Source organism: Prunus persica, chromosome G4 (genome assembly GCF_000346465.2).
Source record: "Prunus persica cultivar Lovell chromosome G4, Prunus_persica_NCBIv2, whole genome shotgun sequence".
Taxonomy (NCBI): domain Eukaryota; kingdom Viridiplantae; phylum Streptophyta; class Magnoliopsida; order Rosales; family Rosaceae; genus Prunus; species Prunus persica.
The window spans coordinates 18,046,399-18,118,487 of NC_034012.1; the positions used below are offsets into that span (position 1 = coordinate 18,046,399).

The window sequence follows — 72,089 nt, forward strand, 5'->3', positions numbered from 1 at the left end:
ATATACGTGGGCCGAATACTTTATCGTCGCGCAAATATTTATGCGACGAACAGTTGTTTCGTCTCCACATTGTTGGTGCTACGATGGTTTACCCGTCGCACAATTATGCGCGACGAAGGGTTGTACGTTGTCGCGCAAAGGCTTTCTTCACGATCTTCGCGGGACGGAAGGTGCGCGACTAATTTTTTGTCGCGCTGAAATTAGGGCGACTAAATGAGACTTTGCTCGACGTTTTGTTATTCGTCGCGCAAAGAGTAAAATGTAGTAGTACCTGGGCGTGATAGATGATATTAGAGCGAACCCAATGGTTTTTATCATGTGGGTTTGGGGACACAAGTGTGAATCTTGACAAAGATTGTCAAGCTAACTGTGGGGACGATGACGTCAACCACTTAAGTGGGGGAGAATGTAATACCCTAGGTTGGCGTATTGAGTCCCACATTGATAAACTACTAGGTCGATCTGAACTTTATAAGCGATTGCAGGGAGCCTCATTAGTGACTAGTCCTTTTGGAGTATAGCATGGAGGTGGCGTGCGCTTCCCTGGGTCGTGACACCCTGCCTTTACAAGTGGTTACACATATAATGTACTCATACCCCATTTAGAGATAATGTGACCAAGGGCTTGCAGAAGGGAGAAAACTTTGTGTTGTTCATATGACCATACAGGTTAGTGTTTTTAGTTGATTATGCCATTAAGTTCTAACATGTGGTATCAGAGCCACTCATAATACAACTAAAAAGACCTATTTGTTAAACCCTAAAGTCAACGCCTAGAAACCATAACATGCTTTTAAGTTTTCATTTTAGTTTTCATGTTAACGATTTCAATGATATGAATAATTGAGGATATCATGTTTGCTTTTGATCATATCAATCTAGTGCATAAGTTTTATTGAATGAGGGTTGACAAGTAACATACAGGTTTGCTAAGATGTTTTCATATATGGGTACTTGGTGGGCACTTGATGAGTTTACCTAAGGTGTTTGCGGCCATGGCATGTGGGCTTCACAGTGTGTGGCCCTCTGAAATTGATTCACACTACCATCTTTAGCATTTAAATCATGATGGTTATGGATCATTCTATTGGTTCAATAGTGATCAAATTATCAATTTAAAAAAAGGCGTGAACAATTCAAGTGATGACTAAAGTTACTTGTTTGCTTTTGGATGTTTTTATTAGGGGTGGGCATCGGGACCGGAAAACCGGAACACCGAACCGAACCGGTGAAAAAAAACCGGAAAAAAAACCGGTTGACCAAAAAAGTCAACAAACCGGACCGAACCGGTTCCAACCGGTTCCGGTTCTGGTTTTACATCTCTCCGCACCGGACCGGACCGGTCATATATTTTATATTTATATTTTTACAAAATTTTAAAATCTAATGCCATTTTTTAACTTTTATAATCACTAATTTTCCAAGTTCAACTTCAAAAAATTTCTAAATGTATGAATTGGATTATTTGTTCATTTTTAAGCTAAAAAAATAAGTTATTTATTATAATTTTTTTATTAAAAAAATTTAAATTTTTTTTTTTTAAAAAAAAAAAATAAAAAAATAATAAATTAATAATCCGGTTCAAAACCGGAACCGGTCAGAACCGGTTAGAACCGAACCGACCGATTTTCGAAATTTTTTTCCCTAAACCGGACCGAACCGGACCGGTTAAATAATACCGGTTTCGGTTCCGGTTTGAGGTGAGAACCGGACCGAACCGGACCTCGCCCACCCCTAATTTTTATATTGTAGTGCATATAAATATTTCATCACCTTTTGAAGCATAAAACTAGCATATGTAATGGCCTCAGTTTTCAATCTCAAGCTTGCTTCAATTTCTTTAGAATTGTTTTCGTACAATATTGGCATAAAGAATAAATTTGATGCCTCTACATACAATCAATGTAATTACTGCATGGCAAGTAGTGTATTAATGAAGGAAAATAATCATGAGTTTGATGTATTAATTAATTGAAATTGCCCCACGACCTTATCATCTCATGTCCTTACGCATGACAAAATTATTATAGCTCTTTATTTTTAAACATACATGCACATCCTCATGAATGGAGGTTGCAATTTTGTTTAGGAAAATGAATATCTATGCCATAATATTAATTACGGAATATGGTTTTGCCATTGGGTGATATATTAAAGGATTAATGGGTTGCCTCAATGTATTGCCAAATGTTGTTTAAAAATTTTGTTTTCAAGATCTTGAAATTGTTGTACTAATAAATTGATGCATATTAATTATAGCTCAATCGGTAGAGTTCAGAAAGAGGGTATTACAATGTTTACAAATTGCCAAAGCCATTTTATTCATTGTAACACCTAAATTTATCAAACAAAATTGATTAGAGATTGCATTATAATTGAGACATATAACACAATTCATTCCAAAGAAAGAATTGTTCTATATATTTTGATTTGTAATGGCATAGAATGGTGCACATGCCTTAAAAATTGTTGGGATTTTTTTTTATCAATCAAAGGTATCAAAATTTCATGAAAGTCAGTTTGCATGTTTTGTACACTAATTTTATGATTAAGATATGCACATTGAATTCTTTAACCAAAAGAGAATTTAATGGGCTTACAGTTAAGAGAATAAAGATATTTACTCTTGCATATTCTATGTTGACAACTATGAATACTTTTACACACCAAGATATGTTGCTCATTCAATATCATGCACGGTATATTGGAGTAATTCAATATCATGAATAGAAATTGATTTTGCCTTTTCAATTGCGGGCGTATATCTTGAAATGAAATGTTGGCATACCTTAAACATACAAATTTGTTGTGCATATATTGAATTACAAGCTTTGACACATGCTAGAATTTTTTTAAAACATTATTTTAATTAGTTATAGTTATTAATCAGATTGTGATATATGAATGAATTCTTTATTCTAATAAATTATATTGATCATGTTTAAAGAAAGATTTTGTGTTGATTAAATTCTCAAAGCACTTCTTCGATTATAATATCTTAATTATTTAAGGCTTAATGATCAAAATTGCATTATGAAATTTTCTTCTCAAATCAGGACTAATATCGTTCAATTTATAATGGCACAAGCTAAGACATATGTTCATTGTTTTTAGTTTTAATTGTAATACAGTTTTTATGAACAGTGTTGTACTCTCCCCAGTGGTGATAATATAGCATGCATACAGTGTTGGGAATGAAGTTGTTTTGAGTGATCACTTAAAAGAAACTTCATCTTATTATATGAAAATTGATTGGATCATGTCGTGGTTTGTCATGTATTTTGTTTCTCTTCTTTTAATTTCGCTGCAGTTTTTAAAGAACATCATATTGCGTATTTTATATTAAAGATCACTAACTTATTTGGTTTAGTTTAGTTTTCAAGTGGTATATCATGTATAAGGTTTGGACATATAAGGATATCAAAATCGTTTAAGGTATATGTTGTTAGTATTCATAAATTTTATCCTTTGTTCATTAGAAGGATGTTCTAATTTAGGTCTAACAACAAACCACACCTAGTAATCCTCGTAAAGTTCCATTTATATGCCATTGAGGAAGTCCTAAATGAAAGAACTGATCACATAGAAGAGTTTGAATGAAAGCCACACTTTGAACGTTATGTGCAGTTGTCTATTTATACTATATCAACTATATGAGTTTGAATCACAATCGAATACAAAACAGTGCCTGTCTACAAGTCATCTATAATTTGAATTTAAAGACACAACATAACAATGTAGTAAGGAGACTATTCTTGAATGAATCAAATATTCAAATCAGATGAAGAAATGGTTGAGATACGTGGCTTATCACGGGAAGGATGTCCTAGTTCAGGTTTAACAACAAACCACCACTACACTAGAACACATCTATTACGGTGTACAAAGCATGTAGTGAATTATCATTCATGACGCAAAACACGCAAGTAGTAAAAGCTCTCGTCGTAAATAGTGTTCCTCAATCACGGCGTGCATGAACGTCGTCATAAAAACTTAAGACAACATTCCTTGTGAGCCGTAATTTAGTTGAAGCAATTACAACACTCTTTGCACATCTTAAAAGAATAATTACGACATTTTCCACGCACCTTCTTAAATAACTAATTATGGCATAGAATACATGCTGTAAATGAGTAATTAATTCTCATTTAAGATGTTTAGTGCACACCGTGTTTAACTTTAAATTTTTAAATACAATGTACTTATATCATCTATTACTACCATGGATACAAAATTTCACAAAACGAAAAGTAGTATTGCAACCAAACTTGAAAGAAAGAACCATTTCATTGAAAAATATACCAGTCATAATCAATTCCAAATACAAACTCTATAAAGTATTAAAGAAACACATAATAGTGCTGCCAAATTTACAATTAACTTATACACAGCCTCTCATTCACTCATAATAGTGCTGCCAAACCTACAATGTAACCTATGCAAAAACCTCATGATAGCACTGGCAGTAGACATCATCCAACAAGAATCAAACTCACACTTGATTTGCCACCTGCATGTTTTTTTGAAAACTCATTTTAGCAACTTAACCATTTTAATTTGCCAAAGGTAAAACCTCATAATAAAAAGGCAAAACTAAGCATGAATGTTGTGATTCAAGTATGCATCATTAAGGAAAGAATAAAATCAAACAATACAAAAAATATTAGAAGACAAGATGTTAATTTTGTTTCACCTACCAATACACCCAACATATTAATTAGTTTAAAAAAGAGAACAAGAAGATAAAAAAAGAAAAAAAGTGAATTAAAAAACTGAGATCAGCTCACTTATACGAAAATCCTTGTACACTTTTCAGGAATGAGCATTTATATTTATTCAGCAAAGTTGTTATTCAATCAGAACAAGGTACGTATCTTTAATTTCTCAACATAATTTTGTTTTTACAAATTAATATAATGGTTACCTCAATCAAGAGCTAGTCGAAGGAGATGAACTTGATTGGGCATGTGGTTGTACGAAGAACTACATCTTCAATAACAAAAAATTCACGTGTTGGCCGAAATAAGGGTTGGCCTCCTGCAAGTACCTCAAGGACCCAAACTTTCCAACAATCCGGTCCAAGTGGCACAAAGTGCACATTATCTTGAGTGTTTGTCGATGAAATTTCAGCAAGTACAACAACTTCTCCACTTCCTGACCAATGTAGTAGTTTGCACTTTTTCCCTTGAAAATTGGTAGAATTACCATGATGGTGAGTAGAAAAGGCCTCAAGGTTAACCGATTTGGATAGAAGGTTGGTAGATTTAGCTTTATGGTTGGCCGAAGAGGCTTCAAGAGCATCATTCTTAATAGCTTTATGGTTGGCATATTTAGATTTGGATCGAAGGTTGACAGATTTAGCTTTACAATTTGCAGAATTCACTTGAATGTTGGGAGACCTAGCTTGGTTGGCAGAATTGGCTTCCAGGCTTCCAAAACCTTGAGCATTTGCACTAACACAAGGGAACTGCCATGAAAATATACAATAAACAATAAACTCGGTAAAAAAAAAAAGAATATAAAGTCTAATAAAATATACCTACTGAATTAGCATGCTTCCTCTTAGATCCAGCTAATAAGGAATTGACAATATTTTTCAACTCTTCGACCTCTTTTTCCAATTTGATAACTTTATCACGAGTATATGTCTAAGCACCCACATGTGAAGGTTTTGCGCCAAACCCAAGTCCTTTTACCCTGCCTCGACGCTCAAGGCCATGTGCTTTTACAAGAGCATCATTCTTAATAGAGTATTTCTCAGCAGGTGTTGCATTCTTGTTTTCTTCTTCTATTTTTTTCCTGAAATGAAATAGCCAAATATTGATGGAGCAATTTGACTGCCATCAATCAAGTGACTAGTGGAATGAACTACAAAGGAATGGATAACTACTACCAATGCATTTGCAACTTCTTCGTTTAAAAATCCATAAGATTTCCTTGTATGCCCACGAATCCATACATCTTCTCTTGTTATGCCATCAAGCGATATACTTGGCTATTCTCTAAAAAGTAACCAATTACCAAGCAATAAGATACTGCAATAAGGTGATGTACTTGTTAAGAAAAAAATTAATTTTACCATCTCATCTTCAAGGCGAGCATAGCCTTTATGATTCATTGTGTGTAGCATTGTTTGCTTTGCCCTCATCTTCTTGAATTTCTCACTTATCTCCTATAAATATAAGTTATAAATTGTTTAATATTATTGTAATAGAATGAAAATATTGATAATTAAATTGTTCTATTTGAAATAATGAAATAGTAGTACCTGGTATTTTGGACCCAAATGTTTCTTGATGAAACTTTGCCATTCTTCCATACTTACTCTTTATATTATCAGGCTTGAGTTGTCTTGCAGCGCGTTTAATACCAACAAGCTCTCCTCGTTTCCACACTTCCTTTAGTAATTTACATCTATGATCTCGCCGAAGCTTTGCCATATTTTGTAATGCATACTTCTTATGACACCCATCAACAACAAATTTATTCTAAAACAGAAAAATTGAAATTATTAGAAACAAAAACATAGCTAATTTAGACAACAAAAACATAAAGAAAACATAGCTAATTGAAATTACCTGAGCATGCTTCTATAGCTGATGCATGAAGTGTTTAGAAATATCTTTCCAGTTCTCTGATGTTGCAGGCACCAACTTCATTTCTGTGGCACCCAAGAGAGAAGCAAACTTAGCTGCATTTTGCCCATGTGGTTGGCCTCGAGGATTGACTTCAACTAGGAGCTTCTTTCCTTTGCTAAGATATTGCAATCGTGCTAGATGCCTAGGTTTCCTATCTTCTTCTTTTGTCTCAGATTCACCAAGCTTGCCTTTCCCTTTGGATGACACATTAATTCCTTCTGTAGTAAGATTCCTTCACTAATGGGTGGCATGGTAGTTGAAGAGTCAAGAACTCCATCAGATATTCTTATAGCCCTCCTTTGCCTTACTCGTAGAATAGTTGTAGCAAGACCAGCTGTGTGTTGTTTTTTTGCTAACTTGGAACCCTGTTTTGAGCACTTTAAAATGATTATATGAGACATGATCATCAATGAACACTTAAAAAACATATATATAAAAAACCTTAAAACTATCAGCTTACTTTAGCAGTCATGTTTTTTTTTTTCCCATTCATAGTGCATCCTATGCAAGCCTTGAGAAAAGAAAACCACCAGGTACAGTAACTAGGAATAATGATCCAAATAAATTGACAAGTAGTAAAGAAAGTAATATAAAATATCTGAAGTACAGTTACTAAGAATAATGACCAAATAAATTGACAAGTAAGAGATTTTAAGGACTCATAGTCTTACGTTTTATTCTAGGATACTAAGTTGTATCCTCAAAATGACCAAAAGGATAACTCTCATCATCAAAATTCAGGCCAAGTCTTTTTACATCTAACGAAATGGATAATGTATAAGCATTCTCATTTAACGGTATTGACAATGTATAAGCATTCTCATCATGAAAGCCCCTTGTTGATGCTTTTAGTACCACATACCAATTTTAATTGGTATCAGTTATGGAATAAAACACTTGCTTAGCTTGAGATACTAAAATAAATGGATCTTTTCTAAATTGATGTAGGCCTTGATGGAGATTAACTGGTGTAAATCCATCTCCAACTTTGACACCATTCATTATATTTGCCCAATCGCAATCAAATATAAGTATTTTGAACATGGGATAATCTAGAAAAAGAATGTCTCTTATAACCGCATAATAAGTAATTTTCCCAATGGCCTGAGATGTGTAGTCTTTTGCACTAGATTGACAATAGTGTCTGCCTCCATAGATACACCACTATCTTGTGTGCTTATGTTAACATCTCTTGTGTGAAAGTGATGTCCATTGATAATATAACCAGAATAAGACATTACATCTCTCATAGGCCTATATGCAAGCCACTAAAAGTCAATATATGACGTTTTTCTAGTAGGCCTTCATTATTCAAAAGACGTCTATCTAAAAGCTTAAGCTCCTCTCGATGCATTCTAGTACAATTAGAGGAGAAATGAGTTAGAAAAGAATAGCAAGCAGTCATATGACCAATTGTAATAGATATATATATATATATATGTATATATCAGTTTTAAGCTAAGTTCTTACGCTAGGTACGATTCAACTTCTGCAGTGTTTAACAGAACATAACAATGAGCATTATCCAACATTTCAGGAGTCATGATCCTTAGCTTGCTTGTTGAAATAGGTCGTCCTTCAGTTGCTATTCCAAATTCAAAATCCTCCTTTCGAGTGTGTCGAACACCCATTTCAGCAGCTTCTTTCGTGTACACACTACAATGACGTGAACACTCTTCAACTGCATAACGCTCTGTCATACATTCTTCGGGTCTAGCATGATTTTTCACACATCCTTTCAATACCTTCCTATATCTAGATCACGATATAGAACTAATGAGCATTAATTGAAATGTATTTGTGAGGTTTTAATGAAGCTTAAATCAAATTGCATATGTATATGAACATACTGAAACTTAATAAAAGAGTACCTTTCGAATGGGTACATCCAACGGAATTGGACTGGACCACCTATTAGGGCTTCTCGACGAAGGTGAATTGTCAAATGAACTATAACATTGAAGAAACATAGAGGAAAATACCTTTCAAACATACACAAGGTCTCTGCAACATTGGCATCCAGAGATTCCAATTTGTTTTTGTCAATGACTTTTTGACACAATTCATTGAAAAATGAACATAGCCGAAATATGGCAATCCTTGGTTCATTTGACAAAAGGCCCATTAATGCTACTGGTAGTAATTGTTGTAATAAAATGTGACAATCATGAGACTTAAGACCTAAAATCTTACAATCTTCTAATGAAACATGACTTGAAATGTTAGAGCCGTAACCATCAGGTAATTTTAATTGTAGTAGTCTCTTACAAAACATTTTCTTATTTTCTTGTGTTAACATGTGTGGTCTTGGAGGCAATTTGATATTTTCCCCACCCTTTGTTTTTCTTCGTATTCAAAAGTGTCCCAACTATGGTCTCACAAATATTTTTTTCTATGTGCATCACATCTAAATTGGGACGCAAAAGTAAAGTATGAAATATTAAAACAAAAAAAGATTTTATAAGTACATATGAAATCACATTGAAAATGAAAGGGTAAAGTAAAGCAGAAATGACATGTAAATAATGCTACTTGAAATTCCTAACCTCCCAATATGGTAGATCAAAGAAGATTGATTTCTTTTTCCACGGCCAAATAGCATATGCAATCTTCTTCTTTCTTTTCTTTCTATGCTTTCTCTTTTTTCCTACTTATCCCCAATCATTCTCCCAATTCTTGACAGCATCTACAACTTGTAAACCATTTAACATTCTAGGCTTAACCCCATGTTCAGTTGTAGTTTTGCATTCATCCATGTTCAACATTCACCATTCTTCAGTTGTTCGGAAGGGATGATTGTGAGCAAGAAACCATCTATGGCCCATGAATGCAAACTTATGACTAGAGTCTAGCCATAGAGAACATGTGTTAACACCACATTTTGGACATGCTACTCTACCCTTTATGGATAATCACTTATGGTCCACGTCAAAATAGCTTTCAAATTGAACATGTATTTACTAAATGAATCGTACACCTCAACCCTATTGTTCCAAAGCTCTTTTAAATCATCAATTAGTGGCTCTAAATATACATTTATATAATTTCCTGGCTACTTGGGGCCCAAGATTAATAATGACAATATCATATCATCCGTTGACATGCATAACAATGGGGGAAGATTGTAAGTAACTATCATCACCGACCAACAACTATATCTAGAACTAAGATCACCAAAGGGATTAAACCTATAAGTTGAAAGGGCCAATCTAATATTGTGTGGATCTGATATAAAACTAGGATACTTAGGATCTATTTGTTCCCATGCAAGTGAATCAACCGGATGTCTCATCTTGCCATCCTGACTTTTATGATTGGAATGCCATATTAATTGTTCAGCCTTTTCAGATGATCTAAACATCCTCTTAAGTCTGGGTACTATATGAAAATAATGCAAGACCTTAGCAGAGATTCCCTTGTGAATCTTATTAGTGCGCTTATTAGTTTTCCATCTTGAAGCAAAAACAATCTTATATAAATTATTATAGTGCTGCCAAACATACCCATAACTTGTTCACAACCTCCAAGCCATTTACTCATGAAGATAACAACTAAAATAAATCTCTAAACACATGTAACCTATGCAAAAAGGCTCTCTTGGCAAGCTAAAAAAACCAAAGTCACACAAATCCTGGTACAACAATCATACTCATCAACAAGAGCACCTGCGCTAGGTCTGTAATTGATGCTCAAATAGGGATTGCCACGGCCATGGGCCACCAAGATAGGACCTGTAAAGGGACTGAAAGTTTGAACTCCATCAAAATTATACATAGACCATAGGTTTTAGAGAATCATTTGGTACATATTCATATATGAAAAATTTTCCTGCTCTTGCTCTAATCAAAATTCAGCCATATTAACACACATGAAGTATTAAACTTTGAACTCATAATTAAACACCCTAGTCTCAATAAAAATCTACCAATTTACATGCATCCTGAAGCTGATTAAATAAACTTTGCAACCATATAAAATTTTACGTAAACGATGCTCTAATTTATAAGATAAGGCAGTCCAAAGTGAGTGTTTCAAAACTGAAACTACAGCCCCTGTTTTTGACAAATTTGGTATTCATACTTACCAAACTTAGATATCAAACTTCAACCACATTACATGCTATCAGAGGGCTTTTAATCCTAGATACGTGTAGTTGAAAACCAAGTACTTATATCTCAAAACTAACCCACAACCTATGCAAAATTAGCAGTCAACGTGGGTTAAACAATCACACTCTCTGAAAAACTGAAACTTAACAAATTTTGCCCATATTTGTTTTGTTTTTTGTTTTAAACCAAAACAAAGCCCCAAAACACTTATGAACAATCTTAAAAATAATTATATAAGAATCAAAGTTTGAAATACAAAACCCAAAACTGAAAATTTGATAAATACACCCAAACTTAATAAATCCACACAATTTAAATAATCAACTCAACAAAGACAACAACATCCAAAAACAAGAAATTAAAATATGACAAAACAAACTTACAAAGGGTTCAAAAAGAAATTCGAAATTCCTAGAGCTTTATCAAGGAATTTGGTCAAGCTAACTTGGTAGCTTTATGCAGGTCTCTCAAAAGTCCCCAAAAGAAATTAAAGTTTAAAAAAGACACCTATTCACCAGATTTATAACCTTCAATATTAGAATGTGTTGCCTTTCACATCATTTGCTTGTTCAAACGCTTTTTGCTTTAGATGCAAACAGAACAAATCAAGGAAATTTATTTTAATAGGAACATAAGATTCGTAGTTAATAAAATCGAAAAGTACCTGTTTCAATGCGACGTCATCGGCCTGAGAGAGACTTTGCTGTTTCTCTTGGGCTTGGTGCTATTGTTGGGTTTCATTGTCATTGTATCTATTATTGGATCCGAGTTCACCGTCGCTGGTAGTTTCGAAGCCATCAGAGGCATTTCCGTTGGTGGAAGACGAGCGCTGAAGAGGACGTTGACAAGGAATAATACTCTCTTTCTTTGAAGTGTACAGAGGCAAGCCTTCAGTTGAATGGCCTCTCATTTTTTCCTTTGGAGAGTAGAGAGCGACTGAGAAATAGCACAGCTGTGAAGATTGAAGGTTTTTTGGTTGAGGAAGCTTGAGGGTGATATTGAAGAGTAGAGCACAGACGTGGGTGAGGGAGAGACAGAGAGAAGAGATGCAGTCTAAGAAGATGTGAGAGAGTATTTGGATTTTGGGGTTAAAGAGTGGGTAGGGTTGGAGAGAGAATTTGAAGGCTTTTGAAAAGAAAACCCATATAAACTTAAAGTTGGTGAAAAGAAAGGGCAGTATGCGAAGAAAGAAAAGAGGAGGAAAAAATGGGCTTTCACGGCGTGTAAAAAAAGCACGCCAGTAATAGGAATAACATTTACGGTGTGCACATTTAGCACGCCATAAATAGCATTATGTTTTATTTAAATTTTACAGCGTACATAGAAAGCACGCCATTAATAAAAGGGTAATGCTAGGGAGACCATCTAGTTGTACCATATTTTTGTACCAACTGATGTGGCTGATGAGTTGGCTATAATTTTTTAATTTTTAATTTGTACCATATTAAATGAGCTTTTAATTTTTAATTTTTTAATTTTATTATCTCTTCACTTTACAGAAACCTAAGCGGTGTAGGAAGTTTTGTTTCACGTATATTCAACTGGTTCTTCCTTACCTCTTCCCCTTCCTCATCCTTATCTTCTCTCTAATTTGCCAACGACGATAAATCATACCAGAGTTTTTCCTGACGCCTGTGACGACGGTAAGTTCATCTCTATTTCACTCTTAGGTTTTCTCTTGTTGGGTGATGATTGAAATTTTTGGATTGATTCTTTGAATCATTGAGATATTTGTATTACTCTTACGATCAGTATTGAATACTTTCATACTAATTGTATATCATGTTCAATATTTGTTTTGGGTCTCATAACTAGCCGTTTTTGGTTCTTTCTACAGATGGCTTGACATGCCTCCCTCCATACTTGAAGTCTTTGATTTTTTTTTTTTCTTGTTTTGAGTAATCTTATGTTACTGGGAGTTTTGTTTTCTCCTATCCGTATTCCCTTTTTGTGTCTTGTGTGTTGTGTTTGTTTTCTCCTATGCATATGGCACTCATGCAATTTTGCAAGTTCAAATAAAATACCATGGCTATAATATTACAATGGTTGCTGTGTTGAAACCTCTTTTTCCTTGCTTGTATGGATATGGGTCTTTGTAATTTATGTTGGTTGCTGTTTTGAAATCTCTTTTTCCATGCCTTCCATTACTATGCAGATCCTATTTTATTTTGTAATCATGTCTTCGAGTAGCTTTACGAGTTCATATATTAATCAAGAAGAAGATGGGGTTCAAATGGAAAAGAATGATGGTGAAGCAGTAAGTGAGGAGCCTGAATTGGAGAATAGAGAGAATGTGGAAGAGCCTCGAGTTGGGATGACTTTTAACAACATTGATGATATAGTTGTCTATTATAGAGAATATGGGAAGCAATTAGGGTTTCCCGTGAGGAAGAGAACATCACAAAAGGGAGATGAAGGAGAATTGAAATATGTGACTATTTCATGTGGTCGAGAAGGCAAATATAAGAGTAAATCAAGTAATGTCCTAAAGCCACATCCAAGTATAAAAATTGGTTGCAAAGCTAGAGTAAGAGCAGGTATAATCTTAGATGGAAGGTGGCAGATCAACTCTATCAACCTTGATCATAACCATGATATGAGTCCAACCAAGGCTCGTTATTTTCGATGTCATCGGACAATAAGTTCATATATGAAAAGGAGGATTGAGTTAAATGATAGAGCTGGAATAAGGTTAAACAAGAGCTATAATTCATTAGTGGTTGAAGCTGGGGGCCATGAGAATATCTCCTTTTTGGAAAAGGATTGTAGAAATTATATTGAAAATGTGAGACGATTACGGCTTGGGGAAGGCGATGCTACTGCAATCCAAACTTATTTTCTGAATATGCAAGCTCAAAATTCAAATTTCTTCTATGCAATTGATTTAGATCAAGATGGTCGGTTAAGAAATGTATTTTGGGCAGATGCAAGAAGTAGGGCGGCATATAAGGAATTTGGAGATGTTGTTACATTTGATACAACCTACTTGACGAATAAGTATGACATGCCATTTGCTCCATTTGTGGGGGTAAATCATCATGGGCAATCAATTTTACTTGGATGTGGGCTGATTTCAAGTGAAGATACTGATGCTTTTATTTGGTTGTTTAAGTCTTGGCTCACATGTATGCATGAGCACGCTCCTAGGGGAATAATTACTGATCAAGATAAAGCCATGAAAAATGCCATTGAGATTATTTTTCCTAATACTAGACATCGTTGGTGCTTGTGGCACATAATGAACAAGTTTCCTAGTAAGTTGAACCGTTACAAGCAATATGAAGCTATCATGTATGCCTTGCAAAGTATTGTGTATGGCTCATTGGAGAAGGTTGAGTTTGAAGAAGGTTGGGATGAAATAATTGAGAAATATGAGTTACAAGACAATGAATGGTTGGCTGGACTATATAATGAGAGACAACGTTGGGTACCATATTTTGTGAAAGATAGTTTTTGGGCAGGAATGTCTACCACACAACGAAGTGAAAGTATGAATGCATTTTTTGATGACCATGTAAATTCTAAGACTACTTTAAAACAGTTTGTGGAGCAATATGAAAATGCATTGAAAGTTAAGGTGGAAAAGGAGAAGCAAGAAGATTTTAAGTCTTCATCCATTGGTTTTGATTGTGGAACTCATTATAACATGGAGAAACAGGCTCAAGAGGTTTACACTATTTCCAAATATAAAGAATTTCATGAAGAATTAATAGGCAAAATGTATTGCGACTATGTTTCACATAAAGTGAATGGTGCAAATTTTGAGTACCAAATATCTGAGGATTTCATGATGGAAGGGAAAAAAAAGAGGCTTTATTTCAAGGTTTGGCTTAATGAAGATGACAATGAAGTCCAGTGCAATTGTCGCATGTTTGAGTTTAGAGGCATATTATGCCGTCATACAATATATGTTTTTCTTCGCCACAACATTGACTTGATTCCAGAAAAATATATAATGCGAAGATGGAGGAAGGATGTGAAAAGATGTCACACAAGGATTGAAATCAATTATGAAAGCTATAGTCTCGCACCTGAAGCACAACGATGTCATAAGATGCAAAAGGCTTTTGATGAGATTAAGGAATTGGCAAATGATTCTGACAATAAGTGCATGATTGTGATGACTTGGATGGATAATGTAAAGGAGGAACTCTCCAAACATAATGTTGTTTGTGGTAGTGATCAACCAAATCCTCAGTCACCTATTGGCAGGAACATTGAGAATGATGTTAGTTCAATTCCGAATGCAAGTCAATGTATTCTTACTCCCTTAGCAGCTAGAAAGAAAGGCCGTCCACCATTTAAAAGGAGGAAATCTCAGTTGGAACAAGCAGTTAGGAAGAAACAAGATAGTAAAAAGAAGAAACAAGAGAGTAACAAGAAGATCAAATCTTGTGGAAACAACACTAATGGAGAGAAAGAACTGAATGTATGCAATTAAAATGGATACATTTTTTATTATTATTTTCTAATGTATTATTCAATCAATAAAGTATTTTATTGTGACTGTCCTTGAGTTTTTATGCAGGATTTGCAGCCAACAGAATTTGATGATATTGGCCATATTGTTGGTTCATCTACTTCTAAAGGTGATGGTGTAGTTGGAACACAAGAGAGCATTGCTATGCAGGTATGACATGAATGTTTTGTTTTGATTGATTGTTTTTGTTTGTTAAAATTCATTATTAGTCATTTGCTCTAGTACTGATGATTCGCTAATTGTAACGACCAATATTATGGAAACATTGCAGGAAAATATGACCACATTTATGGGTTTTACTCAAACTGGTCAATTAAATCAGTTGTATAGAGAGTATGAGATAGGACATATGGCTCATCCAATCCTTCATGACAATCATTTTCTGGTAATAGAAAAGAAGTTTAATTTCAGAACTTTCCGTACTTTTTATTTATTTTATATTAAAATGTTGAATTTATATATTGTTTCCTCTTCCCTTTTTTTTTTTTTTTTTTTCATATTTAGGATCATCAATATCAATATTGGAATGAAGACTACAATATATACATGCCTAGCTTTAGTTCTGGAGGAAGTGGTGGCCAACGAAACTGATCATTGGAAGCAAAAGAATTGCAATTGCAGAAGTTGTTGACACTTTTGAACTTAAAAATTCCTTTTTTTTTTGTTAATGTAGACATTTTGCTGTTAGTGTTGTAATTGAAACGACCATATTGCACTTGAGATTGAATGGTTGTAGTTTGAGATTGGATTAAGGTTGCTACAACCTCTGATTGAATTAGGGTGCCACCCTTTTAGTTTGAGATTGGACCTGTTGTCTTGTTGCCAGAAATCATTTTTAGAGGTTTGTTCATATCCGTCAATCCCTGTTAAATCAGCCCATTATGATCAGAATTAGTCAAAAAGCAAGAAACCTCATTTGAAATCAAATACATTCTATATATCATAGAAGTGAAGCATACAACGGAAACAAATCCAGTTTGCAACAGGTCCCCAAAAGTGAGTCGTTTTTGGACCAACTGGACATTCAAGAATACTTGGAATGATGCCATATCACAGCTGCTTAGAATCTCTGTAAAGTCAGAAGAAGAAAAAGACCATTCACTAATGACAAGATACATAAGGGCAAAATCTAAACATAGCCCTCGTTTGCCATGAAAACTTTCATTTGCACAACAAGAATTCAACTTTCATGTGTTGGAATTGTAAACAACGAATGCACTAAAGCATCAAATGCATGATTAAGATAATGATTTTAATTGCTTAGATGAACATCAGAAATCATTGAAGCACTTCTTCAAACGATATACCCAATTGCAGTCATAAACATTTAAACACTAAAAGGACCAAGCGTTGTCAAGGAGATACGTTATGGCATGGTGCTTGCTTTGGCTACTGGAAAGCTTTGGAAAATGCATCATTGGAATGAGCAGAGGAAAGTGAGGGTGTTCCATGACTTGCTTGAAAAAGGTGAAATTAGAGTTGTTGCTAGGGAATAGATAGTTTCCATCATGATTTGATGGACGGCTTCATCAGTCTCTCCTTTCCATGGCTCTTGAACTTGAGATGAGCTTAGTTTGGGTTTGAAATAATAAGTTTATCGTACTATTGTGCCCTACAGTATTATTTCAACTAATCAGTCTCTTCTTCAAACGTTATACCCAATTGCAGTCACGGACATTTAAACACTGCAAAGAATGACCCATGATTTATCCTAACCAAAAAGAATCTCATATCTTCACGATGAAAGAAAAGCACTGAAGGAGACACACTGACCATAGAAGAATCAATTATGACGAACAAGTCCCAGAAAAGAAATAAGAGATCAGAGATGACATGGTTTGAGCCAGAGCAGAGATGGGTGGGCTTCGCTATCGCTGGAAACAGAGTCAACAATTACAAGTCACTCCAGACAAGTGAGTCGAATTGGAGAGCGAGCATGAATCCGAAGGAGTAGGCTGACGAATCAACCGATTGATGATCCGAGTTGTAGGAAAAACTCTGGTATGATTTATCGTTGTTGGCGGATTAGAGAGAAGATAAGGATGAGGAAGGGGAAGAGGTAGGGAAGAACCAATTGAATATACGTGAAACAAAACTTCCTACACCGCTTAGGTTTCTGTAAAGTGAAGAGATAATAAAATTAAAAAATTAAAAATTAAAAGCTCATTTAATATGGTACAAATTAAAAATTAAAAAATTATAGCCAACTCATCAGCCACATCAGTTGGTACAAAAATATGGTACAACTAGATGGTCTCCCTAGCATTACCCTTAATAAAAAAAAACAAACATGGCATGGATAGAAAGCACGTCGTAAACAATATAAGAAAAAATTCATTTACAGCGTGCAAAAATATAGCGCCATAAAAACCAACTTTTTACGACACGCAACATATGCACGCCGTAAATTCTTGATTTTCTTGTAGTGCTATTTGCACGCTATTTCAATAATAATTTGAATTTAAAGACACAACATAACAATGGGATAAAAAGACTATCCTTGAATGAATCAAATATTCAAATCAGATGAAGAAGTGGATGAGATATGTGGCTTGTCACAAGAAGGATTTCCTAATTTAGATTTAACAACAAACCACGCCTAGCAATCCTCGTAAAGTTCCATCTATAAGCCGTCAAGGAAGTCCTAATGCTGCGTTTGGATGAAGGAATTCTAATTTTCATAGAATTTGTAAATGACGGAATTTGTAATTACATCATTTCAAATTACGTCAATTCCAAATTTTCAGTGTTTGGATATCTTGTATATAGAATTTAGAAAATGACGGAAATTACAATTTCCCCTGTTTGGATAATCATAAAAGGAATTTTAAAACTAAAACTCGCAAAGGAGGCTTAAGAATAAAAAAGCATGCAATTGTTAGAACAAACTGAGAAACAAAGAGTTGATTTTGGCGGTACCCAAAAAACTGGTTGATAAAAGCAAGAGTGGTGCATGATAATAGGCCAAGCACCCATGTTCGAAACGTTATGGTTGGCTCTGATGGGTCATATGTGATTGGAACTGTTAGCCTAACTTGCTCAATTGGTTTTTCGTCCACTTCATCTTCTGTTTTTGCATCAACAAATGTTTGACAACATCAGTTAATTAATTGTAGATTTGATTGATAAAGTGTTGAATTTCTGAAAAATAGACAGTTGAAATGATAGCTTAAGATTTCAGAGAGAACATATTTGATAAAAGTAAAGCAGGTACCATTCAAATCTCTTAAACAAAAACATTCATAATCCACTACTGTTATTACTTGAAATTGTAATCAAGATAAAGTCATCTATATTACTAAAAAAAAAAAACGGTATCAGTAAATCAAAATAAATGAATCCAATCATTCCAACTACTGTTTAAGGTACTTGTAATTAAAAAATAATAATTAATAAAGATAACATGAGAATGAAAAAATGTGTTCTATGCCCTTGGTGAAATAAACATCAACACCATTCCCTTTTTTCTCTCAATTGGAAGTGTCTTCAACATGAGAAATTGTTTCTCATTTTCTATAAACCAAGTGCATGCCTTCAATTGTTCATCTGGATTAAGTTCTAGAATTGCATTAACTTCATCATATACTTCTAATGGATCATGCTTTTGTGTGGTAGCATTGATAAATTGTTTGAACGATGAAGCCATTTTAGCCACTAAATCAGCAAGAACATTAGGAGTACCTCTTTTCTTTGGTGGGCGAATTTCAGAAGATGGTTGATTTCTTTTCTTTGGACAGCTAGAATTGGGTGAGACATCATCAATGTGAGAATTCTCAAAACCTTGAGTATTAGCACCCAAGTCAACAAAATTATTCGGTTCGCTATCAGTGTCATAACCTCAGCAGCTTCAGAACATGTTTCAGCACCCTCTCCAGTAGCTCTATCTTTGCCACATAAATCCACTATATCATCCCAATTTGCAATTACTTTATATCGAAAAGTTCTAGCATCTTCCTGAGACTATCAGGAAAAAAAAAGAAGAGGTTAAATAACTGTAAATTTACCACAAAAAATATTCTAGTCATGCAAAAAGGTGTAATTCCATTGTAAATTACCTTCACATACTCATTCCAAACATTCTCTTCATCTATAGTGATCATCTTTTTTGTTGCATCCCAACTAAATCCACTCTGACTTAATATGTCACTGACTACAGCATAAAACCTTTTCCATGTCTTGACACGATTTTTAATGTTATCAGCACTTACTTCAATATTATATTGGGCAGACAATATGGCTGCAGCAGTGTTATAAGCAACTGATTTCCAACCACCATCTCCTTTGTGAACCATTTGGCATTCTTCTCTAAGTATCTCTGCTAATGAACGATCCATTTGTATGTTCCAACGTAAATAACATTTTTCTTCTCCTTCATGTTCATTACCTTGCTTCTCTTTCATTTTCCTCTGCTTTAGTTTGGTTGCTTTCTCTGCCATCTTATGTAATTGAAATAATTTCAACAACATTAATACACAACATTAACAAATTCATTCAAATTGCTAAAAATGTTAAAAATTCAATACATGAAGTAAACACTTATTCAAATTAAAACATTACAAAGTTCATGAAAAGTTCAAATTGAAAAATCATGAAATCGTTGTGCCTCTTGCTTGATAATCATGAAACATCTACAATGCTAACGTGTCACAGAAAGTAGTCCACTGATCAGTAACTTGAACACTTGTAATCCTATTTGCATTACCCTCTAATGTAGAATGATTTGATATCTCATGATCCACAGAAGCTAAAAACCCCAAATCTTGATCTTGTAACACAGGGTCATTATGTTGCTCGAGTCGGATAAAGTTATGCAACACAAAGCATGCATTTATAATCCTAATTTGGGTTTTGATGTCGAAAAATGAAGGGGTACACAGTATACTCCATCGTTTTTTTAACAACCCAAAGGACCTTTCAATTACATTCCTTGCAATTGAATGACGCAAATTAAATAATTCTTTGTAAGTTTCAGGCTGATTGTTTCCAGTCCATTCATTTAAGTGATATCTAGTTCCTCTGTACGGTGCCAAAAAACCTTGTCCATTAGCGTATCACGCATCCACAAGATAATAATTATCTACAATACAAAAAAGTTTTAAAGAATAGTTAGTTATTTATACCTAAGTTTGTGCTTAATTAACAACTAGTATGATAAAGCATCTCGCAAAATACGAGCGTCAAAAGCAGAACCCTCCCATCCGGATAGTACATAGATGAATTTTAGATCTGGATCACAAACTCCTAAAACATTGGTGGAAATATCTCCCTTTCTATTTCAATATCTTGGTCTGTCCTCAGCAGACATTGTTACTAGAATGTGAGTTCCATCTAATGCCCCTATACAATTCTAATGACATGAAATAAAAAACAAATAAGCAAATACTCTTAAATGTAATTACAAGAACATACTTTTCTTTAGTTATAGAATTACCTCAAACCGCTTCCACTTGTCTCTTTCTGATCCACTTATAGCACATGGATGAAGTTTCAAGTACTCTTCACTTATTCTCATCATAGCATGCAACACACTATTAAATTGTCGACTAATTGTTTCTTTAGAGCGATAATAATCAAAACCAATGACCGTAAACTTCAAGTTGTGAGCAAGTATATTTAAGAAAATAGCCACAGACTCTTCAATTGAAACATTTCTTGTTGGAGTCAATCCACCCTTCCCATGCAAAATAGTGCATAAACTCTTAAATGCATTCTTGCTAACTCGTAATTGTTCAATACAGTCAACCTCCCTCCCATTATACAGACGGTTCAAGTAACATCGTCTTTCTTGATCCCAATCAAGTGAAGGCTCTTTGACTAGATAAGTTTCATTATACCATGCTACAACTATAGCAATGACAGATGTAATGGTACCAAGAATAATTGACATTTTGTCCCTATTTCTTCTTTATCTCTAGTACGCTTGTGACTTAAACGTGTAAGAAAATTATCTACATCATCACTAGCCATACCTGTTTATATTTCCAAATAATCTTATCATATAGTCATATCAAACACCAACAAAAAGCCACACAATTTTAGCTAAGGTGGACCCATAATAACAAAATTGGCAGACTGAACATTCCATTCAATAACCAAATAGTGAAATTTATGGTAAAAGCTAAAAAAAGATTACCAAAACTCACCACCTAAAATTTCCAATAGTTAATTAAAGTTTTGGGATAGGGTTGATGGGGATACAAGACCATCAAGTTGTGTAAATTATAATAAATAAATATATGTACGTATTTATCTTAGCAAAGAAGTTTGCAGAGAGACCTATGAAATCGGATTGGAAAGTGACTTGGAGACAAATGAGACCTCTAAAATTGACCAATATACTTAGTTAAAGCAAAGCTAGAATATGCACATTTCAAGTTCCAAGGCATGCCAAAAACTGGTACAAAGCATAGAGGCAGATGTGGTATTCCCCATACACTGCTCCAAGGGCTACCAAAAACTGGTACACAACCAGTAAGTTTGAATCACCCAAACAACACAGCAACCCACACACAGCGTAACTCTCTTTAAGAGAAACCAAAGAAACCGACTAACAAACTCTCTTAAACCCAAAAGTTAGTCAAACAGAGAAAAGAGGAGACCATAAACAGAAACTACAAGAAATTATGCAGACTACAAGGTAAGCTATAATCTCCTCAGCAATAACAATTGAGGAACCCATATCATAAATACAGAGTAAAAATCTGCAACCAGAAAGTGCAGAAAACAATAATTTCATCAGATTAAAAAAGATGATAGATGGCAAAATACTGGAGCAAAACAGAGTCTTTGATTGAAAGATGATAGATGGCAAAATCTGAAAACCAAACACTCTCTATCATATTAAAAAAGATGATTAACTTCTATTTTTTTGGGTTGAAATTTAGTTTCAAAAAGAAACCAAAAGAGATCAGATAACAAAACAGAAAGTAGAGATAAACAATACACCGTGCAGAGAATAGAATACAAACATAAAGTAGAATACAAACAGAGCCCGGTCAAACCCATTATATAAAGAATCAGATAACAAAACAAAAGTAGAGATAGATCGATCAAACCCATTAAATTGAATACCCATCAATAATATCAACAAAAAAAAAAAATTGCAACTAGATTGAAAGCTCACCTGCGAAACTTGGATGGCCTGCCTTCTTCTCCCACTCTTAATAGAAAACTGATATAAGACCTGCGAAACTTGGATGGCCTGCCTTCTTCTCCCACTCTTGATAGAAAACTGATATAAGGTGTATTTGTTGGCGCGCAGCAAAAACAATTTCCCCCGCTCTTGAGATTTGCAGAATTCCACCAATTATGATAGGATTTAAACTCGGGATTTTGGATTGGGAAATCCCTCCATATTTCCCGCAAGGGATTTGCCAAACGCATGGAGTTCCCTTTTCCATCGGTGAAGTCCCGATTTTTTTTTTCAAATCCCGTCTTTATAAATAGATGAAAGAACTGATCACATAGAAGAGTTTGAATGATAGGCAAACCTAGAACGTTGTGTACAGCTATCTATTTATACTGTATCAATTACATGAGTTTGAATCACAATCAAATACAAAACAATGCCTATTTACGAGCTATTTAATAATAATTTGAATTTAAGGACACAACATAACAATGGGATAAAGGGACTATTCTTGAATGAATCAAATATTCAAATCAGATGAAGAAGTGGCTGAGAAACGTGGTTGTCATTGGAAATTAATAATAAACTAATTCATTTAAACACAAGTGGCTGAGATCAAGGTCTAAAATATCGATGATATCGGAAATATTGGTAAAAACAAGGAAATTTTGATGGAAATATCGGGATATTATCGATATTAATAAAAATTGAATAAAGACCACGAAAATTGTAAGAAAAACTCGAAAATTTTTATTAAAAATTTGGAGGATGTTTATTTAGTCAATTGTCTATTAGTTTATCACAAAAAATTGGAAGGAAATGCATTGCATGATGGATTTAACTGATTTAAATTGATTATATAGCGAGCTGACAAACACTGTGAGTGTAGAAAATATGTTGTAATTGATGAAAGAAGATTAAACACACCATAATCATTTATATATAATGATTTACTACAATATTTTTTACACTTTATATATTGCATGGTAAGATACATGAGTGACTTAGTACCACATAGAGTTCCTATGAGGTTCAAAATTTTCACTATCTTCATCATCTCCATGTGTAGAGTAAGTGTATTATGAAGGGTAGTCATCAAATGATAAATCCCCAAAATAGTTTTGCATATAATTGTTAACATGCCACTCATATGGATCTGAGATTGGTTGATATTGTACATGAGCAAAATCATTTGAAGATTGAGTCTCGGATTCTTTCCATTAGCTACTCGATTCTATCCCAAAAGGAATGGGATATGAAGGGTAGGGAAATGGTTGGTTATGAGTATAACCATAGTTACTATTTTTCACTCCAACAGAGTCCGAAGTTATAGATAGCGAGTCATCTTCTTGACTTGACAAAATCCCTTTGCCTCTGTCTCTACGAGTATAGTCCTTCCCTATGGCACCAATTCTGGGTCCTGCTTGCCTACTCCTATGGTCCTTATCTTGAGTTGCATGCGTGAAGTTTGCCTCACCAGTGAAGGGGCTCATAAATCCAGAAGGTGGTCCAACATAGTTTCCATATCCATCACTACCTCCAGCTCCACTATATCCTTAATCATTCCCACCTCCAGTGATAGGTGAGTCTCCCTGATCTTGTACTAGAGCTATCATTAGTATCAACAGGATCTTGTGGTTTTATAGGATTGGAAGAAGGTGGAATTCTAGTGTTTCTTGGTCTTGGGCGTAAAAGTTCTTCCAACAAGTCAGCACTGCTAGATCCCACTTCCTCCTCTGATACTCTTTCTACATTTATCCCTTCATTACATGCTTTTTCAGCAACTCTTAGAGCTGGGTTGCCTTCATCATCATCTAAATGAAGAGGTTCGATCCATTGATAAAGTTGGTTACCCTCTATATCATCATCTTCAGCAGCAATATCAAACACATCTAGTGGGTCACCAAGGTCAACATGATCTATTTCTGCTTCCTTATCTCAAATTTGAAGCTTCATGTTGTAGTAGTATTAAACTAATTTTTCCAACCTATTATAAGCCAACCTATTTCTTTGCTTTGTGTGTATGAGTGCAAATGTACTTCAATTTCTTTCACAAGCAGACGAGGAAGTTGTTTGTGATAATACTGTGATTGCTAACTTTCTCAGAGTTGGTGCATCAGTCCCATACATGATCCACCATTCAGTTATAATGAAAAATAATGTTGATAATTCTAATAACTCCAACAAATACTATTATAAACTGATAGTGAAACATGTTTACACTCACTAGGAGACATTTTTGTTCAAGCAACAACTGATGTTGGTTCTCCAAAAGTTCTTCTTGCATATTTAAACCATGTTAGCTAAGTTCAATAAATCGTGTTAGTTTAATCCAACAATGTAATTATTATAATTTAAGTAATTGTGTACCTCATTTCCAAATTGGCCAACTGCTGGTGATGTAGGGTCTAATTTAGAGTATACATTGTGTACAGCACGTATAAGGGTACCATCATCTCCAACACCGGGTCTGTATTGGTACCAAGGATTCAAATAATATGCTGTTCAAAGAAACACATACTCTAATAAGAGAAGTAATACTTATGCAACTAAAGAAATGAATTGCAAATTATGACATAATTTATACCTGTTGCATGAAAATCATGGTATAATGTTTTATACTATCGGTCATCAATTATCTTTATGACCCACCTTGTACCATGTTTTCTTTCCAAGTCCTCATTCACTGCACGCAACAACTCATATATTGCCCCCATAGTAGGATACACCTCTGTGTCAACGATCCTTTAAACTTTGTAAAGAGGTTCAAATACTTGGCACACATGTTTTGATTGAGTCCAAAAAGCATGATCAAGCACTGTACTTTCCACCATACGACTTGCATTTGAGCGGCTGAAATTGTGGTTGACCTAATTGTCGCTAGTGAATAGTTGCTTCAACCTTGATTTATTCTTAAGTAGTCTGTCAAAAGCAATATAGTTGGTGGAAAATTGAGTGGTAGCTAGACGAATAATTTTTCCTTTGCAAAATTCACGCATCTTTGCCAACAACCAACCATGATTGTAAATATAATTTGTGATCGTTCTAGCTCTTTTTATGACATTAGCAATATTCTCTCCCTTCCCCATTACCTCAAACATGAGATCAATACAATGTGCTGCACATGATGTCCAAAATACATTATGATGCTTCATTAACTTTTTTTCGGCTTTGACAAATGCAGAACCATTGTCGATCATGACTTGGACAATATTATGCCCTCCCACCTCCATGATTACATCCCTTAGTAGTTTGTAAATATACTTGTAGTTCTTTATATGGTATGAAGCATCAACGAACTTCAAAAAAAAATTCGCTTTCCCTTGGAGTATACCATGAAGTTTATGATAGACAATCTGGTCGGGCCAGTCCCTCCGTCACACATGATTGTGCAACCATTAGTTTCCCAATTTGACCTCAACTTGTTGACATACTCGCTAATGTCTTTATACTCTAAATTAGGGAGTGGGAGGTTGTACTCCAACACTGGCCTGTTGACATCCCAATACCATATTTTTGAAATGATGTGATGATGCCTTCTCAGCAGGGACATTTTCATTGATAAAGAACTTGCTAATTAAATGCCTCATTCCCTCATTCACATTACCTCCAGTGAAATAACTCCAAACACTCTTTTAGCGTGCTTTGAATGGCTTATATAAACTTGGGGCCATTGGTGGTGTTGGTTGTGATTCTATAACACTTGCTCCCCGTCTCATCTGTGCACCACCAATTGTCCCGGAACCTTGTGTTCTATTAGGAAGTTTGTGGAGGTGTTCTCTTTTCCATGTTTGGAGGCACGTAATGCTTGTTTGAAATTGTGTCACTCTTCATGTAACAACCCGGTCCTTCATTAATTTTTAATTATTAAATTATTAGAGAAAAAGACAATTTTGCCCCTATAATAAATTATTAGGGAAAAACGTGAATTTTGACCAGGAAGGAATTTAGAAATTTTGATTATACCTTTGCATAGAGCACGTCGAGATGAGTTCGTAGACACGTAGTGGGCTCAAAACGGAGTTGTAACGAAGACGTTACGATCAAAAGAAGTTTAGTGGCATAACTGTAAATATTTCAAAGTTCAGTTTTAAAATTCTGATTTTCTCCTCCCCCCTCAGAAGTTTCACGACCAGCCAATTTCTCTCCTCCACCACCGCCACCACACACCTCTGTTCTTGACGGCACTGGTCCCGTTAGAACCGCTTCACTTCCCTCTTCGATTTCCGTCCGGTCCCAGCCTTGATCCGCCTGGCGTGGTCGCTGCAATCAGCCATGAAACAGGCGGTGTTGGTAGTTTTTTTAGTAAACTTTCGGGAGCTTGTTCGGATGCCTCCGGCCACCAAATCTTTCAAATTTGGTATGATTTTCTATCCTTTCAACGTGTTCTAACTGCTGGTTGTGTTATTTTTGAAAAATTTATGCGTTTAATTGGTTGATTAAGCGATTGAAGTTTTGGCCAGATTTGGCCTTCGATTCCGGCCACTTCTGGCCACTGTTTGGGGTAGGCCCAAGAACAAAAATGGTTCCAAATAGGGTGTTTTACCTAGGGAAGGAAGCTTGGCCTTCAACCTTGAAGTTTTCCAGCCACCGAAATTTATCTAGACACCCACACACTGCCGGTGCGTGTGGCGGCCCATGGGCTGGGTGGTGGTCCGAAATTTTGTTATAAAATTATCCTTATGTTGTTACGAGCTCGTAGGAATTCACAGATCTCAATTCGGACAATGTTTGAACCCCGAACATATATTGCATATTGTGCGATTTTCGGGTTCAATACGTTTGAGATCGTAGTCAATTTCTTATATGTTGATCTATGTAATTCCAGGATTGTGTAGGATTCAGTGGATTGTGAATCGGAGTCCCGAATACTCCGAAAAGGCAAACCCTAGGGCTAGGTTTATAGTAACCTTCCAATCGTGCGATCGTGAGTAGTCCGATCGTCCGATTGAGACCAGAGCATGTTAGAACCTCTAGGAACTCTTGGATCAGAATTTTGAGGTTCTGGACCCACGGGGTCCCAGGTTGACTTTTTGGGACTTATCGCTTTTTGAGTCTCGAGGCACTTCTAGACTATTCTAATCAGTGGAAAAGTTTACATAGGCTTGAGAATGACCTTCAATTCCATGCACACACTTCTAGGAGCACAGTGCCAGTACTTTGGATTAAATAATGAGGATGAGCTCCATAGAATATGTTTAAGCTTTTAGAAAGTTCATGTGCGTGCGAGTGTTCAATTGGTTTATTTATGGTCTTAATTCCTTGATTTTATGTGAATTCATGTTGAGTATTTAATTATAGGTTGATTTATCACATGCTTATATATTCATATGGTTAATTATGTTGTAAGATTATTAATATAATATTTGAATGGTATGTTAATCAGAGATCGATATGGTTAACATACTAGCTAAGTGTTTAATATATGTATATTCAGTAGTTGAAAAGGATGAATCATAGCACTTGGCTTTCATCAGATTGTGGCATATAAATGTATATATATTTTAAGTTTAGTTGAGAACAAGTTTGTGGAAAGTTGATATAAAAGCCAGGTTATGGTTTTCAATCTCACCACGAGGGTGCGTTATTTTGATAATGCCTCAAGAGTTTCGGGGATGCCTAAACCGTGTGGTGCGAGGATTGCGGCTCGGATTGAAGTGGTATCTCCGAGACCTGCGAGGATTGCGGCTCAAATTGAAGTGTTATCTCTGAGACATGAGAGGACTACGGCTTAGATTGAAGTATTATCTCTGAGACCTGCGAGGAATGCTGCTCGGATTGAAGTGGTATCTCCAAGACCTGCGAGGATTGCGGCTCAAATTGAAGTATTATCTCTGAGACCTACGAGGAATACGGCTCAGATTGAAGTGGTATCTCCGAGACCTGTGAGGATTGCGGCTCAGATTGAAGTGTTATCTCTGAGACATGCGAGGAATGCGACTCGATTAACTTTATGTTTCCGAGACCTGCGAGGATGAAATTGATGGTGTTAAAGGAATTGACGAATCAGAAATAAGGGTACGCCTAGGTGAAGAGAATTTAAGTTCTGAAAAGCTTTTAAACTAAATTAAGGATTTTATACAGTTACCATTATTTTTTTAAGTGTCACATTTGTTTTACAAGCGATAGATGGAAATATATATAGATTCTAATCAAGGTATTGATATATATTATATATATATATATATATTTGTTTTTGAACTTTACGTGAGTTCGATACAAGGGTGTTCAGAGCTTATAATCTTTAACTTAGGTTATTTTATTTTATTATGTTCATTTATCTTTATCTTGCATTATTTTATATAGTATTAAACATCTTGAGTTTTTTTATAGCATATTTTGCCTCATGAGTCTTAGAGTTATGCGGACCGTGGGAGAGAGAATTGCGGATCAGGTTGACCAGATGTCTCCTAAGTCCAGTGAGGATTACAGGGCAGGACGTGTCACCAATGGTGTCACGAGGAATTGATGGTTATGGCTTTCCAAGCATGATTTACTTGAATTACTGAGCCCTGGGGGCAGAATGATATACTATTGTTTTCTTAGATATAATTTAAAGCATGTTGGCAGTTGAGTTATATAAATGTTTGATGACAGGTGAAAATTTTGGGAAATGAGTAAATTACAGGGGAAACTCTGCCAAATTTTCTGCAGAAGATAATCTTATTTTAAAAGTGGATTTTTAGTTAGAAAGGCAGTGTCTTTGTGCCTGGAATTATCCAGGTGTCGGACACTCACAGGGTTCAGCTCGGATTCCAAAGTGGAATTTGGGTTGGGTCCTGTCACTCCAGGTCCCATGTCATCATCACATTCGTCCTCATCGTCATCATCATCACTGTCAACTGCTTGGCCAATGACTTCTCCCCGTAACCCAACTCAAATATTTTCCGTTCCGTATGTTTTCTTTTCCTTCTGGTGTTGTTTATTTTTTAATAATGTGGTGATGTATGTCTTCACTTCTGGGGGAACATGATCACATCGTTGGACATTCTTTCCTAGATCTAATCCACTAAGATGGTACTTAAGTCGTGTCACTCCACCACTCTTCATTACCTGACCACAATATTTTCAAAGTGTGCCATGTTTGTTTTCGTCTATTGGGTCTCCATGTTCCCAAGCTGGATCACATTTAGTAACTCCACTAGACATCTTAAATGTACCTATATTTATTTGTCATGGAAATTAGGTAATTATTTTTTGGCAAAAAAATATAGTAGTGACGGTTATATAAGAGAACCTAAATAATAAAGTTATTCTATGGAAGAATTAAATAGGAAGTAAAGAAAATGATTGTAGGAATTTAAGTAATTACGAAATAATATGGAATAATAAAACCTAATAATGAATAATAATCCAATTCGATAATAAAATAATAAATAACATTAAACTTATTAAAATTATTCTAGGGAATAATTATACAACATTACTTAATTACTTCAAAGAATTAACATGCAAGTATTATTTGGTTCTCATATCACATGCACTGGTCCACAAAATTTTTTTGTTGTTGTATAAATTACAATAATATGAATATAAGTTTGTAAACTTACCTTAAATATGGAACCCTTTGTGTAAAGGCCAAATAGAATCTGCATTGACCAACAAGAAAACAATAATTAAACAAATGTAACAAAATGTGATGAAAGCATATAAAGTCTTTAATAATGAATTTAGAGACAATAAACACACATGTAAGTGACCAAATAAAGAATAGAAAAATTCAAAACCACATGCCATTGACTAAGTAATTAATTGACACAATTTAAAATATATTACCACCAAAAATTTGGAATAGATAATAATAAACATGCAAATTAAATAACAATAATGAATGAGAATAACTTACTATAGTTCAAATTTTTTCAAACTTGCGGGGAAATTGAGAATAACATAAGCATTATGTTTTGTTTTGGAGAGATGTTGAGAAAGAAGGGACGACATGGGACCATTTGATTTATTTGTATATAGAAATAGGACTACCTAATTATATATATTGAAATATGACTACAATTGATTAGTTAGATGAGTGGTTGAATGGTGGGGTAAGTGATGTAAGTTGAAACGTGGTGAATAGTTCAAAAATTGAAATTTGAAAAGGAAAAGTCAAAGATTGATTCTCATATGAAAATTTTATTCTTGCAAAAAGAGTTCAAAACAAAACAATATAAATATAAATATTTTAGCATATTATCACAAAAACATAAGTGATATGGTGGTTAAGGTGTTGGGAGGAGTGAAATAGGAGGGGTTCAAATCCCCTTTGTGTTTTGTTTTTGAAAAATTTAGATATTATAGCGATATTTTGAAAAAATATTGCTGAAGTGTGAGCAAAATTATCGACATCAATATTTTTCGATATTATTGATATTTATACAATATGTGCGTGGATATGTTTCGAAATATCCGTGATTCGAAAAAATGATAATATCCTTGATATTTCGTAGATATTATCGATATTTTAGACTATGGCTGAGATACATGAATATAAATATTTATCAACATAAATATAGAAATTTTCGATATTATAGCGATATTTTGGTAAAATATTGCTGAAGTGTGAGCAAAATTATTGACATCAATATTTTCTGATATTATCGTCGATATTATCGATATTTTAGACTATGGTTGAGATACATGAATATAAATATATTATCGACATAAATATAAATATTTTCGATATTATAGCGATATTTTGACAAATTATTGCTGAAGTGTGAGCAAAATTATCGACATCGATATTTTTCGATATTATCGATATTTATATGATATGTGCATGGATATGTTTCAAAATATCCGTGATTCAAAAAAAACGATAATATTGTCGATATTTCGTCGATATTATTGATATTTTATACTATGGCTAAGATACACGACTTCTCACTGAAAATTAACAATAGGCGGTTTATCACTGAAGAATGAAAACAATAAACCCTGAAAATAAAGTTGGTTGGAATATGAATTTTGTTGAATTGATCACAAGAAAATGCAATAAAAGGACTAAGATCAAACCACAATAGCAAAGGGTTACAGCTTGAAAACACTACCTGGGCTACAACCCACCATATATAGCCTTGCAGTTCCGCCAATGGTTATATTTTGAATATAACTTACAATCCTTTCATGCCATAAGGATTATTTCTGGTTTGCTTAAAGGATTTGCATTATGAAGAAGTTTTAATTTTGGCAACCAATCAGAATATTTGTCTAATTATATCTATTCATGGTTCTTTTAAAGGTTTCAACATTGAAACAATAGAGAAAGTTGTTAAGGAGGATTTAATTTGTTTGTTGATTGCTTTATAGTTTGCTTGTGAATGAAGGGGTGTAATCAATAATATTGCAATTGTTAGCATTGTTGTTTGTGCATAAAGTTTTATCCATTTTATCATTGAATGATATTCACATAAAGCTATGTAATTTATTAGACAACACTTGATTTTGGGAGCTTTTAGTTTTAGAATTTTAGTTTTATATGTAGATATGCGTTGAGTAGTGATTTATAGTTTGTTTAATTGCTTAAAGGTCATTACTGGCTTAGTTGGTTTAGTTTTCCATTGATTTGATGCAGTTTTTACAGTAAAGCTTCTTGTCTATTTTAGTTTATAGTAATATGTTTTGTTTGATTATTGAGACAGGTGATGCAACTGTTAAATGCTTCAGTTTAGAATCATAATATATTGATGGGCTTACAGTTCACATATTTGGTGCAAATGATACATTGATTTGTTCATGTCTTGTTGGAGTTTCATTTGAAAAAGGATTTTGTGTATGTAATTCTAGATACCATGTTTGATTGAAATTGAGCATGTGTGTCTTTAATTCTGCATAGATATTCTTATTTGACATAAGCTTATTCTTAGGGTTGTTGGTTTAATCTCTTGGCCATTAAAGAATGTTCGCATAAGTTTCATATGATTACGTCTAGTTATGATGTGTGTGCCCTAGTGGAAGAATGTAATCAGTATTAGGACATCACACACATTGTAATTAGTTTGAAGTTGTGTTCACGTACATTGAGTTTAAGTCCAACTCATCGTGCTGCTAATAAGGTATGTGATTAAGTATCCTACTAAGTTAAGGATTCCTAGTTCCATATTATATCAGGTTTGCTTGGTGATGAAGTAGAGTCCTATTTAAATTTGTTGATGGGAAGAATTCACTTACAATTACACATAAAATACTCATAACCCATTTAGAAATAGTATGGTCAAGGGCTTGCAGAAGGAAAAAGACTTTTGTGTTGCTCGTATGGCTACAGGGGTTAGTGTCTTTAGTTGTTTATGTAATTATGTTCTAACACATAACCCCCTAGATTTTTTTCCTATTCAATTTAACACCTAAACTGTTCTATAATTGTCAATTTCATCCAAATTGCCATGATAAAAGCAACGTGAGACTCACATGGGTCATAATTTGAGGCAATTTTGTCCTTGTAAGAGTCACATCCCTTTTCCATAAAATCCCAATTAGATTTAGGGCACAAACACTTTACCCAAATCGATTTATAGTTCATACATAAAAAAGTAGCACAATACCTCAATACTACTAATAATATTAATAGAGTTAATAATGTGATTGAAAACCTCCAATCTTTTAATGAAGGCTAAACCTAACAATTTTATTAAAATCATGACCATCATGTGGATACTAAAGGAAGCACTTGAAATCACAAGAAATAATAATTTAAGCTGTTTTATACCATTTTTATTAATATTGATAATTATAGTATTTTCTAGTATTTAGAAATTTGTGCAGCCCGAACGTAGCTTCTTGTTGTGATCGAAGATATGATTAGCAAGCTTGAATTGCTTAGAACTTTATTCTTATCGTTTGAATGCTAGAAGAGCTTGGTAAATACTCTAACTTCTCTTTGTTGGCAAGCTATAGTTTAGACTTGGCATGTGGAAGCTTTGTGTACATTCTAATAGTCATTACAAAAAAAGGTTGAGCAGCTTGTAAGCACTTTTTGCATCAAGAGGTGCATGCTCAATTAGAATAAATTCATTTCTTATAATGTTATACTTAGCGACCAAACTATCCAATAAGAGTTAAGTCTTGCCGCCTATGTGTTACTATAATTAGAGGCCACTTCGTTTCATTTTGAAGAGAGAGAGAGAGAGAGAGAGAGAGAGAGAGAGAGAGAGAGAGAGAGAGAGAGAGAGAGAGAGAGAGAGAGAGAGAGAGAGAGAGAGAGAGAGAGAGAGAGATTGTGTGTGTGTGTGTGCGCGCGCACGGTGAGAGCAGAGAGTCACCTTAAATTACTTGCTTTGGTATCGAGGTAGGGGGTTCTTGGGGAGCCTTTACCGATATTGATTAAATTAAATCCGTGAGTACTATATTATGTTTGATATTATAATTTGATTAATGTTCTTGATATTAGGTGTTTATATGTTGTTAATGATCATTATATTATTTTCTTAATGTTCACATGTTCAAATATTAGTGATGGTTGGAACTCTTAGATTGAGAAAGTAATTATGAAAAATAGGGTAATGGAAATGATCTTTTGTGTAGTTGAGTTTGACCATTGTAGTAGTGACCCGTATGCACAGTAGAATAGGATATCGGCAGTATAATTTTTTTATTAGGTGATTTGGCCTTGGAGATCAATAGTTTAGACAAGATAACTAGCAAAAGGGGAATTATGGGATGATTGAGATAAGTGTTAGTTCATATGATGGGGCATTCTTAATCACAGTGGTAAAATGCATGGTATGGGACATCCAAATTTACTTGCTTTACTATTCGGAAACAAAAGAAGCTCGTCAAGCTAAAAACAGAGGAGTTCCCTCACTACGAAAGGTGTCCCATGATAGATTAATGGGTTTGTTAGAATCGAAGCTCATTCATGCATTATTATCATTTTTTCTATGTGACTATATGATTGCATTTAACTTAATTTAGTTATATCAATTCACTGTGATAAGGTTTATGTCCTTATTGAGCTGTTGTTTCACTCACCCTTTTCACCTTGAAGGCTTAAACCCAAAAGATGGATCGTTGGCGAGCTAAGGTTGATTTAGATGAGAATGATAGAACTTTATTTATTTATGGTACATTGTAAGATCTTGCAGCTATTTTATAAGAGGTTTATTCTAAAACCCTATTTCGACTCTTTTTATTTTACCTTTTATTTATCATGCATTGGGTTCAGAATTTTTATTATACCTCGAGTTAGGGATGTGGCAGTTTAAGAACATTGCCTAGAACTGCTCTTTGACAACTCCATGTTTAATTTGGAATTTTAAATAAGGATAAGTGAGCGGGCAAGCTCGATAACCATTCAAATGGTTATCTTGCCTAATAAGCTTTGTAAAGCTTCAGTCACGGCCTAGTCTCGTTAGATCATGCTAAGCTCTTAAATTTGGGTTTCTATATGCGTGACTCGCATGAATTTGACATGTGCTTCAGATGTCTTTCTAAAGTTTTCATTTAGCCTTTATAGCAAAATTTCAATCTCTCAATTCTATGACCATCGATCTTCTTTTGAATAGTTATTCCTTTTCTCTTCCTATGGCTGATCCTTATGGAGTCATTGAGAATCTTTTCCCCATTGGTATGGTTAATTGTGCCACTATTACTCTTGCTAAACCTTCATGGTGGCAGGGGTACTGAAATAGTCTCTTCAGTAAAAGTATTCGTTTAGGGAGATACTTGTACGCATGTGTTGTAGAGAGGTTAATAAAGAACTTTGTTAGAACATGTTGAGAAAATATCAATCATCGCCACAACCATTGTGCAAACACACAACATCTTTTGTAAATACAACTCTTCCACCAACAAAAGTAATAAAAGCTTATGTTAGTCCATGTCGAGTAAGCACATATAAGAAATACATCAAACTATTGTTGACATAGAATGGTACCACAAAACAGTTAAATTACAACACACATTTATTTTATTTTATTTAAAGAGAGCTTTAAAAAAAAATTTAAATTAAATTCTTTTTTTCCAAAGAAAATATTTTATTGACAAGGAACTTATGTATCATATATTTAAGCAAGACAATGAGTCCCATTCGTGTCACGTTAGTGTTTTTAACACACTTGACGATAAGGGTAAAGTAAGAAGCAAAACATCGGTCAAAGGCGCAAAACGGGTCACTTTGACTTTCAGGGTGCAGTGTGAGATTTGACCATGCTTTCAGAGGGCATTGTAGCAATTAGGCCTTCTTATAATTTACTATTTATGTAATAGTGATGTTTTTATCCACGGTTGATATCTAAGATAATATTTACGGAGGGTAATATACAAAGCAAGAAATATATGTAGATGTGTGATCTACCTCTCTACTAAGGACTTTCTACCAGCAATTTGAAGATCTATCAAACATATAAGGGTAAAACACATTCTTGGTTATTGTGTTTTGCCTCAATTTTGGTCATTGTGAATTTATTTTCACCAATTTGATCATCGTGTTTTACTAGCAATTTGGGTCAACATGGCATTCCAAATTTTCAATTTGAGGAAAAACAATCTGTTTGTTTTCGAGAAAAAAGTTGGTAGACGATTGAAAGACTTCCTTATACCATCTCCAACCAATGAGGCCAAACCAAAAAATCCCAAAATTTAGCTCAATTCCTCTCCCAACCCAAGAAAAGTAAGGAGCCAAAACTTGAAAAAACTCAAACTTGGAGCCAAATACCAGTCCTGCTATTGTCGGGACTAGAAAAGTTTTTGATGGAGCACATTCAAGGCTGACGCAGCCCATGTGCAAGAAGGAATCAATGGGGCACTAGGTGTCATGCTGCTGTTGCTATAGAAGCTATCGCATGTTGGTGGCGCATCACTTTTTTTTTAATTTTATTTATTTAAATTTTTTATTCCAACAAGAACCCAAAACAATGATCCATATTAAATCCAAGCTATTTTAATGGAAAAAAAATAAGATCCAACAACTGAAATTTAAATCCAACAGTTAAATAATATTTTAAAATTTAAATCATATCCAACCCCAAAACTCACTCAAAACACTATAAATATCCGCGTATTTCTCAAATAAAATTATATTTATAGAATTTCAATTTTTTTACGTTAAATTGTTAAAAAAAATAATTTAATGATGAAGTTATCTAAAAAGATTAAATGAAGAAAAGTTATTCATGAAAAGGAAAATTAGACTTAAACCATTATTAAATAATGTAATAAAGTTGCGGACGTAAAATTTGAGTCTGAAGAGTTAGGGGAAAAACGGTTTGAGTCTGAGCAAAACTCAAATAGTTACTTTTTGATAGGAAAAAATTTGTGTTTAAGGCCAAATGAGTTGCAGAAGGCCTTATTGAACCCACCAAGACGAGTAGCTTGGAGAGAACGAGCTTAGGCCCAAAGACAACAAGCTAACATTAACACAGATTCTCAAAGCCCAGCAGGCAAGATCCTCGGGCCGTGACATTGATCTTAATTACCTTTATTTTACCGATTAAAAAAAATGAAAACAAAACACGCGTGGTTTTAAGGCCAGTATCACATCGCCGCGCTCGTAGAAGAGTGCTCTAACTCCTCTTTGCTCTGAAACGCAAAAATGGCGACAGATAGCAAATCCAAGTCCACTTCCGCAGCCAATAAGTCCAAGAAGGGGAAGCAACGGTATCTCCCTCACAACGTTAGTTCTCTCTCTCTCTCTCTCTCTCTCTCTCTCTCTCTCTGTGAGAAATTTAGATACTTTGAAAAGTTGAATTCTTATTTCTCTCAACTCACTGTTCTTACTTCTTATAGACTGTTTGTTGTATTTTTGATGTTCAGAAAGCGGTGAAGAAGAAAGGGTCGTACCCATTACACCCTGGAGTGCAAGGCTTCTTTATTACTTGTGATGGTGGCAGGGAACGCCAAGCCTCTAATGAGGCCATTAACGTTATTGACTCTGTATTGCTCTCTTCGCTTTTTTGTCTTTTTTTCCTCATTTCTTTTTCTTCAAATATATGATCTTTTTCATTTCCGGTTGCCAATATTCTATCTGGGTTTTGCGTATTGTTGCTTATTGTTGCTTATTGATACTATAGTTGCTAATGTCCCATAGGTATTTTTCCTATGTTCTACTTTCTTGATACTTTTTGTCTGGGTTTTTGTTTATAGTTGCTACTTTCATTTCTTTTCCGTTTGCCTTTTTCGTTCTGGAATTCTGGTCTTACATAGCCATAAGATTTGCCGTGGTTCCTAGAGTCCTTCCACATGCACCTATGGAGTAAAGTTCAAGCTGAATATTGGAACTGACAGGACCAAGAGGGTCAATATTTAAGCGTTGTTCTGTAAAAGAATCTGCTGGTTCCTCTGTTACTTTTTTTTGTTATTACACGAGGTACCGTTGAATAATTACTTAATTATGTGGACCATAGGAAATCTCTTATTTGCATGGTGAAGCTTCAGAAATCTTCTTTGTCTGAGAACTGATGTTCTTCTTTTTGGTTCAGATAAAAAATAAATAGGAGTTCAATTTGTATATGTATTGAGAAAACTTTTCCATATATATAAATAACAAAAACTGAATTATATACATATCTACATCTTCTGTTAAAGAATACCTTTACTGGTACAGAGAAAGCCTATTTTAGTTTTTTTCTTTGTTTGGATTTAACAGGATAATTCAGTTTTTGTTATTTATTGGTAGACAAATATTCAAAGCGTTGAATGCTCTTAAAATTAAGAGATGGCGTTCTGGACTGTTTATTTATTTCTTGGCTGTTTTACGTGAGAAACTTATATGTTGGGTTGTTTGGTTTGTCTTGCAGTTTTATGAAGAGCTAGTCCATGGGAAAGGTTCAGGATTAAAGCTTTCTGAGGAACACAAACCTTCAAATAAGAAGATTAAATTCTCATATTCTGATTCTTCTAGTAGTGATGATGATGATGATCACGAAAACAAACAGGCGGGAGAGGACAAGGCAGAAGAAGAACAAGAAAATGGGGTGGATGAAGAGAATAAATCTGATACTCGTGGAGATGATGGTAGTCATGATAATCCAACAACTGAGAAATCAGATCACCAGAAGAAAGATGATGCTAGTCAAGATAATGCAACAACTGAAAAATCAGATCACCAGAAGAAAGATGATGGTAGTCATGATAATGCGATAACTGAGAAATCAGATCACCAGAAGAAAGATGATGCTAGTCAAGATAATGCAACAACTGAAAAATCAGATCACCAGAAGAAAGATGATGGTAGTCAAGATAATGCAGCAACTGAGAAATCAGATCACCATAAGAAAGATGATGGATGTGATGGAAATAAAACTGAGGAAAAGATTAAAGACACTAAAGAGGACAATGTTAGTAAGGAAATTTCAGCAAATGAAGCTGAGGAGCCACCAGCAAAGAAACAATGTCTAGGAACAAATTCATCAAAATGTACGATCCCATATGAAGTGGAAGAGAAGTCCATTGATAAGCTTATTGAAGCTGAGCTTCAAGAACTGGGAGATAAGAACAAGGTGACCTTCTATAATCTTCTAATATATATGATTAGATTGTGCATGCTTGTGTGTATTTGTGTTATGTTCCTTTTCTTTTGAATCAAGATTGTGTGGATAAATTGACCAAAACAAAGAAAAGTTTGTGTGGATGCCAAACCTCATTCTGTCTGAATTAGAAATTTAGCTAGCAAGCATTCTGCTTTTGTAGAGTTTTGATTGCATCGTGTTCCCTCTACTGGTTAAGGTTATTTAGCTCGTGGTTGGAATGATTATGACTTCTTCTGTTTACCTACTTGTCTTTTTGTTTTGCATTACACTGGCATATGATAGTAATTTTTTTTTTTTCAACAATTCAATGTGCATCTTTAATTTGCAATTACTGTTTTATATTTAACACATCTATTTGCTTTCTGCAAGTGCATATGTCATGCACTACCCTGTTGTCGTGTTTAGATATTTGTTTTTTGTGTGGCCAATGCCATTGTCGTTTTCCACTGTCTTGTATGCACACAAACATTTCTCTTTCAAAGTTTATCTTTACAAGAGGTATCAATTTCACTTGCTTCTTTGCATTTTTGCGGCACTCAATATGTCTTAAGAATATGCAAAGCATGATGGTCCTCCAAGTTATAATTAGATTACATTTGCTTAGAATAATTTTGGATGTTATTTACATTGATCTGAAAAGAAAAAAAGGACAATGAAAACCATTGTGGGTACCATGATATTCCAAACTGTGTCAAGGGAAGAAAGATGGCTTTCTATTCTTTCGTACATGTAACATGTGCGATCATAATCACAAAAAGAAATATTTGAACAGACCTTCGGACTGGATACACTTTAGTGTTACTTTCTGTTGCCATGACATTGACATCATTATTTTATCCATTACCAAGGTCAGGAAACTTGCCTTAATTTTAGGGCTTTGAGATCTTAATGCTAACTTTCAATATATGGGTTAAAGTTATAAATTTGTTTTAAAAAATTAAATTTTGACAATTTGTTAAATGAACCACAGTTGATTATGTCAATATCTGCTTTGCAAATGCTTAATTTTCAAATGAATTGATTATCATGATGAAAATTGACCAGGATTAATGAGCTCTATAATATTTCAATTTGTTTCACTATTTGCATTAGGATTGTGTTTGTGATTGGTTTTGTTACAAATGTGAATACCCAAGTGTAAAGTATCAGTTTGAGTGGTACTTGTTTGAATAATTTTTATACTTTCCTTTTTCTCTATTGATTCAGTACCAAATACTTTTAATTTTCTCTTTAAAAGCAATACCAGAGAAGGGATGGAATTTCCTACCAGAACTTGCTAACCCACCCAGGTTTATGAATGGGTACTGGAAATTTCTCTAGATTAAGGTTTGGGTCCTTTTAAGGGCATGCATTTGAACACCATTTAGACTTAATTAATTGAAATTAATGTCTAAGGAGTTCTGTTCTGTCCCAATCTTTAGTTAGTATTACCATCTCTTTCTTCATTTTCCCAGGTTTATGAATGGGTACTGGAAATTTCTCTAAGTTTAGGTTTGGGCTTTATAAGAGCATGTGTGTACTTGATTTATTGAATTTAATATCTAAGGAGTACTGTTCTGTCCCTAGAATATCTTACCATCCAACCTGCCAAATTTTCATCCCACGACCCTGATATTTTCAGTAATAACTTTGGCATACTGAATTTTTATTGTTCATTATCTTTAGTTAGTATGACCATTGCTTCTTTCATTTCCGCCATTTGTGGCATAATCTTTTCCTGGCTAGTTTTAGTTGGGACCCTCCTCCTGTATCTCTTCACTTGTAGAGAGAGTTTTTTGTGCTTTTGGTGGTGGGAGAAGGCAAAGCATTTCTGGAGATGCATTATGATTGTGAATTTTTGAGTGGTATGGATGGAAAGAGGCCGCTTAACTTTGTTGAGGCAGGGCTGGATGACTGCTTATGGGACAACTTTGGTTCCTTCAACATTTCATGACTTTTTTCTTTTAAACATGGATTTAGTTGCTCTTTCTTGACTTCTCTATTCTAGTTTGGCGTTGGTTATTGTTCTGTTTTCTGCCAGGTTGGTGATGTATTCTTGTTTCTTTTTTTTCTTTTTTTTCCAGGGGTTCTGTCACGTTTCTTCCCATCTTTTTCACAAACTTGGCTTTTTTATGCGTTGGACTTTTGGTTGAGGATTGTTTCTTGTGGGAGAGTGACCTGTTCTAATTGTTAAGTCCATAAGACAAAGTATTTATGACAATGAAGGGTAAAGCTGGCATCAGATTATCACCTAAGCAGTCTAATGGTCAGAGTAACAAGTTTTATTGAATCAACTTGGTGAATAGTTTTATCAATGCTAGTAACTATACTTGGCCAAGGCTCTATGTCATTTATCAATGTGATCAGCGTATTTTAACTCTTGGGTGGTTTTGAGTTGGTTACAGATGTGGTTGCATTGTGTTTTCATTAATTTTATTAGCATATTTCTTCTGATATCTTGGTGAGTATGCTATATGGTTGATTCAACTCCCCTTGCTACCGGTTTAAAGGGAATGGTGTCCGCTTTCATGATTTTTTCCTCATCCCAATGTTGGATTATTTTACAGAGGCGCTTTATCAGCCTTGATTCTGGTTGCAATGGTGTTGTCTTTGTTCAAATGCGGAAGAGAGATGGAGATCCTAGCCCAAAGGATATAGTGCAGCATATGATGGCATCTGCTGCTGCAACCAGGAGACACATGTCCAGGTTCGTATATTTCTTGTTAGGTTATTTATACAAAGAACGCGTATGGAGGACATCTCAAACTGGGTGTTTACACTTGCATAATATAGGTTTATCTTAAGAGTATTGCCTATTGAAGTAGCGTGCTATTCTTCTGAAGAGGATATTTCAAGAGCAATCAAACCACTTCTTGCACAGCACTTTCCAGTGGAAACTCAGAATCCTCAGAAGGTAATATAAGTCATCAATCCTCATCTCGTCTTCTTATTAACTAAAAAAGAAATTCACATCTCTCTTTTCATGAAAAATCAATTTGTATTTAGTTTTAAAAACTACCTTAAGTGATATGACACAAAGACTTACAACTTACTAGTCTGTGATGAAAAAGCTGTATCTACTTCTTAATGTAGCCAGCAACGATTTGTTAATGAAGTGGAAAAATATGATGAGCTTTTCTATATTTTTGACATGTTTTCCTCTCTTTTTTTCCTTTTTTTTTTTGGTGTTATTTATTATTAGCACTACATTATTGTTATAAGGTTATAAGTTGTTTGACCCACATAAACAGAACTTTAATCTTTCAGATATCTTAGGATGCTTTCTGATTTTTCTACACTTCCATTCAGTTTGCAGTCCTGTATGAAGCCCGTGCAAATACTGGTATTGACAGGATGAAAATCATAAATGCAGTGGCAAAATCCGTGCCTGGGCCTCACAAAGTTGACCTTAAAAATCCTGATAAGACCATTGTTGTTGAAATTGTGAAGGTAAGAAAGTTTTTTTTCCTTTCAAAGCTGAAAATATGCGCTCATTTCTCTTCCGTTGTCACCATTTTCCAATTCATTCTGTCCCTCAATGGGTCTCAACGGGTCTTTGGATTTATATTTTTTCTTTCCTGTAAGTCCTTTCTGCCACCAAGAGATTCATTTTCTCTTGTTAATGATCTTCACACCAAGTGCGATACTCGGTGTTTTCCGTTTTACTTTTCACTTTTATATACTGGGTGTCACTGTTCATCCTATCATTTCTATCTTTTGTGTGTATTTGGTTAATAGTTACTTCCCATCTGGAGTCTATTGTACTAATGTTCAGATCTACCCTCCTGCAAAGTAATGGGTAGAGTACATTGTGCATTGACCTTGAAATATAGACATGGATGAAAGAAGCATTATCATAAAAAGTTGCTTGTCTTTAGGCTGGTGGTTAATTATATATAGGATCCTTCTTGTTGCCTCTGATAAAGTCAAAACCTAATTTTGCTTTGATTGACAGACTATTTGCTTGATCGGTGTTGTTGACAAGTACAAGGAGTTGGCCAAATACAACTTGAGGCAGCTCACATCACCAAAGCCATAGGAATTTGTACGTACAGTGGAGCTTGGAGATAAAGGAATTTGTCCATCTCAACTTAAGGCAGCTGACATCATCAAACATAATATGTAGGCTTTCGACCCAATCAATTTGATAGCTGAATCAAAGAAAGAATCTGGGTTTACGAAATAAGAGCATACGGAGAGAAGTTTGTGTGACACTGATTAGTTTAGATGCATGCTACTTGTTGGTTTCATATGGTATTTGAGATTTTAGATCCATATGGTATTTGAGATTTTAGATCGATGTTAATCGTAATGGTTAAACAGTTTTAGAAATGTGATTTTTTCGATTATTTTGACCCTCTTTGATTCATCGTAATGGTTATATGCACCAAGCTTCTGTCGGAAGAACTATTTATAAGTGCTTTTTCAGAAACCCTTTATTAGTAGAACATCAAATAACGTTAATTGGAAATCCAAGTGCTTCATATAAGCACTTCCATTTATAGGCGTTTTTTTAAAAGAAACACTTCTATTAGAACATCAAAAAAATTTGTTGATCCAAAGGTTTTTTGGGAAAAGCACTTGGAACTGATCCGTGGAGAAGCATAGAAAAACACTTTTATGATCTAGAAGCACGTCCAAGTTTTTCTGCTAAGCGTTTTTGGCCCTTTCAAAAGGACCCCAAACATACCCTTAATGTTGGCTCTATTTTCCGCTCTACTTGGCATAAATCTTGCTCTGCTGCTACTTGAGAAAGATTACTTAAAGTTTATGTGCTAGGTACAAATAGATTGTATCTAATTGACCTAAAATTCGGACAACACTAGTGGTCTCAAGTTTGAACTCTCATGGCAGTGAGTCTGTGATAAGCCCCCTCCCCCTTGTATACAGAACGGGAAAAGTACAAATAAAATACATACGTGTTTTATTCGGGAAAATTTGTGAAAAGAACAAATGAAAAGTTTAGTCACTGTCCTATTTCCACCCCCTCTCCTATTTCCCCATCCGCCTTATTTTGAAAATTTTAAAGACAAATTTACCCTTTGTAATCCTAATATGGGTGGAAATAGCTGCACTTATAATATTTTAATATAATTTATTTACAATTTATAATATATATTATTTTTCTTCGATAATTTATGAAAAACACATGTATAATATGTCAATTTTGTATGTATGATTAAATTTGAAAAAAACACGTGCATCAAACATGAAAAAGACATACGTGTACAAGACGTTTTATTTTTAAAAACATGTATTTTACTGATTCTTTCAAACATGTACAAAAAATGGAAGTATTTTTGAAAAAATACATACATACGGGTATAATATGATATGTGCTCATATAAACTGGCTGCTAGAGGTCAGAGAAACATCAGAAGCATGCTAAATAAACGGCTTCAACAAAAATGGCCATGTAGGGGGTGTGTTTTTGATATCAAGGCACAGGACTTCATTGACATTCTTAATCAAGGAAATTGTTCATCTCGACTTCAGTAGAATTCCTTTTACTTTGTCCAATCTTCATCAGGATAATAATCTTCTTTTGGGAAAACTTGATAGGCCACTTTTAAATACTCAACGACTCAGTTTCTACACTTGGCCTTTGCTTCTAACCATTGCCCAATTTTACTCAGTTTATGATGCATATAATAACATCATGTGCGAGCAAGCATAGTTATACCATATCTAGTAAAGAGTTGGTCAAGCTTAGTTTTAAGCAGCATCTTGCAAGTGTGTGGCCAGAAAGTTCTCTACCAAGTTTAACACCTTTATTTTTTTTCCTTTCTGGAATATGATTTTCTTAACAAATAACGGTTTACCAGAAAACATACTCTTGTTTCGGAGTAGGGAAGGAAGCAAATGAAATCATAGACTGGAGTAATGGTTGAAACTAGTACAATATTCAGCCAAGTAAACACCAAGAGCAGAGTCATAGGTTGAGTTCTATGTGGCATTTTCTTTATTGTCCAGACTCTTTTTCAGCTCTGTAATGAAGATCATAACAGTTAAGAAACTTTTCGAGAAAGCAACACACACATGCATACAATGATGAGAAAGTAGCCGCATAAAAATAAATAAAAATGATGAGTGTTTATACCATATATGACCAAGTAATTAAAAGCAACTCTAAGCAAGGCAAAGAATTCCACATTGAAATATTACAAAAAGTGAAGACTACCCCCACCTATAAAATGAAATCGCTCTCTACTTAGGAAAGGATTCCTAGGTTGGGCTTGATCAATAGTCATGGGCTTTTCCCTTCTTCTCTTTATATTTGGGCCCAACCCCTTGTATAAATGTAAATACACATTATTATAAGAATAAGAATATACTTGTACGTGAACGTAGCCCATTCACTAAGAGTGAACTGCATATATCTTGTCTCTAAGTTTGACTCAATCTTGACAATCTATTTTTTAGCATCAACAATGAGAAAGTAGAAAAATTCATGCAACAAGTTGCCCCTTGTCTTATGCTACAAATTACAATGCAATGGATAGACTTTATAATTGAGTTTCAAATGGAGGTCGTCACAATGGGAAAAAGAAAACCCTATAATACATACCCATTTGAGTGAGCAAAAGGCACAAGAAAAGGAGAGAAGACAGATATTCTCAGAGGCATTTTCATCAATGAAATACAATCAAAGACAACCACTCAATCACTAAAACACCAAATTAAAAGTAAATTTTTTATAATTATTTTATTATGTTAAATGATGAAAATGTAAGAGAATATTGATCATTAATTTTAAAAATAAAATCGAGAAGGGAGTCTTTTTCACAATATGGGTCGTGGGGGTCTTTTTATTATAGACCCAAACTTGTGGGCTGCTCAATATTTCTCATTTAAATTATTTGAATCACACATCTGGAGACACACCCGTAGAGAGATGTGATTTGAATATTATTAGTTTCATTCTTATTTGTGCCCTAAGACTAAGATTACAAACTCTTTTAAGATTCCGTTTTCCATTGCTTCTCCGGTGCAGGATTTGCAAGACTATGAGAATTTCGGAAAGCATGGCAAATGGACTTCAAAAAGTAAAGCAAGAAATGGAGAAAATGTTAGTCAAGGATGTCCTTATTCGGGAGATGAGTTGGTGGCTGTTTATCGATATTTTTGATAAGGTATTGTGTTCTTAGCGTGGATAGTCCCTTTCAACTGCAAGGGGATAACTTGATTGTTGCATTTGAGAAGGTATTATTGTGTTCTTAGCGTGGCCTATGGACATGTTGTAATTGTTTCCTGTGCTCTTATTTATCTTGACATTTTTGAGGCCATAATTAGAGGTCTAATGGTTTTTCTTTTGGCTTGTCAAGTATTAGTTTAGGGAGAAAGACAATCTTTAACTCTGAATTTTGACGACAATTGTCTACATCCTTCAATTAACAATGACTATGAAACATCTCATCTGTAAACAGAGAACACAACAAGAACAAATCAAGGAATTAATGGAACATTCTGAAAGAAAAACACAAATCCATCCTCTCATCCAAATTAGAGAGGCTTCTTCTTCTACAATCGCTCAACTCCTAATCTGAGAAATTATATTGTCATCTCAATTAAGCTTTTGGAGATTTGTACAACTTCTCCACCATCTTCCTATAATCTGCAAGAGACGGACAAAGCATTACTCAGACACTTCTCATTATAGCACAACTTTAGCAGACTTGAGTAAAACAAATAAGCAAAAGGAAACCCAGTATTTACCATCTTGATTGCTCCAAAGTTGTGCTGCTTGGTTGTTCAAAGGTGAGCTGATGTTTGGTTCTGTGATTGAAATAAACAAAATCAAAATTCCATAAGTATTCAACACCTTGAAGAAATGCTAACAGTTCCATGGTTCAACTGAGAAAGTGATTACCTCCAAGCAGACTCTGGATGGATAAGAGAATGGTTCTCACATCATAAGCTGATGACCATTTATCCTGCAATTAATTCAAAGGAAAAGTTACATTATATGTAAAAAGTTTGGTAGCTTGTTTATTATTGGACTTTTCAAATGACATTATGAAACTACAAGTACCTGAAGAATATCCAAGCAAATGTTGCCAACCAGATCCACATTGGGATGAAAGCAGAGAGTCTCAAACTTGACCTTTGGAGGTTTGAATGGATAGTCATTGGGAAAGGTAAGGGATAGTCTGTATTCTGTCCCTTCAAACACTGTATCTTTGCTTCCAATGATTGTCCCTTTCCAGCAGAATATGTTGTCTTCTTCAGGGAAGGCAGATATCCCAGAATCCCCACTCATCTATAATTTAATATTGAATAAAAAACAAACTCTTAGGCAAAACCCAAGTAACCAAATAACCCTAACAAAAATTATTGGAAAGAATTGGGACTCAACTGAGACATGGGGGTTGCTGAGAAAATATGCTTTGGTTTCATTTAATCAACATGATTTGGTTTCATTGAACCAGGATTTTCAGGATCTAAACAAGAAACAAAGGGAAAAGAACGAGTCTGGGTGTCTTACCATTAAGGCCATCAACTCAGATTGCAGCCTGTTCAGCGAGCAATTAAAAACACAAGAAAACAACAGGGTTAGAAACATTGTAAACCACCAATTATCAAAGATTCATAACCAAGAAACCTTGAAAACCTCCAATTATCAGAAGAAACAAAAGAAACTTAATGAAAATAAAGGGAGTCTATTAAAATAAATTAACTGAGAAATAGAATCCCCAAACAAAAAGAAACTGTTTTTCTTTAAATCGAAAAAGTGAAAATCTGGGGTAAGAAAACAAAACCCAGAAATTCTGATAACCAAGAAAGCAAAACAAAAAATCAAAACCCAGAAAGCAAAATTAAGTCAAGTAAGATGAAGATGTACCTTTTGAGAACAGACTGAGAATCAACGGTCTTTGCTCGCGGCTGAGATTGCTTTGAGTTTGAGGGAGCAGTGGTTGTGGCCACTACTAGAGTGTTATCTTGGTTCACAGCAGCCATATCCTTTATCTTCTTTTTCTCTTTGTTTTGGAAACACAGAGATTTAGATTCAAAAACCCAAATCAAGACGAGAAACCCAAGGATTCAAAAAACACAGTGAGCTTTTGAGAGAGAGAGAGAGAGAGAGAGAGAGAGAGAGAGAGAGAGAGAGAGAGAAAGAGAGAGAGAAGGGTTTTCCTTCTTTCCCTTTTTCTGAGAACTTTAGAGAGAGACAGATATGAGATGTGGAAGAAGGGCTTGAGAGTTTGGTTTAAAACGTTGTGAGCGTGACTTAAACGACGTCGCATAAAGGGTGTTCGGTGGGTATTCAAAATTTTCGAACGTTGCAATGGCGGTGTGGCCGCCTTCTTTTATCTTAACCTTCCTTTCCTTTATCTCCAACGGCTAGTTATTTTGTTCTGCTAAAAAGGGCACTTTTTTAACTTTCCTTTTTTTTTTTTCCCGGCCGATGTTCATTGGTTTCCTACCTTAATATGCGTCCAAAATACTTTGGTCCAAAGACTATTGTTTATTATAAAATGCCAATTTAAGGTCAAATATTTTTATTTATTATTTTATATCAGCGATAGTCTAAAACTACTCAAACTTAGTGCAAGGCGATAGACTCACTGCCTTAATCAACTGGCCTGATTGCAATCACACTAGACAAATATGGACAACAAAATTAGGAATATTCCTAACATGGCAGAAAGTCCTGTAGAGGAGCCGCACTAATACTATTTTATCTAAGAACTTCCCTTAAATTAATTTAATGTTCTTTGAAAAAATTTCAATTTAATTTTAAACTAACAATTACATGAGCACGATTGAAAATCCATTAATCTAGATGAAGCTTCATAGAGAAAGTTTTCATCAAAAGCGTTGATGAGAACGATTGAATCTATGTGCTATATGGATATCATTTTAGTTTTGTAAATTAATTTGAAGTTTGGTTAAACAATCTTTGTGATGTTGTAAATGCTAAATGAACCAACTTTTAAAAAAAAAACAAAAACAAAAAATTTCCTTATGCTACATGAACCAAATTCTTCTACCACATCACGATCACTAACACAAGTGAGTTCCAACTCTACTAGCGATCTACTACTGATGTGATATACAATTTAGTTTTTGTTATATTTTTTTTAGAGTCAATTATAATTTTGGTCATCACATTTTGTATCCTTAACAAATCAAGTCCAATTGGAAGTTCTGTCAGTTAAGACGCACGTGGTGAAAAGGCAGGTCTATTTCAAAGTTTAAGATTCGATTCAGATTCCCAAGTAAGAAGTGTACAATTTCTGGGATATTTGGGGTTTGAATTGGGTTTGATTCGGCTTTGTTGCTGTTAGGGACTATCGTGAAGAAGCAGACATGGTGGGTTCCAAATGTGTGGACCCAAAGAAAGTTCCATTTCATCCAGGTGAGTTTCTGAGTTAATATACGACTTTATTGTTGTTGTAGGGTTGGTTTATTGTTGTTTTTGGTGTGTTATGGTAGTACTTTATATGAATTCATCACATGTGAAATGGACTGAGCATGGTAGATGAATAGTTTGAGGTGTAAAAAGGATGTTGCTTTTAGAGTGTTGTCTGGTAGTGCTTTAAGATTATAATATGGATGTTTTTAATTTATTTTTTGTCAGAATATAATATGTCTACTATTGTTAACTATATGCCAAAAATGTAAATTTTTTCAAATGATGGACACTTCATTATGGAGTTAAAATATGCTGGTAAATTCGTGAACAATGGGAAGGATTATGAGAGAGACACAATAGATGTTTATGATAATATTGATCCAGATAGGTTTTCTACAACAGAATTAAGGGATATTATGAAGAAAAGTGAGATTCAAAATTGCCGAGAATTTTATTACACTTTTGCTGGTAAGGGAGTGCACGAAGGGGTATTAGGGTTGAATTCAGATGCTGAAATTTTATATATGTTATCTATCATTTGTATCAATCCGTATATCGTGGTGTATGTAGATCATGAGGTTGATGTGCGTGACATTATTAAGGAGAATTACAGCCAATCACAACAGACAGAATATGAGCAATTCTTTAATGATATTCCAGATGAATGCTTCAGTCAAGTAGATGAGAATTTTGTTAAAACACAATGTAAAAATGATGCGAGTGATGGAGGTAAAGCTGCTAAAGGGAAAGGACCCATGTATGATTCAGATTATGTTGAGGTTGTTGATGATGTTGATGATGATGAGGAAGATGATGTTGATAGGTATGAGGAAGATGATGTTGTTGAGGCTAGTGGTGAGGCTTCACTTCTTAGTGTTCCCATATATGACGACAGTGGTGATGAGTCTGAGAAAGAAATTTATGATGAGGAAAATGATGCAGCTCTTGAGGATGATAATATGTTTATGCACAATGTTCAAATTCCCAAGGTTCCAGTATGTTGAAAAAAAGCAGCATACATACATCATTTGTGGCACTTGAGCATAGATCTTATAAGTAAACCTACGATCAACGGAAGCTAAGATTTCTGACAAAGAAGCAACTACCTATTCACGATAGAAGAACTCCGGAAAAAAAAGACTGCAAGGTATCAACAAGGATACCGTTTCCAAAACAGATTAGATTTTACTCAAACCTTGCTGCAGAATTATTCATATATTCAAGAGGATCATGGGACAAAATCATAATTTTAACATAAATTTTTCCTCAAAACAAAGGTTGCAAACTAATGGCATCAAATTCCTTTACAAGGAGATTTTCACTTTACAAGTGCTACATGAGACTAAGTAATCAGTTCCCTGGTATATATATAGCCCAGAAGCAGTAAGTTATAATCTCACACTCACTGTCAGAAACAGAAATCCAGTCACCAACCTGTTAAGAAAAAGAGGAACAGAAAGGGGGTGGCTATGTGTGCAGCTTGACAACTCGGGATAACCTTTCAAAGAATTTAGGGCACATGGTTGTGCTGAACATTATGGCATCCTTCATCCATTCTGGTGCAACCCTTTCAAATGTCCCCAAGGATAAGACGCGGTACAGAAGTTCTGGTTCCTTTCCACCAGCTCTATTTACCCATGTAAGATTGAAGGAGTAACCTGTCAGAACCATATATAATCATCAAATTTTGATATGCAACAACTAATTCTTGAGACAATGAAATCCATTAAGTTGAAAAAGAATTAATAAAAACAGGAAAAGATATAGAAACGTGATTTCATAACCCATAACTGTCAAGGCCAATCCCTCAGAAAAAGATAAACCAACTTTCAGTGTTGAAAGTCCTAACAATTGATTAAGTTTTAGTACTTTCTTTTTAGTAATCCTGCCTTGAGCCGGGCACTGATATACAGTGACCAAAGCCTAATTCAGTGGATTAAGTTGCCAAACCCTACATTTTCAAGCTCACACACAGAAATGTAATAGAAGTTTTTAATATCTAATTTCAAACTCATGCACAACCGAAAATGCCAAATGGATGCAAAATACTAGAGAGGGCTGTGACTCTGATAGTTCAAGAATAAACCTTAATTATAGTGCTTCAGATGAGAAAATAATTAAAGAGAGTATATGCTACGTTACTCACCACAAACCACACTAGTAAAAAAATGCACAGCATACTGCCTTAGTTTCACAACACAGACATGTACAAGTAAGAGTAGACAGTTCTTCCAGTACAAAACATGACCCAGGTCTTAAAGATGACTCAAAATAGATGAAGCAACATATATTAGGAAAAACATCAAATTGCACTTGGTGAAATTCAAACCCTATTCCGTTCTTTTTCCTTAATGTGGTTTTGGAAGGGCGGAAGTAACTTGAATCATTTGTGAAATCTTAAGGGTCTTGTGCTTTTAGATGTATTGTCGTTAGTTGTACTGTTAGTAAGTTCTAGAGGATTACGGATAATCCTTCTGTGGACTACTTGTTTCACTGTTATTGCTGTGCAAGCACACAGTGTATAATGCAAGCTTCATTCCCATAAACAATGAAACTTCTGTGTATATGAATGAATTCTTTTTATCAATGCTAGGTGTCAAGCAATCCAAATCATCATAGATTCCAAGAAGTAGGTATGAGTGTCAGTATTACACATGGATTCAATCATATGAGTCCATCAATAGAGAAATTTTTTATTCTTTTTGGCATTTTGATTTCCTGCCAATTTGAAGAAGGGAACATCCAGAATACAAACTAATTACAAAATAAACAAGAAGCTAAAGGCTCGTTTGGTTACATTTTCGAAAACATCTGTTTGCTTTTCAGATACAGGAACAATTCTAAAATGCATTTGGTAGTACGTTTTTGAAAATGGAAAACATCGGATACCTTAAAAAAAAATCTATATTTGGATTGTCTAAACGCACTTTAACTGCATGAAACCTGTACCTGTTGAAATTTGAATTTTTCAATATTTTCACATATCATTTTGCACAACTATAGGAGCATAGGAGGTTATGTCAAAATTTAGAACATATACACAGACCTTTCCAATACAACCCTACATCTGATTTTCAATTGTAATCTTCTCGAGAAACTAAGCCCACAGTTTCCATAATCTTGAAGCCATTTTTCCCATTGATAATGTGCGGGTTTAGTTTCATTAATAACAAAGAGTTTTACATCATTTTATCTTTCTAAATTCCATGGGTGGAAGAATTGTTTAATTAAAAAGCGTTGGTCCATTGACTAGTGGCTTTGTGTTGCATTAATGTTCATCAGGTAGTAGGTTCAATTGGCAATGTAAAAAATCAGAATTGTTTAATTCTAAAGCTGTAAAATGGTGGATAAGACCCCTACTGATAGTTTCTAAGACATTGTCTGCCCTTAAGTAGTCTCACAAGCACATCTAATCTTAAACAATTTTCAAGCTCGATTGCATTAGTAACAAGCCAAGCCTGAGTAGTCTGCCAGTGGCTTGGTTCGCTAGTTGCTCGAACTCAACTCTAATATCTAACTGTTTGTGTTGCCTCTCAGAAGTGCTAACTAACCCTAGGCAGTTACATTTCATGATTCAATTCTATAAGTGACCCTTTGGCTATACTGTCACCCTTTAAAATAAAGGGGAAAGAATCTTGGAGGTTACTATAGGGAATCAGAGGAAATAAAGAAAACGACAAAACAAGTTAGCAGAGTAAAACAGAAAAACACATTTGAGGAAAAATTTCAAACTAAAATGAAGATTAAGATTCTAGGAATTACCACTTGATTGATGCACAGCTGAAATGCATATTTCTTCAGTTTGACTAACAGTTGAGAACTTTAAATCCACCAGATACTCAACAAGCACTTGAAACAGGCAGTTAGCTTGGCCAGTTGGGTTAACATCGCCACCTTGAAACAAGACATAACACATAAAATAACCCCAACACCATATGAACAAGTAAAATAACAGTAACCTCAGTTTCAGAAACGGAGACACATACCTGGTCTTTCAATAGCTCTACAGCATTGTGGCTGAAAAAAAACATTAGTCAGAGAAGGAGGAGGAGCCAATAAGTTTCTGCTCAAAATATATACTTCAATAGGATTATCAGATACCTGTTGAACAGTTATAAGAGACCCACTAGGCACGGCTCCCTTGTGCAAGTCCTTTTCAGATTCTCTTAGGATTTCATCATCTTGAAGACTGCTAGAAGGCATAACTATATCCTCTGTCTCAGACAGGGACTGCCTCCTACGTTTATGTGTCTTTCTTCTCTGTGACCGATTGCCTGCTTCTTCTGATACTTGACCACTAGCAGGTGTACACACTCCTCCATTGTCTGTTTTGCTATCCTTCAGTCTGCTAAAATTTCCCACCTGTTGCAGATTTCGGAGCCTCGCTACTTCTTCAGAAAGTTCTTCATCTGCCAAAAATTTGAGCCATCAAAAAAAGAAAAAGGTATGAATGATCATCACAGCTTGGGAGAAGCAAACAGAAGTACATACATGTTAAGCAACGCTATGCACATGCTGATCAGTGTTGAATACATTTACCAAGAATAGCTCCTAGTGCTAAATCTTCAAGTGCAGGAGGGCATAGGAATGGCTTTGTGCTCAAATTTAATAATGCTAGTTAAGATTTTTAGAAGAAACAGGAAGAGTCAACCAACAAATTATTAAAACAATTTGGCCTAAGGAAAGAGCAACTTAATAAATGAATAAGATAAAAATGGCGTTCTTCATGTGTAAATGTGTCAAAACATGTTGAACCCTAATAATTTGCAAGTTGCAAGTATAACAAGAATTTGAGCACAAGAGAGTTCAACATGTTTAATAATAAAAACAATATTTTCTTTATTATATCTTTCAAACAAATATATGCAAAAACTATTTTCATGGATTTTCCAAACACCTATAATTAATGTATGTCAATTCTTATCAGAAGGCAAAATATAGGCTTCACCAAGATCACAATCTATACTTTACATGAATAGATAATTCCTATAAAATTCATCCCCAGAACAGAGGAAGAAACTCAAGGATCCAGATGATACAGGCATCATAATTAAGCAGACCAGTGATATCTTACTCTTCCTGTTCTCTTCCATTAAAAGCTCCTGGTATTCAATACATTGTTCATCTTTGGTGGACCTGCAATCAATGTCACATATGCTTTAAAAGCCTGTTATGAAGGCTACTGTAAATGTTGACAAATTGAAAATCCAATGGAACTTAGAAATGCATGCCTAATAGAAGCCACTTCACTTGTCAGATCTTTAACTCGTAAAAGCAACCTCTCATTTTCAGATTTCAATTGTTGGATTACCTGCTCCGCAGCTGCAACCGAGAAAATAAACAACAAAGTTGGGTCAGAGTGAAGAATAAAGTTTGAGCCTTAGTTGCAGCGACAGCAAATGCTCATGTTAAAAAGAAGATCAAATGCGACGATTATAACAATTTCTAAGGTGAAGAAATACATACCCGAGATATAATCCATGAACTTTACTTCTTGATCTTTATTAACATTATCCAACTCCGACCATTTCTTCGACTGAAACAGCATAACAACAACTAACACTTAGGCAGAAAAAAGGCTGCTACAACAGATTAGATTAAACAGAAAATTCTAATTTTAAAAAATGGAGATGTATAGCTCCTTCTGAATATGTTTAACATCAACTCAAAACTGAGAAACACACAACAAAGAAAGAAAAACAAAAATTTACTTTCCATTTCGTTCTCCTCAAATTTTCCTGACCAAAACTTAATGTTCAATTAACTGATTAAGCAAAAAAAAAGAAAAAGAAAAAAAAGGAGCACAGAGAAAAAGGAAATAAATGGGAAAGAGCACAGAGAACACCTTGAGTTTCATGTACGTATCGTAGAGTTTCGAGTAGAGAGCCTCCATCTGCGAGCAAAATTTGAGAAAAATAAAAATACAGAAAAACAGTAATGCGTAGTAGTTTGCAAAATGGAGGGGGATCTTACAGTAATTTACAAAAGGGCAACGGCGGTTGCAATCCTTTTGCCTCTCAAAAGTGAAAGCCGTAACCCTAATAGCAATAAATTATGGAGGATGACGATTATGAAGAACGAAGAGCAGAGGAAAATGATAAGGGAAAATGAAGAAGACTGAATGGTAGGTTCCTACTTCTCTGCGCGAGAGTGTGAGACTGAGAGAAGAGAAGGCGGGAAATTGGAATTTCGAAAACGAGAGGAAGGGAGAGGGTTCTGTTAGCTTTGAGATCAATACACGGACGCGAGAGAACAAGAAAGATAAAGCGTTCAAGCTCCACAGGGAATACGATACGACGTCGTAGTCTCATACAAACTCCAATAAATCTTACAAATATATCTCGAACACTATTCCCATGTTTGACGACGTCGCATGGGAAATGGTTACCTGACACATGGGAAATGGTTGCTTAGCATATGGTTCCCCCTCCTCCCTTGGGTTTTGTTTTCCTTCTCATGGGAAAGTTTTGGAAAATAAGCCAACATTAAATGCACATTTTTCATGACCATTTTGTTCTCGTTAACAATTTAGAATTACAATATATCATTAAATGCATTCTTTTTTTATTTGATTTCATATTGGTATAATTGGAAAATTAAACAAACTTCGTTTTACATTCCTACACAAACCAAACATGTGAAAGGAAATAAAGTGGTATTTCCTTGTTACTTTCCCAAAATTACCAAACACAGAAAATGAATCTTTCATTTCCCATCAATTGGGAAATACATGGGAATCTTTTCCGCGAACCAGACAGGGCCTTAGGGCATGAAGAGAAAAAGAAGTGTGTAGAAGAAACTAGGTAAAGGGAGGGGAGAGTATAATAGTAATTAGGTTTCATTTTCATAATACCCCGTTTTACATCCAATAAAAGTGTGACACATGTCCATTCGTTGGGCAAGCAACAATGACTGTCACAACCGATAGTACATGCACATGGATGACCATGCAAAGAATGTTGACTTTAATCTTTTTAATTTTACTAGGATATAATTTTATTTTTTTTGCCACATTTCAATATAGATACAAATTTTTATTTTTATGTTTTGTTGATAGAACAAGGATGCGACACATTGAATTCGAGCTGATACATGTACAATTGTAACCAAATTAATTAGTTGACTAAGTTGACTAATTAAAGAATCGTAACCGGATTAATTAGTTACCCTACATCCATTAATTTCAACTTCTTCAATTTTGGGTTTTGGGTCATGTTTTTAATGATAATTATATCACCAAAGTCTGAATTTGCCCAAACCACAAGGTTTTTTGAAATAGCGGCATGGGTACATGTACTCATTGGATGATGAGTACTGGAAGAAAAGCGACCTCAAAACATTCTTGAAACAGAATTTCTTTTTCATTTTCCTTTTTAACTGTGGTAGTAACCCAACATCAATCAATGTTGTCATAAAGAAACCAATTAATTTAGCAATATATCTCCTTATCAAAGAAAACAAAATTAAACTGGATCACCTTTTTTTGAAGGACTTCATGAATGAAATCCTTCAAGTAACAATGCTTTATATATTTTCAACATCTCAATTTGAAGCTGAGCAAAGATGAAGTTGAAGAAGTTATTTCACACCTTCTCTAAATGCGGATTCTAGGAGACCATGGGATGGTGACACAAACCTAGATCACTTGGGTAAGGAAAGGTGAAATGTCTTATCTTAATTTCGATTTAATCAAATCCAATCAAATCCCATTTGCATGTCTTCATGCAATATATGTTTTTTTTACTAATTATAACGGATTTATGCTTGATTAGCATGTTAAGGTAGCCTACGTGGATCCATACACTCTTATTGGCCCAAACTTGCCTATTTGCTTAATGTTTAAAACAAGCCCAAAGACAAACACAAAATTACCATAAATTAACCAAATGGTCAAAAGTGTCCAAACGAGTCTAGTCTAACTAAGTGATATGTGCAATGGATCATATATGTGTTAGTAGTATGTACTTAAAGTCAATTAATTATGAAATAGTTAATGTCAAGGATGTTATAAAACTAAAGAGATTGTGGAGAGAATTTAGAGAATTCAAATAGCAATAGGAATGATGTTCTGATGTTTTCGTTCAATCTTTTGTTCTGTATATTACATATAAGGAGGATACCTTATTTTATAGGCAAAGGCCTTGGCTAGGGAAAGGAAAGCATCTGAAGGTGCAGGAAGTTTCCTTCCAACATGTGGGCTCAACTTTCATCATTTTACAACACTCCCCCCTAGGGACCACCATGTGTGGGATATGCCTCATTAAAAACCTTGCCAGCAAAAATCTAGTGGAACAAAAAACTGGTTGAAGGAAAAAAGAGTGCATAACCATGTATAACATAAAATTTTGTGTATATTGACACGCGTGTGACACTGCCTTGTTAAAACCATGCCAAGAAAAACGTAGTGGGATAAAAACCTGGAAGAAGGAAAAAGAGTACAGTGTGTGAAGATCTTTATTGATAGCACACTCCCCCTAATGCTTGGCAAAATATCTTTAAGCCAAACTGTTGATCATCTTTCTGAATATCATAGCTAGCACTGCTTCTGTGAGTCAATCTTGTAATATTGTTAGATGTTCCCCTGAAGAATATCTCCCCCTGAAATCTTCATGACTAACTTTTTCCAGTAGGTGACCACATAAATTTTTAGAATCCGCATACCCAACAAATTTTGGGCTATTAGTAAGTTCACTTGAAAAAATATGCCCGTATATGGTGTTATGCGGAGATAGCATCAAATATGCATTACATCATCCCAAAATAATGGTGATGAAGTTAAGCTCTATCTGAAAAATACAATGTCTAGTCCAGCATACTTCTGGAAAAATATTTAAGTGCCAAACGGTTAACCCACATAAAAATGCTTCAATACTTTCTTAGTATAAGCAAGAATCTCGTTGGCATAATGCTCGATCTTCAAGCCGAGGCAAATATTTCTTGAACTCTTCAAGAGTTTTAATATGTTGCAAACATATTATAATCAATGTACTCACTGAGGCAATTTATGCATATTAGTATTGAGTACAGGTTTTATGCTTCAGGCACATGTCCTTTAGGGACTTGCTTCATGCAATTACAATCCTTTCAGGGATTTTGTTTAAGCGATTAAATTTTATGACACATTATATAGCTTTAACCCTGCTATTTATACATCTTTAGGGAATCACTTCTGGTGATATGCTCCGTGCATTTAATAACCCTTAAAGATAACATATTGGTCTCCATAAATGTGCAATAAGGGGGCACAATTGAATCTGTAAATATGGAGAAACCCAACATTCCTTGTTTCTGCCAGAAACATTGTGTCATACAAAGTGGGTATATTCCCTTTTATTCTGAACACCCAAGTATAACCTTCAGTATTAACATCTTTTGGGGTTCGTACTGTGGGTTTGTTCATTCACGCTCATTCTCATCTGTAATGGAATTGCCTTTTTTTATTTTGGCCAATGATATTTGTAGACAAAGAAATTTTGGCGAATTAAAATCCACTAAACAAGAAAATAATTGGGGTTTGATGGATTAAATTGTGGGCCCCATAATTCGCCCATATGGCCTGTGACTCATCAAAATTGGATTAATTGTCAAAAAGTGACACATGGTGACATCCGACGGAGTGCATCAAACGTTTCAAAGTGAAGACAAAATTAAGGGAAAGAATCTTCTGTGATTAACTTTGATTTAAATCAAATATTAATCAAGTCAATCAATCGAAGATAATTTGGTTAAATTGCCAAATTATTAGAATTGATTTTCAAATCAAATTAGAATCCCACAAAGGAAGGTTTTAAAGAAGGAAAGCTATTTAGGTCAAGCATCCTACAGGAGCTTATAAATAGGAGGCCTCAAGACGAAAGAAAGGGTGAGAAAAAAACCTAGCATTCAGAAGAAACAGAAAACTCTATGCATTCTTCACTTTACTTTGGAAGAGCCACCAAGCATAACAAATACGTGTCGGTTCCTTCACCCTAGAAAAATCCAAACACTAAACAAGCCTTGTGCTACCCGTTTGATCAAGATCAAGTCTCTACGACCCTTGCATCAAACACAAATTTTCTTTATACACTTTGAAGATCGAATTAGAGTATTTAATATAGAGATTGTAGCCCTAAATTTCATTAATACAAAATTATTTTGTACACGTGTTCTTGTCTCATTTGTCACAGCATTTTCGTGTTTACAAATTTGGCACACCCGGTGGGACCATCTATGCCTCTCATATCTTTTTTCAGTTCCAAAATCAATCAACACACTGAAAACGATGGCTTTCAAGAAGATTCAAACCGTTCCCGTGACGAGAGGTAAAAGCATGAGCGCCTCCTTCTCAAGCGAAGACTCTACTGGGGTCGTCACTTGGAGCAAGGCCAAGGCGATATCCACAACTCAACATGTCACTTCCATATCGACTCAAGCCAAGGCGAAAGATGTGAACTGGTTATCAATTTGGCCTCCTTAAGGGCAAAGAAGAATACCTCCCGAGCGGATGAGAGAAACTCTCGGAACGAAGAAAAGAGTTTTTCGGGTTCGAAGAATTCAAGAGAACGTTCACTTTCTCCTGTTTCAGACGCTGACTCGAGCACAGGCTCATACCATAGATCCCCTCTGAGGACCAACCGAAGAAGATTGCCTCGGCGTCCATAGGTGAGTCTTATTCTATGGCCATGCAGGTCATGGTGACAGGAGCCATGTCTATTAAAGAACAGCTGGCCCATATGAGCGAGGTGGTCACGAAACTAACGAAGATGGTCGAAGAAAAGGATGCACAGATTGCTTCTCTCATCAATAAGTGGGAGGCGCATCAGGATAAGGAGCCTGGTCAAGCTGTACATAAGAAAGAAGCACATCATGAAGCTGAATCCAGCGAGAAAGGATTGGGTCATGAAACAAAGTCGGGTGAGAAGTTGCACGGAAAAGTCGATGCCGCCTCGGTGGGTTCATTATCGGTCCAACAACTTCAGGACATGATCGCGAACACCATCAGGGTTCAATACGGAGCACCTTCCTGAGACACGCTCGTATATTCAAGCCATGCACCAAGATGATAGACAACCTGCGGATGCAGACGGGATATCAACCTCCCAAATTCCAACACTTTGACGGAAATGGCAACCCAAAACAACATGTTGCATACTTCGTCGAAACATGCAATAATGCTGGGACGGAGGGTGACTACCTGGTAAAACAATTTGTTTATTCCTTCGAAGGAAATGCATTTGATTGGTATATAGACTTGGAGTCCGAGTCCCTCGACAGTTGGGATCAAATGGAGCGAGAATTCTTGAACAAATTATATAGCACTCGCCGCACCGTGCGTATGATGGAACTCACAAATACCAAGCAATGGAAAGATGAACCTGTCGTCAATTACATCAATCGGTGGCGCTCGTTAAGCCTGGATTGCAAGGATAGGCTTTTGGAGTTATCTGTAGTTGAGATGTGCATTCAAGGGATGTATTGGGGGTTAATCTACATTCTACAAGGGATTAAACCCCGCAAGTTTGAGGAGTCAGCCACTCGTGCCCATGATATGGAGTTGAGTATAGCTAGCCACGGAGGAAAGCATAAACCCGTCATAGAGCATAAGAAGGAGAAAGTCTTTGGACAAAAGACAGATAAGCCTATCAAGAAGCCTATCAAGGAAGCAATGACAATCAACACTGTCCTTGTCAAAATCTCCACCCGAGATAAGAAGAGAGAAGTCAAAAGTATAGAGCCATCTCGAGAGGTAAGACGTCGACGCACCTTGAAGGAGTTAGAGGAAAAAAGTACCGTTTCCCTGACTCTGATGTTGCAGGTATGCTCAAGGACTTGCTTGAAAAAAAGGTGATCGAATTGACAGAATGTAAGCGACCTGAGGAGATGAACCTAGTCAACGACCTTAAGTTTTGCAAATACCACCGAATTGTCAGTCATCCGGTAGAGAAATGCTTCATGTTGAAGGAGATAATTATGAACTTAGCTAGGCAATGAAGGATTGAGTTGGACGTTGACGAAATCGCAGATGCGAACGTTGCCACAATTGTGTTTGGATCCTTCGATCCGATGCCACTGCCCGCATTGTTGAAAATATCAGAGTTTTAATCAACAAGGGGCATACACCAAGTAACTGATCCGTGTACAAAAGAAATGGCCGGCAAACCGAACAATCAAGGTGGTGATGGCTTTGTTGGTGACTCGTTTTTCAATGACAATGAAGAATGGATGCTTATTACTCAGCGAAAGCCTTGTACGAAGCACATTGCTCAACGACAAAATACTCAATCAAAGAGGGAGCGGCAAAAGAGGAGTTCGCACAAACGCTCTAAAAGCAAAACCAGAATAATGGTAAGGAGAGATTCTGGCCAAGAAAGTGGACCACTAACCCAAGAACCACGAATTCCAATTAGCTAGGAGAATACTTTCCCAAAGTGTTCTTCGTAAGAGGACCAACAGAGACTGCTCATATGACAACTTGCTATCAAGTAGATGACGAAGATGTCTCGGAAGGAAGATCTAAAACTCATGAAGACCAAAAGGTCCTAACACAGGTAGAGGATTCACCATCGCACTTCAATATTGAGGAAGCGGTGGAACTTCCTGAAGCAATACGCGTGCTATTTGTTGTGTGACATGTGCTTTCATCACATTCACCGATGAAGATCTTTTGTTAGGGTCCAAATCACACAACCATCTACTTTTTGTATCCGGGTATATGCGAGAACAGAAACTTAGTCGCATGCTCGTGGATGGAGGTTCGGCAGTAAACATCATGCCAAAATCCACAATGATAAAGTTAGGCATCACCGTGGATGAATTGTCTCAAAGTCGTCTCATGATTTAAGGCTTTAATCAAAGAGGGCAAAGAGCCATGGGCATGATCAGAATTGAGGTCGTGAGGGGTGACTTAAAGTCAAACACCCTATTTCACGTGATTGATGTTAAGACTTCCTACAATCTTCTCTTAGGAAGGCCGTGGTACATGAAAATGGGATAGTGTCGTCAACTTTACATTAATGTTTCAAATTTTACAGAGGTGGAGTGAAGAAAATCCTGGGTGATGTCAAACCATTTACCGAAGTCGAATCCTATTTCGCCGACGCCAAGTTCTACATCAATGAAGACGTGACATATGAAGTTATTCGCGTTGAGGTTCACTCAACTGGCAAGGCCATACCAAGAAAAGATGAGCAGTCAAAGTGCCTTTCTGCTGAAGAGAATGATGATAACAAGTCAAAAAGCACTATCTTCGAACAAATGGGATCTCCACCGATAGATTCACAGAAGGTATTTATTCATGTTCTTCGTTATGTCTCGTCATCCCGAAGGAAGGAAGGCCAATCCCTATTTGGAGAAGAAGTGAAACCAAGGAAGTTAGGGGAAAGTGACATGAAGTTCTTGAAGTAGTCTACAACCATGCCTTTACCCAAGTTGAGCAATTCAGATGTGTCGAAATCTTCAGTACCAGGGTTCGTCAGACCATTACAAGATGCAACAAGACGTAAATATCTTTCGGTCAAAAGAACTAAAGAAGGTTTCGATCCTATTGCTTATAAGCTCATGTAAAAGGCAGGTTATGACTTCAGCTTATCTTCCTCCATAGGGGAGCTTAATCCAGATGTCACAGGAGAAAGGACACATGGCCTTAGCAAAACCCAAAAGAAGTTGAAGAAGCAGGGTTACACAATCGACTCAGCTAGAGCAGGTCTAGGTTTTACTCTTGTCGTACCTGTCAAGATCTCTGCTAGAAGAAAAGAAAAGAAGGCAGAAGCTGAACACATTAGTGTCGAAGTGGTTGAGGAGGAAGAAGAACCAAAGGCTATTAAGATAGCCTTAGTGTTGATTGTTTAGCCTAGCCTACCCAGCGGACCTCAGTTTTTAGCTGCATCAAAGAATCGACATCACGACCTTCTGTGTTCAAAATGATATCTAGACATAAGAATCAAAGGGGAATTCGATCAGCTTCGCGCAGATCGGCGCTAGAAAGACTTGGAGTTCCAAGTCAACGAGAGTTGGAAGGTGGAGTTCATGTTGATTCGACGGAAGATAACGAAATCCGAAGCCTAATCCCGTCATGTATGAAACATCACTCAACATTAGACGTAACTTCAGGTGACCAACTCAAAGTGAAACGATGAACAATCATACAAACTCGAAAAACTTTGAGTCAACAAAATGAAACTGACGATGAAGAAGTAGAGATTCTAGCTGTTCATCACGTTATGATTAAAGAGCTCGATGAAGAGGAACCTTTCGAGGATGAGGTTCATGATGCTGCTGCTGCATTAGAAGATGAGGGCCAAGCAACTGTTGATGAATTAAAAGAGCTCAACTTGGGCACAAATGAAGACCCAAGACCTATCTTCGTTAGTGCACTTTTGAATCCTAGCGAAGAGGAGTCATATCGTCAGCTGTTACTTGAGTTTAAAGATGTTTTTACTTGGACATATAAGGAGATGCCGGGCCTCGATCCAAAAGTTGCGGTCCATCACCTTGCAGTCAAACTTGGAACGCGTCCAATCAAACAAACTCAACGTTGCTTTCGTCCAGAGCTCCTAAGTCAAATCGAAGCCGAAGTTGACAAGTTGATCGCCGCCGGATTTATTAGGGAGGTGAAATACCCGACGTGGATAACGAACATTGTTCTAATGAAGAAGAAAATCACTGGGCAAATTCGTATTTGTGTTGACTTCCAAGACTTAAACGAGGCTTGCTTGAAGGATGACTTTCCATTGCCCATAATTGAGCTCATGGTCGATGCAACCACAGGTCACGAAGCTTATCTTTCATGGATGGTTCATCTGGATACAATCAAATAAGAATGTAGCAACAGAACGAAGAACTCACAGTCTTCCACACTCCAAAAGGAATTTAATGTTACAAGGTAATCCCATTTGGCCTCAAGAATGCAAGTGCGACCTATCAACGTGCAATGCAAAAAAACTTTGGTGACATGCTTCACAAGAATGTCGAGTGCTACGTTGATGACCTGGTGATCAAGTCAAAAAGAAGAGAAGATCAGTTGAAAGACTTGAGAACGGTGTTTAACAGATTGTGGAAGTACCAACTCAACATGAACTCTTTAAAGTGTGCTTTCGGCGTCATGTCAGGTAAATTCCTTAGTTTCATCGCTAGACATCGACGCATCGAAGTAGATCAAACTAAGATTAAAGCCATTCGAGATATGCCTGAGCCAAGAAATTTATGCAAGTTGAAACGTTTACAAGGACACCTCGTGTTTATTTGGCGATTCATCTCAAACTTAGCAGGGAGGTGTCAGCCATTCAGTCACCTTATGAAAAAGGATGTTCCATTTGTTTGGGATGAAGCTTGTCACAATGCCTTTGAAAGCATAAAGAAGTACCTATTGAGTTCACCACTGTTACGAACTCCTATTCCAGGCAAACCACTCATATTGTACATTGCGGCTCAAGAAAGATCAATTGGAGCCCTTTTAGCACAAGAGAATAAGTCACACAAAGAGCAAGCACTCTACTATCTAAGCCGAACGCTTACTAGTCCCGAACTAAACTACACGCCTATAGAAAAGACTTGTCTTGCACTTGATTTTGCTATCCAAAAGTTAAGGCACTACATGCAAGCGTTCACGGTTCATCTAATTGCACGAGCTGACCCGATGAGGTACGTTATGTCAAAACTAGTCTTGACGGGGCGTTTGGCCAAGTGGGCGTTACTTCTCAATCAATATGAAATCATCTACACTCTAGCAAAAGCGGTTAAGGGGCAAGCTGTTGCAGATTTCCTAGCCGATCATCTAATTCCAGCAGACTGGAAAATTTCAGATGACTTACCCGACAAACAAGTCTTCTTCGCTGACATTTCTCCTGCTTGGATGATGTTCTTTGATGGATCGGCTCGTAAAGATGGGGCGGGGGTTGGCGTAGTCTTCGTATCACCCGAGAGACACGTATTGCCTATTCATTCTCCTTAAGTGAACTTTACTCGAATAACATTGCAGAATACCAGGCTTTGATCATAGGCTTACAAATGGCCGTGAAGATGAATATATCAAGCTTAGAAGTATATGGTGACTCTATGCTAGTGATCAACCAACTGTTGACCCACTATGAAGTTAGGAAGGATGATCTAATTCCATACCACCAATTGGCCACGGAATTACTGGAAAGGTTTGACTTCGTGACGCTGGAGCATGTGCTAAGAAAAGACAACCAAATGGCAGATGCCTTAGCCAACCTTGCCACTACGTTGGCATTGACAAAAGATGAAGCGATGAATCTTCCAGTTTGCCAACGTTGGGTCGTTCCATTAACACTTGGGGCATCGCAAGAAGGAGTCAACGTTATCTCGGTACTGTCCATTGACGTTGATGACTGAAGACAGTATTTAATTGATTATCTTGAGTATGGGAAACTGCCAGATGATTCAAGACATCGATCAGAGGTACGACGTCGGGCACCTCGATTCATTTATTACAAAGAAATTCTCTACTGTCGTTCATTTGAAGGCGTATTTCTAAGATGCTTGGCCGAAGAAGATGTATTCGGAGCAATGCAGGAGGCTTACTCTGGAATTTGTGGAGTTCATCAATCAGGGCCAAAGCTACATTTCCAAATAAAGAGGATGGGCTACTATTGGCCGAGTATGGTCAAGGATTGCATAGATTATGTGAAGAAATGCTAAGCATGTCAATTCCATGCCAACTATATCCATCAACCGCCGGAGCTGCTACATCTACAATTACTTCATGGGCATTTGATGCGTGGGGTCTTGATGTGGTGGGACCGATAGCACCCAAATCTTCCGACGGTCATTCTTACATCCTTGCAGCCATATACTATTTTTCAAAAGGGGCGGAAGATGTGCCTCTAAAAGAAGTGAAGAAAGAGAACGTAGTGAGCTTTATCAAGGTAAACATCATTGATCGGTATGGTGTGCCACACTACATCATCACAGATAATGGAAAGCCATTCTCGAATCGGTTGATGGATAAATTGTGTGAAGACTTTGGTTTCAAACAATGCAACTCTTCAATGTACAATGCCACAACCAACGGTGCTGTAGAAGCGTTCAACAAAACTCTTTGCAACTTGTTGAAGAAAGTTGTTGGAAGAACCAAGAAAGATTGGCATGAAAGAATAAATGATGCATTGTGGGCTTATCGGACGACATACCGGATGCCTACTCAGGCTACACCATACTCACTCGTGTATGGCGTGGAAGCAGTCTTGCCTCTAGAAAGTCAAATTCCATCATTGAGGATGGCCATACAAGAAGGGTTGACTGATGAAGAGAATGCAAAGCTACGTCTCCAAGAGTTAGAAGCACTAGATGAAAAGAGACTCGAAGTGCAACAACGCTTAAAATGTTATCAAGCTCGGCTTTCAAATGCTTTTAACAAGAAAGTATGCCCCAGATATTTTCAGGTGGGAGATCTCGTCTCGCATTACGTAGACCTATCATCACAACACACAAAACCGGAAGCAAGTTTACTTCGAAATGGGATAGGCCCTACGTAGTACAAGAAGTATACACAAGTGGCGCTTACAAGATTGTAGCGGAGGATGGTTTAAGAATTGGCCCTATCAACGGAAAGTTCTTGAAACGATACTATGCATGAAGTAACTACCAACTCCTGGCCCGCATGAGCCTAAACTGCGTACGGCACCTAAAAAAAAAGGGGCTCGTTCGATTGAAAACCCAAAAGGGCGGTCCAAGCAAAAGTTAGAGCACAAGAAAGTCTGTTGAGTTGAAAACCCGAAAGGGGGCTCAAGCAAAAGTTAGGACACGAAAAAAAAATTCCCTTGAACTACGTGATGACTTGATCCCTTTTCATCGAGGGTACAAAGGCAGCTTGGATAAATAATTCCAAGTTCAGTCATATCAAAATAAAAACAAAGGGTTTCCCCCATCAATCCGAACCATTCAAAAAAAAAAAAATGAAATGAGAAAATGCTTTTATTTCATTATGAAAGTTAAGTAGTAAACATCAACACTTTGACAAGTTCAAAGAGAAATATAAATAAAGCAAAGAAAGTTTACAACAACAGAATTTGTTATTCCCAAAACAAATCCTTGAAGCCATTATGCAGTCTCTCAAAGGAAACTTGTAATGTATCTAAAGTCTCGGCATCTGCAGCTGATAGTACATGAGCTCCTTCAACCACAATCTTATCCTTTCTCAAGTGGGTGACCTCACCATGATGATAAGAAAGTAGTGCATCACTCTCTGAAAGTGATTCGTTTAGTTGACGCAATCTTAACTCCAATTGTTCTTGTTCCCTCTTCAACTACTCCATACTCGTATTGGCAGATTGAATAGACTCAAGTATAGAAGATTGATGAACTTCTTCAACTTGTTGCAGAGCCAAGGTAATAGAAAGTGAAGAGTCAACTGCGGTTAAACGATCGCTCTGAGCCTCAGGAGACAGCTTTTGGGAGTAAGTAGAGTGTGCAGAATGATAGTTAACTGCAGTCACCATAAGTGCATCGATCATAGCTCGTAAAGATGAGACGTCCGCCCCTACATTGTCAAGGGTAGTAATCAACTTGCCAAGATCATCTTTGAATGAAGGAAGCCTTTCCAATGAAGCCTTCAAGATTATGCTTTTTACTTGGTTTCCTAAAACGGAAATTACTTTGCGAAGGGTTTTGTCTGCAACACCTAATTTGGGTTGCCCACATGACATTTCAGAAGTTGATGCGTGATTAGCCGGCTATAATAAATGTTGCCGTGCAAACGAACCTACATTGACCGATGAGTAATGATCAAGCAAGTAGAATCAAAGATTTATAAATACGAAGCGTGATAAAGATTGGAATCGTACCTCTTAGGCTAACACCTGAACCACTTATCGGGCACAAAGCATCATTTTCCTCTTCGATAGGAAAATGATTAAATGGTACAAGCTAGGACACAGTAGAGACATGATGCACTACTTCTCCCTAAAATGTATATATAATTAATTAATTAATATATATATGTATATAAAAAAAAGGGAGGCTCAATGTGAAATAAAATACACACCTCGTTCATTAGAACCGGTTGTGAAACAGCGGGCACATCACAAAAGAATGTGTCATCAAGTGGGTATGCCATGGCCAAATCACAATAAAGAGGTTCGACGCTTGTCTTCTTATGCCTAAAGTTGACTTCACTGTCTTCATTGCTGCTTATATGCCCTCGTTTCAAATTGCGAATTCGTTGACCAAGGGGAATGAAATCTTCCTAGGAATTTGCTACACTTTCTGTTTCTCCTTTATCATTAGGGACTCGAGTTGAAAGAACATGAACCGGAGATGAGTGTTGAACTCGAGGCACATGAGTAGTAGAACTACTTTCAACTTCTGGATGAACTTGGAGCGCTTTACCACGGGTGAGTTTATCATGAACGAAAACTTCATTGCCTTATGACTTAAGAGATTTTGGCTGAGAAAGCGACAATGACTTGCCTACAATTGAGATTGTCTTTGATTTCATCGATTCAAAGTGATGCACCTTCAACCACCAAATCACATAATCGGATGTGATCTCAAACTCTTGGATATTGTCCTTAGTGGGTAGAGTTATTGTAGATGCACTACCAATCTTCAAGCATGATTTCCAATGTGAGTACACTGATAGCACAGTCCCATTCTGGACGTCATCTTTAAGTTCTCCTGGCACATGTTGTACATAACAAAATTGTCTACTGAACTGGTGCGGGCTATAAGGTTGGATGACTCTGTAGTTTTCCTGCCGTAGAGAAACGAATCCCGAACGAAGGCATATCAAATATTCAAAGTCTTCTTTAGAAATATGATCTTTATCAGTCAGTTGTTTGCATTCTGAAAATACTGTTGCCAGACGACTCATTTCCACTTTACCACAAGTCCGGAGTAAAGCTTGAGCTGTTGAATGTTCAAAAAAATTCGCCGAAAGTCTTCCTGAGAACCTTGCCATGATAGGAATGGACTTCTCGGAAGATGATGTAAAGTATGTGTTGAAGTATTCTCCCAACCACCCATACACATAATGGAAAGGTAGAACAGTTGTGCAATTTCCTGGATCATCTGCACTAGAAATATCGTTCAGCCCCTTGTAAATACTGGCCAATACTGGAACTGCTAGGCCAAATGATACACCGTGTGCCATTCGACTAGCAACTTTGAAAACCCCTGGTCTAATCAAAGTGACGTTATCTTTGGGAAATACAAATTTGCATAACCAGCAAGCAATGAATGCAGCCAAGTAGGATTTTTCCATGTCTTCATCAGGTATACCCAAATCTTCAAAAACCTCTTCCTCTTCCTCAGTGTGTTTCAGTGCCATTGGAATGATACCAGATGGATCAGAGGCCTCCTTTGGCTTTTGTGACTTGTTTTGTATGGTTTTTCTTGAAGGTTTTTTATACTTGAATGGCCCTCAATACCAGTACTTTATCCAAGCAGCCATTCTCACTCCAGATTTTCCTTTAGAATCCCGTAAAATCTTGTGATACGCTAAGAATAAGTAGCGACAAATGTGTGGGATATAAGACATGCCTTTATGATCCTTCCTGTTGAGACTCTCAGTGGTTGGAATAACTTCATCATAAAATCGACCTGTAATAGGAAGATCGCCAATTTCATAAAGATCCCAAAGGGAAATAGACATCTCTCCTCGCGACGTATGAAGAGTATTTGTTGTAGGACACCAATACTCACAAAAGGCTCGAATGATTGGATTATGTCGATCATAGCTAAATAATGAGGCAAACATTGCATTATATAGACCTGTGCCCTTAAGAACCTGAGTATTTCTACTTAGTACATCTTCAAGCCACTCCTAGTAATACTCAGTAAATGTGGATTCACCAGTCGTCAGGAGAGCAGAACTCCAATTCACTGCTCCATTATGGATTCGATCGCTAAGAAGTTCGAATGCCTTTGATGAATCGGTATCTGTATGATGCGAGGACTTTAACTGTAAAACAGTGGAGTGAAGGTCCCTATCTGTAGACTTGGATTTTTTGAAGTTGCTCAGTTGAAAAAACACCTCTTGAGACCAAGATGGAATATGAAAAGAATTGTCTACCTCGGATACTTCCGAAGCTATGAGAGGAGCACCTACAAGCAATGTAGTACCTTTGTCCTGGTTGTCACTTTCATCCTCGAGAATAGTGACGGTGCCCTTCTTGAAACACTTGAAGAAGGCCATCTGTATAAGATAAGCGACATGAAACAATATTCAGTATCAGGCTGTTGACTTCATACTTAAAAATAAAAAAAATAAGAAAAAACCTTACTTGTACAAATTTGAAGAGCCGGATAAAGGTGGAATGTCTCGAGAAATAATCTTTACTCGTCCTCCATTTACGTAAAGCCTAAGCGCTTGAGCGGGTTATCACCAAGTCGGAGAGATGGATCAAACCCAAGTGGTATAGGACATCTACGTTCTTCACTCGTCATCTACTTACGTAAAGCCTAAGCGCTTGAGCGGGTTATCACCAAGTCGGAGAGATGGATCAAACCCAAGCGGTATAGGACGTCTACGTTCTTCACTCGTCCTTCACTTATGTAAAGCCTAAGAGCTTAAGCGGGTTATCACCAAGTCGGAGAGATGGATCAAACCCAAGCGGTATAGGACGTCTACATTCTTCACTCGCCTTCACTTACGTAAAGCCTAAGTGCTTGAGTGGGTTATCACCAAGTCGGAGAGATGGATCAAACCCAAGCGATATAGGACGCCTACGTTCTTCACTTTCTTTCAAAGTACCTATTATAAAAACATATACATATATAAATATTATCATAAATAAATGATGAATAAATAAATGATTGAAAAAGTGATAGATGTGCAGTAGCAAAAAAAAAAAGAAAAAAGAAGAAGGGTATTTCAAGCTGCTTGGACTAGCCCAAGCTAAATGGGGGCACCCAGTCTGCCCACTTCTTCAGCCCTCACCCAAGATCTTCCCAAGTATCTCGCCATCAGCTTTAACTACAATGCCATAATTGGAGTCTTGCCAACCACGCCTACAGTACCATGAAGGGGCATGGACATAACCAAAGGATGAATGTCATCTCATACAAGATTCCAACATACCCAAAAAAAGGGGGTAACTTTCAAAGCTCCACGTTGGAAGCAATCCAAATTATTGTAAAGAAATGAAGTAACACTTCAAGCTGCACTTCCTACATGTGACAAAGCACATATCTACAGTGCATCATGAAGTGGGGGCAATTTGTAGACAAAGAAATTTTGACGAATTAAAATCCACTAAACAAGAAAATAATTAGGGTTTGGTGGATTAAATTGTGGGCCCCATAATTCGCCCATGTGGCGTGTGACTCATCAAAATTGGATTAGTTGTCAAAAAGTGACAAGTGGCGACATCCGATGGAGTGCATCAAACGGTTCAAAGTGAAGACAAAATTAAGGGAAAGAATCTTCTGTGATTAACTTTGATTTAAATCAAATATTAATCAAATCAATCAATCGAAGATAATTTGGTTAAATTGCCAAATTATTGGAATTGATTTTCAAATCAAATCAGAATTCCACAAAGGAAGGTTTTAAAGAAGGAAAGCTATTTAGGTCAAGCATCCTGCAGGAGCCTATAAATAGGAGGCCTCAAGATGAAAGAAAGGGTGAGAAAAAACCTAGCATTCAGAAGAAACAGAAAACTCTCTGCATTCTTCACTCTACTTTGGAAGAGCCACCAAGCACAACAACTACGTGCTGATTCCTTCACCCTAGAAAAATCCAAACACCAAACAAGCCTTATGCTACCCGTTTGATCAAGATCAAGTCTCTACGACCCTTGCATCAAACACAAATTTTCTTTATACACTTTGGAGATCGAATCAGATGATTCAATACAGAGATTGTAACCCTAAATTTCATTAATACAAAATTATTTTGTACACGTGTTTTTGTCTCATTTGTCACAAGATTTTCGTGTTTATGATATTGTCGACATTTAATAATTGAATGGGATTCCAATCAACACAGCCCATTGATGATT

The 72,089-nt window shown here is 35.9% G+C and overlaps 6 protein-coding genes across 8 annotated transcripts; 2 read left to right on the forward strand and 4 right to left on the reverse strand.

Moving 5' to 3' along the window:
• LOC18780949 (protein FAR1-RELATED SEQUENCE 6) lies at positions 12,094–15,818 on the forward strand. Its single transcript, XM_020562371.1, has 4 exons — positions 12,094–15,176; positions 15,276–15,377; positions 15,499–15,612; positions 15,732–15,818. Exons 1-4 carry the CDS (start codon positions 12,882–12,884, stop codon positions 15,816–15,818), a joined length of 2,598 nt encoding a protein of 865 aa, XP_020417960.1. The 5' UTR covers positions 12,094–12,881.
• On the reverse strand, positions 18,652–19,561 carry LOC18781005. Its single transcript, XM_020562372.1, has 3 exons — positions 19,283–19,561; positions 19,094–19,187; positions 18,652–19,007 (listed from the first exon to the last, which is right to left on the reverse strand). The coding sequence occupies exons 1-3, from the start codon at positions 19,559–19,561 to the stop codon at positions 18,652–18,654; spliced, it is 729 nt and encodes a 242-aa protein (XP_020417961.1).
• LOC109948678 lies at positions 20,503–21,114 on the reverse strand. Its single transcript, XM_020562373.1, has 2 exons — positions 20,659–21,114; positions 20,503–20,574 (listed from the first exon to the last, which is right to left on the reverse strand). The coding sequence occupies exons 1-2, from the start codon at positions 21,112–21,114 to the stop codon at positions 20,503–20,505; spliced, it is 528 nt and encodes a 175-aa protein (XP_020417962.1).
• LOC18781247 (dentin sialophosphoprotein) lies at positions 36,807–43,196 on the forward strand. The gene is made up of 7 exons (XM_007211530.2): positions 36,807–36,958; positions 37,099–37,218; positions 38,082–38,783; positions 41,360–41,499; positions 41,586–41,706; positions 42,102–42,242; positions 42,748–43,196. Exons 1-7 carry the CDS (start codon positions 36,878–36,880, stop codon positions 42,829–42,831), a joined length of 1,389 nt encoding a protein of 462 aa, XP_007211592.1. The 5' UTR covers positions 36,807–36,877; the 3' UTR covers positions 42,832–43,196.
• Positions 46,124–47,943, reverse strand: LOC18778389 (ubiquitin-conjugating enzyme E2 19). The gene is made up of 6 exons (XM_007212078.2): positions 47,635–47,943; positions 47,278–47,305; positions 46,825–47,052; positions 46,663–46,726; positions 46,509–46,568; positions 46,124–46,407 (listed from the first exon to the last, which is right to left on the reverse strand). Exons 1-6 carry the CDS (start codon positions 47,748–47,750, stop codon positions 46,361–46,363), a joined length of 543 nt encoding a protein of 180 aa, XP_007212140.1. The 5' UTR covers positions 47,751–47,943; the 3' UTR covers positions 46,124–46,360.
• On the reverse strand, positions 50,319–55,373 carry LOC18780930. 3 transcript variants are annotated; one of them, XM_020561217.1, is made up of 10 exons: positions 55,286–55,373; positions 55,123–55,187; positions 54,995–55,042; positions 54,616–54,685; positions 54,381–54,471; positions 54,224–54,285; positions 53,251–53,558; positions 53,136–53,166; positions 52,912–53,043; positions 50,319–50,807 (listed from the first exon to the last, which is right to left on the reverse strand). In XM_020561217.1, the coding sequence occupies exons 3-10, from the start codon at positions 55,040–55,042 to the stop codon at positions 50,617–50,619; spliced, it is 933 nt and encodes a 310-aa protein (XP_020416806.1). In that variant the 5' UTR covers positions 55,123–55,187; positions 55,286–55,373; the 3' UTR covers positions 50,319–50,616. The 3 variants fall into 3 exon arrangements, with proteins under 3 accessions (XP_020416806.1, XP_020416807.1, XP_020416805.1); XM_020561218.1 differs by lacking the exon at positions 55,123–55,187; XM_020561216.1 differs by having other exon boundaries at positions 55,123–55,373.

Coding starts and splice junctions, on each gene's coding strand:
- LOC18780949 (XM_020562371.1), top strand. CDS start 12,882: ATGCCTTCCATTACTATGCAGATCCTATTTTATTTTGTAATCATGTCT. Junction 15,378..15,498: donor AAGAGAGCATTGCTATGCAG/GTATGACATGAA, acceptor GAAACATTGCAG/GAAAATATGACCACATTTAT. Junction 15,613..15,731: donor TTCATGACAATCATTTTCTG/GTAATAGAAAAG, acceptor TTTCATATTTAG/GATCATCAATATCAATATTG.
- LOC18781005 (XM_020562372.1), bottom strand. CDS start 19,561: ATGGATCGTTCATTAGCAGAGATACTTAGAGAAGAATGCCAAATGGTT. Junction 19,188..19,282: donor TTTGGAATGAGTATGTGAAG/GTAATTTACAAT, acceptor TTTTCCTGATAG/TCTCAGGAAGATGCTAGAAC. Junction 19,008..19,093: donor AGATAGAGCTACTGGAGAGG/GTGCTGAAACAT, acceptor CTAATACTCAAG/GTTTTGAGAATTCTCACATT.
- LOC109948678 (XM_020562373.1), bottom strand. CDS start 21,114: ATGTCAATTATTCTTGGTACCATTACATCTGTCATTGCTATAGTTGTA. Junction 20,575..20,658: donor ACAAGTGGAAGCGGTTTGAG/GTAATTCTATAA, acceptor TCATGTCATTAG/AATTGTATAGGGGCATTAGA.
- LOC18781247 (XM_007211530.2), top strand. CDS start 36,878: ATGGCGACAGATAGCAAATCCAAGTCCACTTCCGCAGCCAATAAGTCC. Junction 38,784..41,359: donor AACTGGGAGATAAGAACAAG/GTGACCTTCTAT, acceptor ATTATTTTACAG/AGGCGCTTTATCAGCCTTGA. Junction 41,500..41,585: donor ACCAGGAGACACATGTCCAG/GTTCGTATATTT, acceptor TGCATAATATAG/GTTTATCTTAAGAGTATTGC.
- LOC18778389 (XM_007212078.2), bottom strand. CDS start 47,750: ATGGCTGCTGTGAACCAAGATAACACTCTAGTAGTGGCCACAACCACT. Junction 46,727..46,824: donor TTTGCTTGGATATTCTTCAG/GTACTTGTAGTT, acceptor AATTAATTGCAG/GATAAATGGTCATCAGCTTA. Junction 46,569..46,662: donor CATCCAGAGTCTGCTTGGAG/GTAATCACTTTC, acceptor TTTCAATCACAG/AACCAAACATCAGCTCACCT.
- LOC18780930 (XM_020561218.1), bottom strand. CDS start 55,042: ATGGAGGCTCTCTACTCGAAACTCTACGATACGTACATGAAACTCAAG. Junction 54,472..54,615: donor GTTCATGGATTATATCTCGG/GTATGTATTTCT, acceptor TCTCGGTTGCAG/CTGCGGAGCAGGTAATCCAA. Junction 50,808..52,911: donor AGCTGTGCATCAATCAAGTG/GTAATTCCTAGA, acceptor TGGTTCTGACAG/GTTACTCCTTCAATCTTACA.